Genomic DNA, 54,173 nt, shown 5'->3' with positions numbered 1-54,173 from the left:
TAATGACTGTCCCACTGGATTTTGGATTTGCATGGGACCTGTAGCCCCTTTGCTTCATCCAACTTCCTCCATTTGGAATGTCAGCATTTACCAAATGCCTGTACCTCCATTGTATCTTGAAAGTAGCTAACTTGCTTTTGATTTTACAGGCTCATAGGAGGAAGGAAGTTCCCTTGTCTCAAATAAAACTTTGGACTGTGAACATTTGAGTTAATGCTGAAATTAGTTAAGACTTTGGGGGATTGTTGAGAAGGCAAGATTGGTTTTGAAATGCAAAAAGGACATGAGATTTGAGAGGGGCCAGAAAGAGAATCATATGGTTTGGCCCTGCGTCCCCACCCAAATCTCATCTCAAATTGTAATCCCCATTCATCAAGGAAGGGATCTGGTGGGAGGTGACTGGATCATGGTTATGGTTTCCCCCATGCTGTTCTCATGATAGGGAATTCTCATGAGATCTGATGTATTTTATGAGTGTTTGGCAGCTCCTCCTTTCTCCCTTTCTCTCCTGCTGCCTTGTGAAGAAGGTGCTGGTTTCCCCTTTGCCTTCCACCATGATTGTAAGTTTCCTGAGGCCTACCCAGCCATGTGAAACTGTGAGTCAATTAAACCACTTTCCTTTATAAATTACTCAGTCTCGGGTATTTTTTATAGCAGTGTGAACGCAGACAAATACAGTGAGAAAAATGCAGAGGACACTAAGGTGAAATGCCAGTTACCACTGAGACCTGGGCAGAAGACCATAGAGATCTGGTAACCTGTGGGGTTCCTCCCAAGGGCATGCAGAAGATGTGGTAACTGAATAGGTTAAGAAAGCACATGAGACTTCTGTATTTGAGACACATTAGTAGTGTAGATACAACCCAAGCTCTTCTACATGTCCCATTCCTTTAATTACCAATAGACTTAAAAAGCTGATTTGTTAAAAGTTTGATGCTTTGATATGTATTTTAACATAAAAAAGTTGCTTTGAAAGAAGTGTTATTTTATTTAACCTAGGGAGTTATTTCCAAAATGTAGTTATGAGGGTCTACCAGGAAGTAAAAATATTCAGAGGATGGGCACAGGACATGCACACATAAAATCATACTTAATATTTTTTAATGAGGGTTCAAAGTAGGATAATACTATTTTTTAATCACATAAATATTTTCTCATAAAATGGGACAAAAATAAACTTCACATTTTGACCTCATTTTCGTTAAAATTCATATCTTTGGTACTATCTTTACAGTTACAAAATAAAACTCATCATGAGATATTAGTAAAAAAAAAAAAAAAAAAAGAAAAAGAAAAGTCGAGGAAGAGCTATTAACAAAATAATGTCCAGCTCTCTGCCTTCCAGGCATATCATAGGATTTCTCTTTCCTGCCTACTGTGAAGTAAGCCATGACTCTGCGGTATGATTCAGCACATTCCCATCCCTATGCTGTAATAATCCTGGGAGGAAATATGGAGGAGTCACCTGGGTCCTACTGACTCCAAAAAGCTCAGCCCCTAGCTGACTCACAATGCATATGCTGTGTAAGTGAAATATCATCTTTTGTTGGATTAAGGCACAAGAAATGTGAGGGCTATTTGTTACTGTAGCACATTTTGATGGTTAATACTGAGTGTCAACTTGATTGGATTGAAGGATACAAAGTATTGCTCCTGGGTGTGTCTGTGAGGGTGTTTCCAAAAGAGATTAACAATTGAGTCAGTGGGCTGGGGAAGGTAGATTCACTGTTAATCTGGTGGGCACAATTTAATCAGCTGCCAGCAAATATGAAGTAGGCAGAAAAATGTGAAAATGAGAGACTGGCCTAGCCTCCCAGCCTATATCTTTCTCCCATCCTGGATGCTTCCTGCCCTCAAACATCAGACATTCTTCAGTTTTTGGACTCGGACTGGTTCTCCTTGCTCCTCAGCTTGCAGATAGCCTATTGCGGGACCTTGTGATCATGTAAGTTAATACTTAATAAACTCCCCTTTATATATAATACTTAATCCTTAATAAACTCCTCTATATATTTATATATCTTATATCATATATATGGTATCTATATTATATATAGATATATATATAATTTATATAATATATAGATATATAATAATATATATGATATTAGTTCTGTTTCTCTAGAGAACCTCGACTAATACAGATTTTGGTACCCGGAGTGGTTTTAGAGAAATGGAATATTAAAGATGGAGTTCTTTCATTGGTTTCAGGGTTTCTGGAGTTTGCCACTTAATATTATTAGACCTAAAAATGCTAAGGACTCTACTTGTAATAGTATGGAGAACACTGATAGTCCTTGGTATGAAGTGTTTAGAGAGTTACGCAAAATAAATGTATTTGACACTCCTGATTCCTGCTTGTGAGAGTCAAGGAGTTTAGTGACACTTTACATAATACCTTCAGCCATATGTGGAGAACTGAGGAACATAATGAAGCTGGTTGGTTGCTCCTAAGTTCAGGGGACAAAGTGTTGAAAGCAAATGATGAACTCAGAGATTCTGTCTCCTGGCTTCAGAAGCAGATACTGAGCCTCAAATCTGCTAAGATTGCCCTGAGTGAAAGTCTTATCTCCTATAGAGAAAGAGACGAAATTGTGCAAAAACAAACACAAGCTCTTATCATGCGAGTGGCTGACCTGCAATGAAAGATGCATCCACAGCCTCACCAGGTGTCTACTGTTAAAGTGAGGGCATTGATTGGAAAAGAATGGGACACTGCAACTTGCAATTGGGACATGTGGGAGGACCCTGATGAAGCTGGGGACGCTGAGTTTGTAAACTCTGATGGACCTTTTTTGCCAAAAGGAACAGCTTCCCCAACCCCAGTAGTGACAACATCCTCTCCCTGACCCATGCTGACATCAGCCTTTTCACCTTTGTCTGAGGAGATAAACCCTGGGCTGCCTGAGGCAATAGTGATGGCCTTTCCTGAGGCAGTTGTCAGGCATGATAATGTTGATTCTCCTCAGAAGCCACCCCCGACACCTCTGTTTGCTTCTAGACCCATAACTAGACTAAAGTCCCCGAGGGCCCCTAGAGGTAAGGTTGAGAGTGTGACCCATGAAGAGGTGCACTACGCTTGAAAAGAACTGTTTGAGCTCTCAAATTTATATAAACAAAAATCGGGAGAACAGGCATGGGAATGGATATTAAGGGTATGGGATAATGGTGGAAGGAACATAGAGTTGGATCAGTCTGAATTTATTGATTTGGGCTCACTAAGTAGGACCCTGTTTTTAATGTTTCAGCTCGGGGAGTTAAGAAAGGTTCTAATAGTTTATTTGCCTGGTTAGCTGAAATGTGGATTAAAAGATGGTCCACTGTGAGTGAGCTGGAAATGCCTGATCTCCCTTGGTTTAATGTAGAGGAAGGTATCCAAAGGCTTAGGGAGATTGGAACTGTGGGATGAATTAGTCACTTTAGACTTCCTCATCCCAGCTGGGAGGGTCCGAAGATATATCCTTGACCAATGACTTGCAAAATAGATTTGTGAGGACAGCACCTGCATCTTTGAAGAGCCTTGTAATTGTTCCTCTTTGTATGTCAGATCTAACGGAGTGAACTGCAGTCACTCAACTACAAAATTGAAATATAGTGGGGATAATTGGATGCTGAGGTGGCAGGGGCCAAGTGGTGGCAATCAACTATCAAAGGCAAGCTAGGCGTAACTACTGTAATGGACAGCAGAGGCAAAGCGGCAATCAGAATAGTCTGACTTGTGTAGAGCTCTGGAATTGGCTAATTAATCACGGTGTTCCTAGAAGTGAAATTGATAGGAACCCCACTGCATTCCTACTTAATTTATACAAGCAGAAAGCTTCTAGGTCGAATTATAAAAACAGAGAATCACAGCCCCTCGAACAATTTCCAGACTTAAGCCAGTTTACAGACCCAGAACCCCTTGAATGAATGGGAGGCTGCGTCTCATTAAAGAAGGACCCCACTACATTACCAACAATTTATGCAGTTAATCTTTCTCCCATCCTTCCCCAAGAAGATCTCCAGCCATTTATCAGGGTAACTGTGCATTGGGGAATGTGAAATGATCAGACATTTTGGATACTACTGTATACTGGATCTGAGGTGACATTGATTCCAGGGGACCCAAAATGTCATTGTGGCCCTCCAGTTATTAAAGTAGGGGATTATGGAGGTCAGGCAATAGAGTTTTAGCTCAGGACCAACTTACAGTGGGTCCAGTGGGTCCCCAGACTCATCCTGTGGTCATTTCCCCAGTGCCAGGATGCATAATTTGCATAGACATACTTAGCAGCTGGCAGGACCCCACATCAGCTCCCTGACTGGTAGGGTGAGGGCTACTATGGTGGGAAAGGCCAAATGGAAGCCATTAGAGCTGCCTTTACCTACAAAATAGTAAATCAAAACAAATAAAAAACAATATGGCATCCCTGGAAGGATTGCAGAGATTAGCACTACCATTAAGGACTTGAAAGATGCAGGGGTGATGATTCTCATCACATCTCCATTCACCTCTCACATTTGGCCTGTGCAGAAGACAGATGCATCTTGAGGAATTACAGTGGATTATTCTAAGCTTAACCAAGTGGTGACTCCAATTGCAGCTGCTGTACCAGATGTGGTTTCATTGCTTAAGCAAATAAATACATCTGCTGGTACCTTGCATGCAGCCATTGACTTGGCAAGTTCCTTTTTCTCCACTCCTGTCCATAAGGTCCACCAGAAGCAACTTGCCTTCAGCTGGCAAGGTCAGCAATATACCTTTGCTGTCCTACCTCAGGGGTATATCAACTCTTCAGCTTTGTGTCAAAATCTTATTTGGAGAGATCTTCATCACTTTTCACTTCCACAAGATATCACACTAGTCCATTACATTGATGACATTATGCTGATTGGATCCAGTGAGCAAGAAGTAGCAAACACACTCGACTTATTTGTGCGACATTTGCATGCCAGAGGATGGGAAATAAATCCGACTAAAATTCAGGGAACTTCTACCTCAGTAGAATTTCTAGGGGTCCAGTGGTGTGGGGTCTGTCAAAATATTACTTCTAAGGTGAAGGATAAGTTGCTTCATTTGGTCCCTCCTACAACCAAGAAAGAGGCACACACCTAGTGGCCCTATTTGGATTTTGCAGGCAACACATTCCTCAGCTGGGTGTGTTACTCCAGCCCATTTATTGAGTGACCCAAAAGGCTGCCAGTTTTGAGTAGAGTGCATAACAGGAGAAGGCTCTGCAACAGGTCCAGGCTGCTGTGCAAGCTGCTCTGCCACTTGGGCCATAGGACCCAGCAGATCCAACGGTGCTTGAGGTGTCAGTGGCAAATAGGGATACTTTTTGGAGCCTTTGGCAGGCTCCAATAGGTGAATCACAGTGGAGGCCTCTAGAATTTTGGAGCAAGGCCCTGCCATCTTCTGCAAATAACTACTCTCCTTTTGAGATACAGCTCTTGGCCTGTTACTGGGCTTTGGTGGAAACTGAACGTTTGACTATGGATCATCAAGTCACCAATGTGACCCGAACTGCCTATCAGGAACTGGGTGTTTTGGACCCATCTAGCCATAAAGTGGGTCATGCACAGCAGCACTCCATCATCCAATGGAAGTGGTATATATGTAATTGGGCTCGAGCAGGTCCTGAAGGCAAAAGAAAGTTACATAAGGAAGTGGCTCAAATGCCCATGGTCTCCACTCTTGCCATCCTGCCTTCTCTCCCCCAGCCTGCACCGATGGCCTCATTGGGAATTCCCTGTGATCAATTGACAGAGGAAAAGAAGACAAGGGCCTGGTTCATTGATGGTTCTGCACGATATGCAGGCATCACCTGAAAGTGGACAGCTGTAGCACTACAGCCCTTTCTAGGACATCACTGAAGGAGAGTGGTGAAGGGAAGCCTTCTCAGTGGGAGAACTTCAAGCAGTGCACCTGGTCGTGCACTTTACATGGAAGGAAAGATAGACAGATGTACAATTATATGCGAATTAACGGTCTGTAGCCCATGGTTTGGCTGGATGGTCAGGGACTTGGAAGAAGCATGATCGGAAAATTGGTGACAAAGAACTTTAAGGGAGAGGTATGTGGATGGAACGCTCTGAGTCATCAAAAACCGTGAAGATATTGATATCCCATGTGAGTGCTCACAAATGGGTGACCTCAGCAGAGGAGGATTTTTAAAAATCAAGTGGATAGGATGACCCATTCTGTGAATATCACTCAGCCTCTTTCCCCTGTCACTCCTGTCATCCCCCAGAGGGCCCATGAACAAAGTGGCCATGGTGCCAGGGATGGAGGTTACACATGGGCTGAGCAACATGGACTTCCACTCACCAAGGCTGACCTGTCCACAGCCACTGCTGAGTGCCTAGAGCAGAGACCAACACTGAGCCCTCATATGGCACTATTTCTCAGGGTAATCAGCCATCTACCTGTTGGCAGGTTGATTATATTGGACCACCTCCATCACAGAAAGGGAAGAGGTTTGTCCTCACTGGAATAGACACTTACTCCAAATATGGATTTGCCTATCCTGCATGCAAAGCTTCTTCCAAGACTACCATTCGTGGACTCACAGAATGCCCTGTCCCCCATCGTGGTATTCCACACAGCATTGCCTCTGACCAAGGCACTCACTTTATGGCTAAAGAAGTGCAGCAGTGGGCTCATGCTCATGGAATTCACTGGCCTTACCATGTTCTCCATCATCCTGAAGCAGCTGGATTGATAGAATGTTGGAATGGCCTTTTGAAGTCACAATTACAATGGCAGCTAGGTGACGATACTTTGCAGGGCTGGGGCAAAGTTCTCCAGAAAGCCATGTATGCTCTGAATCAGTGTCCAATATATGGTACTTTTTCTCCCATAGCCAGGATTCACAGGTCCAGGAATCAAGGGGTGGACATGGAAGTGGCATCACTCACCATCACCCCTAGTGATCCACTAGCAAAATTTTTGCTTCCTGTGCCTGCTACATTACGTTCTGCTGGCCTAGAGGTCTTAGTTTCAGAGGGAGGAACACTGCCACCAGCAGACACAACAACAATCCCATTACATTGGAAGTTAAGATTGCCACCTGGACACTTTGGGCTCCTCCTACCTTTAAGTCAACAGGCTAAGAAGGGAGTTACCATGTTGGCTGGGGTGACATGCCCTGTGATTAAGGTCAATGGGAAACTACAACAGCCCAATTCAGGCAGGACTACAAATGGCCCAGACCCTTCAGGAATGAAGGTTTGGGTCACTCCACCAGGAAAAATAAAAACCATGACCTGCTAAGGTGCTTGCTGAAGGCAAAGGGAATACAGAATGGGTAGTAGAAGAAGGTAGTCATCAATACCAGCTATGACCACGTGACCAGCTGCAGAAATGGGGACTGTAATTGTCACGAGTATTTCCTCTTTCTTTTGTTTAAAACAGATTTGTGCATGTATACACTTGTACTAAGAAAATATCTTCATTTAATTATCTTTTTATCATATGACATAAGATTTATTGACTTCATATCAGCATTTAAGTATTGTTAACTCTATGTAGTAGTATTTGGGTTGGAGATTGGTGCATTTCTGGTTGTATGAAGGATAGTTGTATTATGTTAGGTATAATTATGACCTTATTATTGTCTTTATTTGAAGATTATGTATGATCTCATGAGATGTGTATGAGCTAAAGTTGCCAAGGGATGGACTGGTGATGGTTAATACTGAGTGTCAACTTGATTGGATTGAAGGATACAAAGGACTGATCCTGGGTGTGTCTGTGAGGGTGTTGCCAAAAAAATTAACATTTGAGTCAGTGGGCTGGGGAAAGTAGATCCACCCTTAATCTGGTGGGCACAATCTAATCAGCTGCCAGCGAATATAAAGCAGGCAGAAAAATGTGAACATGAGAGACTGGCCTAGCCTCTCAGCCTACATCTTTCTCCCATGCTGGATGCTTCCTGCCCTTGAACATTGGACTCCAGGTTCTTCAGTTTTGGGACTTGGACTGGCTCTCCTTGCTCCTTAGCTTGCAGACAGCCTATTGTGGGACCTGGTGATCATGTAAGTTAATACCTAATAAGCTCATTGGTATTAACTTACATGATCACAAGAGAAATACAGGCAGCTGAGAATTCATTATATATATATATATATATATACACACACACATATATACACATATGTATATAAATATATGTGTGTGTGTGTGTGTATATATATTTGTTCTGTCTCTCTAGAAAACCCTGACTAATACAAGCACCCTAGCCCACCCTGACTGATTCAGCTGAGAAGTACCATACACCCTTGAAGTCCAAGAGTCAACACACAAGAAACGATGCAAGGTTTAACGGCTTCAGTGTTGGCTTTATTCCTCTGCTGTAGTGATTGTTCCAAGTGGGAGATTAGCAGTTAGTGCAGAGACTCTGTAGCCCTCAAAATACAGATTCAGAAAGCTCATTTTATAGCTCACATTAATACACCTGCTATGTGTTCCTGAATCCCACTTCATCCTTCCACCCCTGAGACATCAATATTGTGGCAGAATGTCTAGCCCTACTTTCAAAACAGTACATAAAGTTGTTATTTGATCACTTCTTTCTACATTAGCAACCAATTAATGATAATGAATTTAACCTTGCACTCTGCCTCCTACTCTTCTATACTTTATTGTTGAGAAATGGGGAAATGCAAACAGAAGAGAAATGTAGGCGGCTGAGAATTTGTATGAAGCTGAGCAGGCTGGCTTTAAAATCATAGGTTTTAGAAACATGAATGTAAGCTTTTATTTCCATTCTCTATATATAGCTCAATAAAATAGAGGGAAACTGTGTATTAAAGTAAACATTTAGCTCTCTTTTAAGAGCAATATATAAAATATTAATCTACTGCTCCTTTCCTGATTGTTGCCCAGAATTTCCCCAGGTGTTGCTCTTCTTGATGGACCTGCTGGCCTCTGTAGACCCTGGAGAAGCAGCAGGTGGCTGAGCATTGACTTAGAAAAGAAAATACGCAACACAATATTAAATGGGACTTTTCTGGTAGTCTTGGCAGAGACCCCAAAGGTGAATATAGTATGGAGACAATCACCTCCTGCATTCTCAAAATAGAAGCCAAACTATCTGTATTCATTTTTCTATTCTTGCTGTAATAGGTCACCACAAATTCACCAGTTTAACGCAACACAAATTTATTATCTCATAGCTCTGTCACTCAGAAGTCTAGGCAGGTTAGGTAGGTTCTCTGCTTAGGGTACCACAAGGTGAAAATGAAAATGGCAGCTGGCCTGGACTGCTTATCTGGAGGCTTTGGGGAAGAATCTGCTCCCAGCTCACCCAGAATGTCAGCAGAATCCAGTTCCTGTGGTTGCAGAAATGAAGCCTACATTTCCTTGCTGACTGCTAGCCAGGAGTTATTCCCAGTTTCCATAGGCCACCTTCTTTCACTGGCTGGTGGCTCCCTTTGTCTTCAAAATCAAGAACAACAGATTGAATCTTTCTCACACTCTAAATCTCACTAACCTCAATTTCTGTCTCTGACACAGCTCTTTCCTTTTAAGGGCTCATGTCATTAGATTGAACATATTGGAATAATCCAATATTATGTCCCTATTTTAAGATCCCTCATCTTAATTACAACTGCAAAGTCCTTCTTGTGAGGTAATATAGCATATTCACAGGAATTAGGGCATGGGCATCTTTGGGGACCATTCTGCCTGTACCACACATTCATGTTTTGCTAAAGGGGTGGCCAAATTTAATTATGTGACCACATGACCAATTTCTGTCCTCCAGCCTAGATATTAGAAGGCTAGAAGCTGATTGGAGAGAGTGAGAGGCTTACTTGAAGAGATGGACGTTAGTGTGTATCTCCCTTCAGGGAAGGTGTCTGGGGATGTTTACTCCCACTCCCAGTTAAGGTGAAAGGGTTCTGTGGCCTGGAGAATGATGAAAATATTTGGGGAATTGACCTGTGTCCCAACAGTTTGAGAGGCACAGAAATGATACCCCCAGAAATCTGAAGTCAAGAGGCTGCCTTTGACCAGAGAGCCATGAAGAGTGGCTGAGTGGGAGACGCTTGCACTCCTAACACTGGGTGGACATGCATGGTTCTGGTAGGTCTGCCTGAAAAGGCTCGCCAGCAGAAAGAAGCTGCGAGCCAGAGGGCAAGCTGAGGACTTCATAAGGGTGAGAAAGAAAACTCAGCAGCCAAGTTGGTGAACCATGGAATAAGGGAACGCCCCATGTGAGATCTGGAAAGAGCCTATAAAAGTGTCCTGTGAGAGAATGCACAGTATTTGCTATGTACCACACAGGGAATCCCACGATCCTAGTGCAAAAGCCCAGCTGGGAAAGAGTTCACTCCTTTACCTCCATCCCAACTATAGAGGAGCTGGAAACATCTAAGCATAGAAGCTCAGAGAAACAGGAAACAGAAACAAAGCAAAGCTAGACACGTTCCCCCCTTGTGAGGCCTCAAGCTGGGGTCGAGCTTGAGCTGGGGGCAGAATTGCAGCTTTCTCCTGGATGCCAGGTTCAAGTCTTGATGTGGATGTACTTTAGGCCACCAACTCCTGATGTGGCAAAGTGACCAGCTTAGAATTGAGCTTCTCCTGCTCTGTCATCCTGGCTCAGCAAGGGAATGCATCAGAACTCATTTGAAATAGTGGTTTGAAATAATGGAGTTGTTTCCTGCTTACCTAGCAAATGTAACTCATTGGATAAACCAGTCACATTTGATTTCCTGCATGATATATGGAGATATGAAAATGCATAGAAAGATATTCAATTGTATATTTGAATTTTAATTGACATATAAGATGTTTATGGTACAGACTTCAGGAAAGTAAGGTACAAGAACACTTGCATAATTCTGAGAAAGAAGTTTAGCCATATTTCCCCACCATCTTATATGCTTACACATCAGAGGCTTTACTCAACACCAGGAAGAAACTCTGGAAAAATATTGGTTGGAATGAATCTAGTATTCAAAAATATTAAGGATGTGTTCAAGACAGAAGCTAGAACTTACACCTTCATAAGTTACTAATATCTAGTTTCTTTTTATTTGTCTTTTTGAAGATAGACAGCAATATTTGAAGACTCATAAAATCCCTAAGTAGTACCTAATCTGTCTCATATCCTCAATTTTATTTTTTAATCAATAAAATAGAGACATTAATACTGAGCTTATGGGGATTCAGTGAGGACTAAATGAAATGAAATAGCACATATAAAGGATTGAGCGTAGTCTGCGGTGAGTACTCAAGAAATGTCAATTATTAACACATAGAATTCTCTGCTTGAAAGTATAGGCAGATATTTTAAGTGTTACCCTTCCAGCACAGGCAAATTGGAAGCTAATCCAATTTACCAACTTTTATTGAGCATTTAGTTGTTAGTGGTACAAGGTTGAGAAGATATGGATGGTACCTGAGAACACAGAGATACCTAATTTATTCTGAAGAAGCAGACATAGGATACATGTTTAGTTCACTATGGGAGATAGACATGTAAACAGATCACCCAATGCAGGCTGATGGTTACACATATACAAGTATATGGACTACAGCAGGTCCTGGAATAACATCATTACACTATAACATGGATGAGAAAAAGAACTGATTTCTGCTGGGGCCACAGTCTGTGTGGAGTTGGCATGTTCTCCCCATGTCTGTGTGGGTTTTCTCTAGGTACTCTGGTTCCCTTGCACATCCCAAAAACATGCACATTAGGTGAATCCATGTGCCTACATGGGCCCAGTCTGTGTGTGTGTGAGTGCAACTTGTGATGAGATGGGTCCTATCCGGGACTGGTTCCCGCCTGGCACCCTGAGCTACCAGGCTAAGCACTGGCCACCTCCCACCCCAAACTGGGATAGGAAGGGAAATAATTATCTTGTTTTTATTATTTTTTAAATGTCTGTACAGTTCACATGTATTTTAGTGTTTAATATTAGAAGTGTTTTGGTCTTTATTTAGAAGTTTGGTCTTTATATTAGAAGTTTGGTGATGTTTTTATGACCAACAACAGGCCATAGGAACCTAACTCTCGTTTAGGTTCAATTAGCCTAAACATTAATTTCCCTATAAATACAGAGTTTTGCTTAAAGTCAGTTTCCAACAACCCATGGATGATGTTAAGTGAGGACTTACTGTCCTTGGACTGACAGATAGTGATGACTAAACTGTGTGGGGCCCTGGCAAGGCAGTGAAAGGGTTAAAAAAGAAAGTGTCCCAGAGGGAAGGTTTCTGCTGAATCCTGAAGAATATTGACCAGGTAAATGTATGGGGAACCAAACCGTCATCTTTGTTGTGCCAGAGACACTGTCTGAGAGGCTGTATTCACCTGGTGAGAGACAGAGGAGGTGACAGGGCTCAAATTTCATTGTTTGGACCCTTGACTAAGCTAAAGAAAAATATTCCAATTAGATTGGACTAGGTTATCAAATCCCCACTTTAAATAGATTGGCCATATTGAACCCAAAGTAACATTATGAAGACATGCAAAAACAACTCTCTACTGCACTTGCAATGGCCATGGTGAGCCTCCGGACATTCCCAGTAAGTAATCCCGGGGAAGTATTATAGCATATTAGCCCCTCCACAGAGATGGGCTGGCATTGCTCTATTGCCTCCTCCGGGGCAGAGTCCCTTCTGGCATATGTGTCCAGCATGTTCTACAGCACTGCTTCCTGACAATATGCTCTGCTGAGTTCTGCACACTTCAAGTCCACAAAATATGTGGGTGCATAACTGTTGCTCCCAGGTTCTCCCACAAGAGCTAATGCTTAATAGATATCTAGTCAGTAATTAGTTCTTTTTGCACAAAGAACTAATTACTGACTAGATATCTCCCTTTACATACAGCTGCCAAACTGGAGATTTTTTCATTTGAGGCATCCAACCACCAAAGAAATCATTGACCTCTGCCTTCGCCAGAATCAGACGTCTTGTCTACTGCCTGAAGGGCTATTTGCTAATCGTAAAGACACTGGAGGAGAATTATTTTTCTCCTTAGCTTATTTATCTGTTAGGATAAGATACTGGATATGCTCTGGACAAAGCTAGATTACTAATTTCTTCTTAGGAAACTGGTAGGTTGTGTTACTAGTTGAAATAAACACCACCTTTTCTGGTGGGAAGATAATATATCTTCAAACCATTGACATCAGATTTAGCCATATGAATTAGAATGCCCCTCTCTAGGAAAGGATTATACATTTTTTATTCAATGACATCAGTCATGGCCATATGACTTCCTTTGGCCAAGAAAATGTCAGAGCAAGTGGCATGTGACACCACGGAGCAAAAGCTTTAAAATCTCATATGAGACTCTGTCATGGTCTCATTATTTTCTGCCATGAAACAGGCAATATTCCAGACAGGAGCTGCTTCTTTATCCTGGGTACAAGAAATGTAGCTGACTTGTACCAGATGAGTAGCATGACCCAAAAATTAACCTAGATTTTTATAAGCCACAAAGACTTGGAGCATGTTTGTTACTACCACATAACTTAGCCTAAGCTGACTGATGCAGTACTTGAGCCCTGAGGTCAGCTGTCAATCTTGTGATGACTAGAGAGCTCGATTCTCAGAATATATATCTCACTGAAGATATGAAACACTGAGTTGATCAAACTTTGTAATATGGCCTACAGAAAAGGAATTTCTAGGATACACGTGCACAATTTGATATTGGTAGTTGATGCTACCATTGAGCCTCAGCCTGTCCCCTGGGCTCTGTGAGGAATCGAATAAAGAAGTTTAATTTCTACAAGTCACGGCAAACCAGGCCCTTCAGGTACTCTATTAGTAAAATGTTGTCATGTTTACATTCAGCCAAATACTATTCAAAATTCAGACACTATAATTCCGACTTCCCACAATGCCCTGGGGCTTTTTCCTGAGTTGGGAACGATGCAAAGAAAGAATGCACCCAGCTCTAATAGCACGTGTTCACCAACAATTATTTCAAAGATCCTCTTTGCATTATTTTAAGATTATCACCAAAAAGATAAAGATTATCTGTTACATCAATTTACTTCCATTTAAATATATACAGCCTCCTTTTAAAATTTATGCAACCCCCTTTTTAGGGATAATTATCTCTAACGTCAGAATCCACTACTCAGATAGTAGGACTGTTATGTTTAATCCTACCCAACTGAGCAGGTCCTAAGAACACATATTTAATAATATTAAGATATTAAAACATATCACAAACCAAAAAATATTAAATATGTATCTAATGAAATAATATTTTTAATGAATTTAGTTTGGAGAATGTGTCTCTATAATCACACATGCATAAAATATTTAAAATTTCTGACATTTAAATTATAATTATAATTGTTAATATAATATCTATTCTATTACAATTTGAAGAATTATGAAAACCTGGAACATTCCTGTCTGCTTTCTTCTTTGTTTTGGCCGTAGAAATGCTGTATTACTTATCCTTCAGACTAGGAGCAGAAATTATACAACTTTTAAAATAAACATTGCTATGTGACCACCAAGAAGAATGGATCTCACAGAGTTTGGCTGCAAGAAGTTGACAACAGCTGTATAGACAATCTTATGTCCAATTGTAATTGATTCCTTACTTAAAAATTATCAATCCGTTGGCTAGAAAATTTAATTTTTTTATTTTCTTTGTTATTTATTTCCATTTGAAATGGAAATGAACCATAATTTATTCCTTTATGTATCCAAAGAGCTTCATTAGTATTGATCTGAGATATCTGGTGAAACAAATCCTGACTGCCGCTTAGTAGCATGGAGGTGTGATCCTGATCAAGTTTCTCAACCCATTTGGGGTTCTTAGCAGTAGCATGTGCTATAGTAGTTCCCTTATGAAATGGTAGTGACAAGTAAAGAAGGAATCTCACATAAAGCACAGCCCGGTGCCTTGTGCATCGTACATCAATATTAGCTTTTACTATTATTATTGCAGCTACTTTTATTGCCGGTGCTATTTTTCTCAGTATTTATTCCTAATAATTATCCCTAAGATGTTTCAAAGAGAAAGTAGACAATGGAAGGCGTGGAGAAGAGATACGCTTTACTCTAACCAGGGTGTATCCATTCCTAGGCAACAGCAAAAGTGTCTCCGATTGCCTGCCGTGTACATTCCAGATGTTCTCCTGGTTATTTGTCAATTTCCCTGTGAGGACACTATCCCTGAGGTAAATGAGGAATCTTGCCTACATCAACAAAGATCTTAAATGGGGGAGTGCAAGAATTTGACTCTCTGCCTTCAAAATCCCAGCCTTTTTACCCTCATAAAGAGCTTCCAGGCAGACTCTTACTAAAGAACCACAAAAAAGGAGTAGCACAATCTAGCTTGGGATTTTTAAAACATTCTGGTTTGTTGTACAGTCAACATTTTCAGGTTGTAAATTACAAGGAGAGACAAAAAGGAATAACATAGCAGATTTGTATTGCCTGTGTCCTATGAAGTCTTATAAAATTAAAGAATAATATAAAAAAAGAATGTTGTTATAAAAACAGCATGTCCAACATCGATGTTAGTTACTGTGGTAAGTGATAACAACTGAGGAATATCTCTCCAGAATACTGACACTTTTGTTATCACTTCTCAGCCTTCTGGCTAAGATCAGGTGTAAAATTATGTTTTAAAATTATTCAAAAATGTCCACTAATATTCAGTCTGTTTAAAGCTTTTCGGTGGAAAATGGAACTCTGAGCTCCCTTGAACTTGAAGCCTCTTTGAACACTGCCTGTTGCATGAATGGCTAATTTGTACTAATTATCCTCTTCTAGCCTCTTTGTTAATGTGCAATGTCCTGAAAGAGTAAAATTTTAAAAAATGAATTAATTTACATACAAAAGCAGTGGCATTGAAATTAAAAAGAATAATGTCAAAAGAACAAGAATACAAATAAACAATAAATTTCAAAGTAGCAACAGACAAACCTGAACAAGAACTTCCATGAGGGAATCATCAACCACAGAATGAAGCCACCTGTCCTTCTTCACTCTCGCTGGGCGTCTGTGGCTACCAATTTTCAAGACTGCCCACCCACCTGTTGTCCCAAACTGTCCTTTTCTCTCCTTGAGTTGTGTCCTCTAGGCACTAGGAATCTACAAAACCAGGACTGTCCCAGCACCAGGATCCTCCCAGGACTGTGCACCAAATACCAAGGCAGGGCAGCACTCCAGCCAACTCCTCCTTATCTGAATGCCAGTGAAGTTTGGTCTTGGATGAACGATGGCGAACAAAGAAATAGTCCTTCACGGTTTAACCACTTCTTGTCAAAATTTCCTGATAACATGCACTTCTTTGTTACGAAACAAAAGATCTGTGGCAATGGAAGCTTTTCCCATCATTATTACTGCTGTATTTTTAAGGGTTTCAAGGGATCAAATTTCCCTGGCTGGGGAAAGGGCAACTTCAGCAGTGGTTTCTTTATATAACTTAGGGACATCAAAGTCATAGGCATTCTTTTTTTTTTTTTTTCAATTTTTACTTTAAATTCAGGGAGTACACGTGCAGGTTCATTACCTGGGTGTATTGCATGAAGCTGAGGATTGGGGTACGAATGATCCCATCACCTAGGTACTGAACATAATACCCAAGAGGTAGTTTCACAGCCTCTGCCCCCCTCCCTAGCATTCTTTTTTTTTTTATACTTTAGGTTTTAGGGTACATGTGCACAACGTGCAGGTTTGTTACATATGTATACATGTGTCATGTTGGTGTGCTGCACCCATGAATTCATCATTTACATTAGGTATATCTCCTAATGCTATCCCTCCCCCCTCCCCCAACCCCACAACAGGCCCCGGTGTGTGATGTTCCCCTTCCTGTGTCCATGTGTACTCATTGTTCAAGTCCCACCTATGAGTGAGAACATGCGGTGTTTGGTTTTTTGTCCTTGCGATAGTTTGCTGAGAATGATGGTTTCCAGCTTCATCCATGTCCCTACAAAGGACATGAACTCATCCTTTTTATGGCTGCTTAGTATTCCATGGTGTATATGTGCCACATTTTCTTAATCCAGTCTATCATTGTTGGACATTTGGGTTGGTTCCAAGTCTTTGCTATTGTGAATTGTGCCACAATAAACATACATGTGCATGTGTCTTTATAGCAGCATGATTTATAATCCTTTGAGTATATACCCAGTAATGGGATGGCTGGGTCCAATGGTATTTCTAGTTCTAGATCCCTGAGGAATCGCCACACTGACTTCCACAATGGTTGAACTAGTTTACAGTCCCACCAGCAGGGTAAAAGTGTTCCTATTTCTCCACAACCTCTCCAGCACCTGTTGTTTCCTGACTTTTTGATGATCGCCATTCTAACTGGTGTGAGATGGTATCTCATTGTGGTTTTGATTTGCATTTCTCTGATGGCCAGTGATGATGAGCATTTTTTCATGTCTCTTTTGGCTGCATAAATGTATTCTTTTGAGAAGTGTCTGTTCATGTCCTTTGCCCACTTTTTGATGGGGTTGTTTGTTTTTTTCTTGTAAATTAGTTTGAGTTCTTTGTAGATTCTGGATATTAGCCCTTTGTCAGATGGGTAGATTGCAAAAATTTTCTCCCATTCTGTAGGTGGCCTGTTCACTCTGATGGTAGTTTCTTTTGCTCTGCAGAAGCTCTTTAGTTTAATTAGATCCCATTTGTCAATTTTGGCTTTTGTTGCCATTGCTTTTGGTGTTTTAGACATGAAGTCCTTGCCCATGTCTATGTCCTGAATGGTATTGCCTAGGTTTTCTTCTAGGGTTTTTATGGTTTTAGGTCTAACATTTCAGTCTTTAATACATCTTGAATTAATTTTTGTATAAGGTGTAAGGAAGGGATCCAGTTTCAGCTTTCTACATATGGCTAGCCAGTTTTCCCAGCACCATTTATTAAATAGGGAATCCTTTCCCCATTGCTTGTTTTTCTCAGGTTTGTCAAAGATCAGATAGTTGTAGATATGCGGTGTTATTTCTGAGGGCTCTGTTCTGTTCCGTTGGTCTCTATCTCTGTTTTGGTACCAGTACCATGCTGTTTTGGTTACTGTAGCCTTGTAGTATAGTTTGAAGTCAGGTAGCGTGATGCCTCCAGCTTTGTTCTTTTGGCTTAAGATTGACTTGGCAATGCGAGCTCTTTTTTGGTTCCATATGAACTTTAAAGTAGTTTTTTCTGATTCTGTGAAGAAAATCATTGGTAGCTTGATGGGGATGGCATTGAATCTATAAATTACCTTGGGCAGTACGGCCATTTTCATGATATTGATTCTTCCTACCCATGAGCATGGAATGTTCTTTCATTTGTTTGTATCCTCTTTTATTTTGTTGAGCAGTGGTTTGTAGTTCTCCTTGAAGAAGTCCTTCACGTCCCTTGTAAGTTGGATTCCTAGGTATTTTATTCTCATTGAAGCAATTGTGAATGGGAGTTCACTCATGATTTGGCTCTCTGTTTGTCTGTTATTGGTGTATAAGAATGCTTGTGATTTTTGCACGTTGATTTTGTATCCTGAGACTTTACTGAAGTTGCTTATCAGCTTAAGGAGATTTTGGGCTGAGACGATGGGGTTTTCTAGATTTACAATCATGTCATCTGCAAACAGGGACAATTTGACTTCCTCTTTTCCTAATTGAATACCCTTTATTTCCTTCTCCTGCCTGATTGCCCTGGCCAGAACTTCCAACACCATGTTGAATAGGAGTGGTGAGAGAGGGCATCCGTCTTGTGCCAGTTTTCAAAGAGAATCCTTCCAGATTTTGCCCATTCAGTATGATATTGGCTGTGGGTTTGTCATAGATAGCTCTTATTATTTTGAGATACGTCCCATCAATACCTAATTTATTGAGAGTTTTTAGCATAAATGTTGTTGAATTTTGTCAAAGGCCTTTTCTGCATCTATTGAGATAATCATGTGGTTTTTGTTGTTGGTTCTGTTTATATGCTGGATTACATTTATTGATTTGCATATGTTGAACCAGCCTTGCATCCCAGGGATGAAGCCCACTTGATCATGGTGGATAAGCTTTTTGATGTGCTGCTGGATTCGGTTTGCCAGTATTTTATTGAGGATTTTTGCATCGATGTTCATCAGGGATATTGGTCTAAAATTCTCTTTTTTTGTTAGCATTCTTAATTATGTGCCAAAGCACTGAACCTAACAGCATAGCTGGAGACAGTTCTATTGCCGAGATCACCTAGACTGAACTAAGCTGATTGTTTTTATTTACCCCTTGTGATGCGCTGAATTATGTCCCCCAAAAGTCAAACACTGAAGTCCTAACCCTCAGTAACCCAGAATGTGACTGTATTTGTAGATAACGACTTTAAAGAGGTAATTAAGATAAAATGAGATTATTAGAATGAACCCCACTCCAGTGTGATTGGTGTCCTTATAAGGAGGAGATTAGGACACAGACCCACACAGAGGAAAGACTATGAAAAGACACAGAGAGAAGGCAGCATCTACAAGGATCAAGAAACCAACCCTGCTGACACCATGATCTTGGAGTTCTGGCCTCCAAAATTATGAAAAAATAAATTTCTGTTGTCTAAGCCACCCAGTTGATGGCACTTTGTTATAGCAGCCCTGTCAAACACTTTTCTTCGAGCGATTCCAATGAAAGAATATTTTCTAAACCAAAATCCCTAAAGCTAATATTTGTTGGATGCTTACAGTGTGCTAAGAGCTTCACAGTGGTATCTCTGTACCTGGATATCTACATCTGTAAATCAAGAATATTAACCATACCAGCATTGTTGTATGCTGTAGTGAGTGAGGATTGCATCAGTCTGTTTTAGCTGCTTGGTTACATCATTAACCTTTAAACTTCACAGCAGCCTTGCAAGGTATTTTTGTTCCCATTTTACAGAAGACAACACCAACGTCCAGGTTCTACTAACAAAAACGATGGGAAAACTGAAACTCGTGCTTTTCTCCCAAGTATTTAAACATAGTCATATGTCACTTAACGACAGGGATACATTCTGCAAAACACGTTGTGAGGCAATTTGATTGCTCTGCAAGTGTCATAGAGTGTGCTTACACAGACCTAGATGGTACAGCCCACTACACACTGAGGCTGTGTGGTATGGCCTATTGTTCCTAGGCTACAAACCTGCACAGCCTGCTTCTGTACTGAATACTGTAGGCAACTGTAACACAATAGTAAGTAATATGTATCTAAACATAGAAAAAATAGTAAAAATATGGTATAAAAGATTTTTTTCAAATGATCCTCCTGTATAGGGCACTTACTATGCATGGAGCTTGCAGGACTGAAAGTTGCTCTGGGTGAGTCAGTGAGTGAGGACTGAATGCGAAGCCCTAGGACATTAGTGTACACCGCTGTAGACTTCATAAACCCTGGATACTTAGGCAACACTAAATCTATTTTAAAATGTCTTTCTTTGATAATAAATTAATGTTAACTTACTGTAACTTTTTTACTTTATAAACTTTAAAATTTTCCACTTTTGACTCTTGTAATAACACTTAGCTTAAAATACAAACACATTGTACATCTGTACAAAAGCTGTTTCTTTATATCATTATTCTATAAACTAGTTTCTATTTGTTTTTTACCTTTTCACTTTTTTGTTAAAAATTAAGATCCACATACAATGAGCCTAGGTCTACACAGGGTCAGGATCCTCAATGTCACTGTCTTCCATCTCCACATCTTGTTCCACTGGAGGGTCTTCAGGGGCAATAACATGCATGGAGCTATCATCTCTATGATAGCAGTGTCTCCTTCTGGAATCCTCCTGAAGGCTGTTTTACAGTTAACTTTTTCTTTTTTCTCTCTTTAATAAGTTATTAACACTCCAAAATAACAATTAAAAGTATAATCTAATAAATAAACCAGTAACATAGTTGTTTACCATCATTATCAAGTATTCTGTACTGTACATAATTGCATGAGCTATACTTTTATACAAGGGCAGTGCAGTAGGTACCTACACCAGCATCATCACAATCATGTGAGCAATGCATTATACTGTGACATCCCAATGGCTATGAAGTCCCTAGGCAACAGGAAATTTTCAGCTCCATGATAATTTTGCATGACCACCACTGAATGTGCAGTTCCTTGATTGACCTGTCCTGATGCAGTGCCTGACTGTAGTTCTGCAGCTCCACTGAAGAAGAGGCACTGAGGACTAGAGGCAGCCAGGGGATTGCAACTCAAAGAGGTTAGTGACCTGTTGGCTCATATCCCAGCAGGTGGCTAATGGGTGTGGGTGAGAGTTGGCTTCCAGGGCCATGTGCTTAACCATGACGACTTACTTCCCCTTTCTTCCTGTTCCTGGAATTGTAACTTCTGGTGAGCCTCAGCTATCAGGAACCATCGTTGAACCAGTGTGGACTTACACAGTGCATAGGAGTGTGTAGCATGATCTGTTTAAAACTTGAGCCTGGATTCCTACTGATCTTAATTCAAGCCATTCCAAAGTTTTTAGTAGCATGATTTGTTTTCTGATTTTCTTCCTATTTACATATTTATCTATTGAATGAATGAGTTTGGACTTCTAGGTTCAACTTTATGTATTTCAAAATTTATCTCTGTTGCTAGCTCTGTTCTATTCCCATTTAACACATGAGTTTCAGGTAATGGAGTTAGAAAATGAGACAGTGCCTTTTCTCCAGGAAAGCTCCATTGCATCTCTTTTTGCTGTGAGGCTGGAGGAGCTGCCTTCCTGAGAGGCAGAGGAACATAATGTCTTGTCCTTGACATTCAATCCCTATCCCCTTCAGACGCTGAGGCCATCCACAGAACAGACCCAGAGAATATCCAAGCAAGGTGCAGGATGCCAGCTCTGTGTCCACTTGCAGGCCCATGTGTGTAGGACCACCCACTTCCATCTGGTCTGACCTCAGAGATTAGCCTAACCCACTCCCACAAGCTGCACCCCAGTTCCTGCCCTTCCAGCCTGTCTCCTCCACCCTACCAGATGGTTCCTGGTAGCTGAGGCTCACCAGGAGGGGAAGGGAGATCTGGAAATATATATCTCTTTGCTGACTCTGTATGCTTTGTTTGTCATTCTTAGGTTTTCTAGAACCAGTTACTTCCAAATTATGTTCAATTAGGCAACAGAACTAAAGAATATGCCTCTGATCTACTTATTTCTCAGCCTGAATGCTGACTTCATAGACTTTCAAAACAAAGTAATAGGTGAGGAGCAAAGGAAGTAGTTCTGCTGACGGTTCAGGACCTGCTGTGTGGGTAGGGTGGTTCACTAGTCATCCTGAAAGGTAAGCTCTGACATGGAGACATTCAAGCATGAGCAGACTTAGTCCTCTGGAACAACAGTTTCTAACTTTTTTGGCACCAGGGACTGGTTTTGTGGAAGACGATATTTTTCCACAGACCAAAAGACGGGGAGATGGTTTGGGGAGGATTCAAGAACATAACGCTTATTGTGTACTATCATCTATTGCTATTATTATTACATTATAATATATAATGAAATAATTATACAACTCACGATAATGTAGAATCAGTGGGAGCCCTGAGCTCATTTTCCTGCAACTAGATGGTCCCATCTGGAGGTGATGGGAGACAGTGACAGAGCATCAGGTGTTAGATTCTCATAAGGAGCCCACAACCTAGATCCTTCGCATGCACAGTTCACGATAGGGTTTACGCCTCTATGAGACTCTGATGCCGCCACTGATCTGACAGGAGGCGGAACTCAGGGGGTAATGTGAGCAATGGGGAGTGGCTTTAAATAGAAATGAAGCTTCACTGGCTCACCAGCCATTCACCTCACACTGTGTGGCCCGGTTCCTAACAGGCCACCAATCAATACCGATCTGTGGCCGGGGGTTGCGGACCCCTGCTCTGGAGCGTTCGATTGGCATTGGTGCCAACCATTCACCTCAAACTTGCCTCATTTGAGATGCAAATAACATAAGTGACAAAGCCGGTTTTTAATCTGTTGGGATCACTGCTCTAAAGATGCAGTGAATGAGAATCACAATAAGAAGTAGAGAAGTGTTTGCATGTCAAATTAAAAATGACTTTTTTCCTGGATTTTCCTCATGTAATTAAAACACAAGTAAAGTTGGGTTATGAAGCTTTTAACTATTAAACTATTTGGCTAGCATAAGGATTAGCCAGAAAGGGACCGAATACTTTTTTTTTTTAGGTTTTTGAAGTGATCGTATCACCATGAGAAAAAAATCCTCACTCTTGAGGTAAATGTTATAATCGTACTTGTGATAAAAATCATTCCTGGTTTGTTCTAATCTCAATACAATCTTGGCTGTGTATTTAATATTTTAAAAGTTTTCTACAAGATTTTTTACAACAATAAAATATTAATTTTTCTCTTAAACATTATTCCAATCAGCTTGATTAATGTGATGAGAAGTGCATCGCAGGGTAACGAATGCTGTGTTATTAGCCACCAAATGCTCCACACGATGCTGCAGTCTTTCAGAAGCAAAGGGCACATTGAAATAAAATCACACTAAAAGTGTTCTTCTAGGTTTATATCCTATAATAGCAATCGCCGCCTCAATGCAAGCGTTTCTTAGGAAGGACTGACTGGCTGAGGTTAACTGCCCAGAGTACAGTTGAAGGCCACCAGTTCCTCCCCGCTACTCATTAATCCCCAGGAAATCTCCTGAATCCTGGCAGTTATTGTTCAATCCTTTATAGACGATTTTCTGAGTATTTTGAGTGCTTGTTCTCCCCAGGAACACCTACAGCTGGCCAGATTGTGTGTGTATAGAGAAGAAAACTCTTTTTCTTAAAAGTGGATTGAATTTCAACCTCCCTATAAAGACCCCTTATGGGCCAATGACTCAGAAAAAGTCACTTTAATTGCGTTTTGGCTTCTCTCCTTTCTAAGGGAACAAGAGACGAGAGAAGCCAGGGAAAGTCAGGGAGGGAAGACAGAGGAGCCCAGCCACTCACATTCTTTCTGGCTCCCAGCAATCACCCAGTCAAATGTGGGGCTGCTGGTGAGGACAAAAGGACCCGGCAGAACAGGTGCACCTGGGAGGGGGGTTCAGAGCCAAGAGACCAAGAGCCCTCCCTCAGGACAGCCGGGGAGGCCAACTGGACCCCAGACTCAACTCGGCAAATGGGGGCAACTCCAACGATCTACTTCCACAACACTGAGTAATTTCTAGCCACAGAGCCCCACGCATGCAGTTTTAGTATTATAAAAATGTGAAGACAAATTAGTCAAGTCAGGGCACTAAATAAAATTAAAAATTCTTGTCCTCTATTCAGAAAGGATTTTGTATTTTTACCTCAGCATTTAATGTTTTCTAAATCAGGTGTCTGATATTTAAAAGCTATGTAAATAAGAGAGGTTATTCTACAACTACAAATTAATTATCGTTGTCCAATGTTAACTGAACTTGCTAGGAAGATTTCATTATCGTGTATGTCTGTGTGTGTGTGAGAGAAAGAAAGAGTCTTCTGAAGTCAAAATGACCCTTTCTGTTTTATATGTTAATTATGTTAATATGCTTTATTCCAAAATCACTTTTCTACCACTTATTTGTATTCCATAAGGGAAATAATTCTTCAGTGAAAATACAGATTTATCAACTATATAGTTGAAAATTAGTATATCCCTATTCTGACTGAAGACTGTTAGATTCTCTTCCTAAGTCACTTAATATCAAAGACAAAAGACTGGATACATAGAAAAGACACATATTTTGTTTATAAATTAAAAAGAAAAAATGTGAGGACCCTGTCTCAAAGCAGCATCAGTAAGTCTTCTGAAGTCATCATCAGGAAAATCTCCCCAGTCTTCTTTTGAACAAGACAATGGAAGAAAACTTGTTCTCAAAATCAAATCCATTCCCAATTGCCCTATATCCATATACTCATTCCCTTACTTCTTGCAGTGGGCTTCCCAATGTAGATTTATGAAACATTGTCTTAAATCAGTCCAATAAAAGTCAACAAGCTGTGATGGGGCAGCTGGTGGGAAAGTCTAGCTCCGTATTTCCATGAGGAGTTTAAGGTGCATTGTGATGTGGTAAACACAAAGGGAATAATGAGAATTGCCTTTTAAACAGGGTGGAGTTTGGGGAAATTTCTTTTCATTGTTTCCTAATTTGACAATGTCCATACAAGCAAAATTACAGTATTGGGCAAAGCAAGTTTCATTATTTCTACATTTTAGACATTCACAGAAATACATAGCAATTCAGCCAAGCAAAAATAGTGTTGGGTCCGGTCTTTATGTGCTTTGGTATTGGCATGGCTTTAACCACAAAATGCTTCAAACAGAGCCCTGAGCCAAAAATGTGGGTTGGAGGAAGTGTTCTTACACCATCGGCCTTTATGACTTCTAATTCAGAGGGAAGCAAACCGTTTAGCTCAACTGAACTTCCTTTCCGTAAAATGACTCCAAATTCCAGAGCATGAGAAGGAGAAATACTGTCTGTGGCTGACTTCGGCCTTACACATGATCACCCTCTCCCTGAAGGCTGTTGGACGACTTGCTAAATGCAGCAAATCCTGTTGAAACCTGCAAAGTTGTTATAAAAACAGATGGACCAGGACTTCCACAATAACTGTTTGGATGGGCAGGTATATAGTTAATTATTATGTTTTTGCTCACCTTTTCAGAATTCATAAACTCTGTTTCAAGGTCAGAGGATGGTTTTGCTGTATTTTTAACAGGTCATTTATTCCTAAAATGTTTTGGGGCTGGGTTTTGTTTTATTGGTTTCTTTGTTTTTGTTTTTTTTTAATAGCTATGTATCTCTACAGGGAAAACCAATAGCCCAGTTTGAAGGAGATGACATGTGACCAAATGTTTATTTTTCTTAACATTTTTATTTTTTTACCTTTCAAATTATTGGTATATGTTAAACACTCTGCTAAGAACTTTATGTATGTTATCTTTTTAAATTTTTACAGTAATTTTACGAAGTGGATATTTCATGACCATTCTCATTTTATACACTGGAAGTCAGAAAATTTTTAAACCTTTGCTGAATCTCTTTATCTTATTTATTGCAAAATTTTGCAACTGAAATGTGTTTTTGCGAGGATTGACTCAGCAAACAAAATGAGATTTGTATTTCCCTCCCTGTAGCCATATTCACTCAAAGGACTTTTTTAAAGCACTGTATCAGATATTCATTACCTTGTCATTTTCTTTAGTTTTCTTTTTTTTTTACTTTTATTTTTTATTTAATTTTTCTTTTTTTATTTTATTATTATTATACTTTACGTTTTAGGGTACATGTGCACAATGTGCAGGTTAGTTACATATGTATACATGTGCCATGCTGGTGTGCTGCACCCATTAACTCGTCATTTAGCATTAGGTATATCTCCTAATGCTATTAATTTCATGAAACAAGAAGCCACATCTCAAAGACCAAATTACAAACCTCAGGTAACTAACTGTACCCTAATAATATTTCACCTTGAAGAGAATCTTATAGAGTTAAGGAAGAGGGTGGCTACCCCCATTTTCACGGAAGCAAACTCCTCTAAACCACCAGAGCTTTGTAATGACAGGTTGAAATTATGATGGTTTTCCTTTTTACACTAGTGTAGAACTAACTAGGAAATTTTTAACTAGAAAATTCAAATAATCAATGTAGAAATGTTATAGGATAAATAAATTCAATCTCTGCAGTCCCCTTGGAATGTTGAAGTCTTTACATCCTTTTAAATAAAGCTTTTTTCCTCTTCTTTTCCCAAGGTCTCTTAAAAAAATGGTACCAATATCATTACATTCCTACTTTTGCCCTACATACACACATACACACACACACACACACACACACACACACATATACACACAACAGTCTCATTCTTAGAGGAAGAAATAATGAACAGGGTATTTGAATAAGCAGCTAATTAACTGCATTCAGCCTACACTACTATCAGCTTTCTATTCAGCTTAATGTATATTTCTTTACCTATGTAATCAAGAACTACACCTTGGGCTATCAACACCTCAGCCCAAATAATCAAAGCAGCTCCTGGTTAATAAAGAAACAATATGCAAGCAAAGTGAATCTATATTCTTATGAATTTATGTATGGCTCAAAGTTCTTAGATATTCTTTCTGTGAATTTCTGATTCTATCATCATTGTTAAAAATTTGTGAAATATTCATGAACAGTTTCTTATGCCAGTTTACACTATTAACACAAACATTTACTTAATAAACCTTTTATCTAAGTATAAAAGAGTCTTCATCATAAAATATAACAAAGTAGCACATGTGGCAGAATCACAGGAAACATGTTATCTCCTAAAAGGGTATCTTTTAAAAAGTTCAAATACAGTATAACTATTAAAATGGCTGTTTCAGCCATCTGAATGTTTTCACAGGAGAAATCTGTAAATCTGTATTTGTTTTACAAATATATTTCACATTGATTACCAGATCATTATCAGTCTGGAAGGAATTGTTGTTTTTCCAAATTTCAATAAATAGGAAATGATCCTTGAGGAATAAATACATAATAAAATACAAAGCAGAATTGCCTTGTTTTCCAGCTGCAAAATTGCTAATCTGTGACCCCGGTTTACATCACCACAATTCTGAAGGGGAGAATTAGGTTATGAATGAATGTGGCTGAGAAATAGAGGTTGAAGAGAAAGGATATGACACTTCTCAATCAAGCCCAGGGTGTTATGAAAATGCATAATGTAGTGTGAGGTCCTTCCTAATAAACCAGTGACCAGTACAACTGAAATACATACACCAGGGCCCATGGTTGGAGGCCAGGCAAAATAGTCATGAAGAAATTATCTTCTTAGGTAAACATCACATTGCAGATTATATTTATGTGTTTTTACTGGAGTTGATAATAGACTAAGGTGTATGCACATTGTAAACACTCAGGATATGCAATTATTTAAACGTGACATTCTGTGCTCCAGGGAAATAGAACAGTTACGTGAAGGTAAAAATCGGGAAAATGTACTGATTTTTAAAAAGTTTAAAAAGTTTAAAACTTCACCAACTTTTGTTTTATACTAGTGTAGTACTAAGATTTTAAATTAAAAAAAATTAATGATCAAGATAGCGATGCTATAATATAACAAAATCAACCCTTGTGGTTTCAAAGTGATTCAATATCTCTGTTAGCCACACAGCATTTTAAAAGTAGAAAGATTTATTGCTTTGGGACAAACATAACAGACTGTAAACCAAGCTACCATAACAACTATAAAAACTTATCTTGCGATTCTCTACCTCTAGGCTCACCTCTGCCCAAGGAAGTTCTGAAAACCTTTCTATTCAATCAATAGACTACGTTTTGAAACATTTATCACACCTTGTGCTAAAGGTAGCTTAACTATTGCAGTGAAGTGCCTAGACAGTTGGTTTGTCTTAACTTGTAGTAATAAGAACAAAGGAAATTTTGATTCACTCGGTCGGGATGAAATGTATCCATATCATAGCAATATTAGGACCTTTTAATCGTCTTTCCATAAGAAAAGATTAAAATGCCTTAGTTATGGGAGATTAAATGCTCATTCAGTAATTGCAATGGACAGTATGCTTTCAGAGTGGGAGAATTAAATTAAAAGAAAGACAACTCTGGAAAATGTACTAGTGGTAGAATTAGAGAATGTTTCATCAGATCCTGATGCCTCTACAGTAATGAATCTGCCAAAAGATAATAATATTTTAGTGAAAGGTGTGATTGGATAAGTCACATTATTTATTAACTGTTACCCTAAAATATCACTTTTGTCTTATTATTAAGAATGGTTAGAGGACAGCAGGGATGCCTGACACAAGGCATTAAAAATGGATTGTGTCTATCAGAAATCCTGGAAGACGTGATCTGCCACACTCTGTGCGTGGTGATGGAACTTGCTAAGACCTGATGGCCGGGCATTCACAGCCCACAACTAGAAAGGTCTCAGTCAAGTCCCCAAGATCAGCCAGTTGTCACTTGATCTTTTTCAACGGCCTAAATAAGAACTGGTCTTTAATTTCTAATTTGCTTTTTGAAGAATTTCAAATAGATATAGGTGTTTAAGAAGATGGCTAGAGACCAGGGAAGATGAAGGTTATGACTGATAGCAAAGTGTCCTCAAGCTATCTCCAGAGGTTACTGGCATTCTTCTGCCTTTATTAGGAAATAATTATTTCCCTGTTTTCATGACCAGTTTAATTTAACTACTCATATTCATTCCCAAGGAGTGTATGTAATATGGATTATGATGTGAAAATAGATGTCACCAAAGAACAAAAGAATATACACTGCTTCAAGCAAAGCAGGCATGAAGGCTAAGGAAGCAAATGGCAATCCAGGGTCTTAGGTTTCTGAGAGCTTGGAATTAATGCCCTGAATGGTGATATTAATCATAAGTCTAAAACAGTTCTGATAAATTGATAGGCATTTAGTTGGTCACCATTAAAAAAAAAAGCTGGAGGAGAAGTAAGGAAAAATATAAGATGGAAATAGAGTGGTAAGGCCAGGCATGATGGCTCATGTCTGTAATCCCAGCACTTTGGGAGGCCGAGGTGGACAGATTACTTGTAGTCAGAAGTTTGAGACCAGCCTGATCAACATGGTGAAACACAGTCTCTACTACAAATACAAAAATTAGCTAGGTACAGGTGAGCACCTGTAATATCAGCTACTCAAGAGGCTGAGGCAGGAGAATTGCTTGAACCCTGGAGGCGGAGGTTGCAGTGAGCTGAGATCGTGCCACTGCGCTCCAGCCAGGGTGACAGAGCAGAACTCCATCCACAAAAAAGAAGGAAGGAAGAAAGGAAGGAAGGGAGGGAGGGAGGGAGGGAGGGACTGAGGGGAGGGGGGAGGGAGGGGAGGGGGGAGGGAGGGAGGCAGAGAAGAAGGGAGGGAGGAGGGGAGGGGAAGGGAGGGGAGGGGAGAAGGAAGGGAGGGGAAGGGAAGGGAAGGGAGGGAGGGGAGGGGAAGGGAGGGGAGGGGAGGGGAGGGAAGGGAGAAAGGAAAGAAAGGAGAGAGAAAGAAAGAAAGAAAAAGAGAAAGAAAGAAAGAAAGAAAGAAAGGAAAGAAAGAAGAAAGGAAGGAAAGAAGGAAAGAAAGAAAGAAAAGAAAGAAAGAAAGAAAGAAAGAAAGAGAGAAAGAGAGAAAGAAAACCAAAAAGCTAACCACCCCAGGATATCCTTTCATGAAACAAAGAGTAGACATTATACCCACAGGAGACTTTCTAAGTGTGATGCCTCTTTCTCTAAGTCTCAAGTAGGGTTAATGTTAGCAGGAGAGAAACAGGTCCTTATGTACTGGGAAAATGATCTAAATTCTCAGTACATTTCTGTTTATACTCTTTGTGGATAATATAAACTTAAAAGTGAAACAAAACCTAAGGGATAGCAAGAAAGAAACCCCCTCCTAAGGTGAGCCCACACACAGGCAGGAACAGAGCTATGCTTGCTCCAGCTGTGCTAGCACACTGCTAGGACTGCTGAGACACTGCACAACGTCCACAACAGCACCCCGGTCAGGCTTCCTGAAACTGTTCGCATCAGAGTTTTGTCACTTTTCTTACAAAGACTTTGAAATGCAGCTCTAGCCCTCTTGGGTCAATAGAGCATATTTATTAATAGCATATCATTATTCTGGTTTTAGTTTTCTTCTTACTGATCATAATTTTACAATCTGGCCCATAACCTTGCCTACTAAATCCCTGCATATATAAAGTGCCAAATATTATTAAATAAAACTTTTTATTTAATTACACTATATTTACAAAATCCCACCGAAAGTCCACAATAGTGAAAAATTCAGTAAGTTAACTGATTATTTCATATAAAACAAACCCGCAAAAGTTAGCCTTCTTCCCCTAACACCCATGCAATGACTTGGCTTTTTGTTGAGTTGCCTGACTTAGTTGTTTCCTAACACATTCTGCTTCCAGATCAGGTGTTCCCAATATTTTCTACATAAAAGTCCAATTTAATGATTATCCATGCCCCACATTCTTTCAAAAAGTTTGTCTACCAAACTGCCTTTATGAGGAAATAATTATTTCCCTGATTTTTGTTTTTTAAAATGGCAGCAATTGAAATTGCTACAAAACAGTTAATAGCAATGGGAATCAGATGAAAGCAGCTTCTCCAACACTGAGCACAAGGTCAGCTACATACTTTCTAGGGCCTAGGGTAAAATGACAACATGAAGCCTTGTTTCAAACAGCAGGAAAAAAAAAAAAGCTTTTTTTTTTTCTTGTACCTTTCTTCTGAGCTATCATGGTATTTTTAAATTGTTATTTAATGTGGTATTGCGGGCACAGTGGTAATTGCCAGGTGAGTGTGGACGACTCTGTGTGAGGTTCATGCACCTGCTCTTGCCCCTCCCCATGCCATATCCAGACCTGTGGATGAAGTGAGAAGTCAGCAGCCTAGAACTCATTCTGGGGAGCAGGAGGCTGAAGGCAGCAAGAGGCAGTCACCAGCACACACTTGAGTCCCACCTGATTTTATTTACAAAACACAAATTCAAAGACAAAATTATAAGAAATTCAAAGTAGTGATCATAGCACCTTCAACCCCTTCTCACCCTAGGTGACCTCACGTTCCACATACCCCATCTCAGATCCTAAGTGTTAGTTTGACTTATGCAGTGATATGACTGCCATTGATGTTAGTCTCACAGTGTATTTTTTTATAAATGTATAACATTACTAAATAGACTTGTGAAATGTTGAAAGTTATTAGTTAATATTTGAATACCTTCAAGGAATCCAAAGTCCTAAAGGCCTAGGTAGAGAAAATAAAATTATCATTCCAAATATTACCACTAACTGCTAATATCTATTAGGTCCTATTTTGGGTGTCAGGCAATTGCTTTCATTGCCCCTTTAGTAGGAACCTCTATTTGACATTTCCTCATTCTTCTAGAGCAGCATCATTCAACAACATTGTCACTGGTTGAATGAGGTTATTTTGCTCCCTTGAAAGGTGGCTACTCTGAATTGAGATGTGCTAAAAAGTAGAGGGTACATACTGATTCAAAAAAAGGAATATAAAATTTCATTATATATATATGTGTATATATATACATACACACACACACACACACACATCTATAGATAGAGAGAGAGAGACAGAGACAGAGAGAGAGAGAGACAGAGTTTTGCTGTGTCACACAGGCTGGAGTCCAGTGGCATAATCTCAGCTCACTGCAATCTCTGCCTCCTGGGTTCAAGTGATTCTCATGCCTCAGCCTCCCAAGCAGCTGGGATTACAGGCACACACCACCACGCCAGGCTAATTTTTTTTTGTATTTGTAGTAGAGATGGGGTTTTGCTATGTTGGCCAGGCTGGTCTCAAACTCCTGACCTCAAATGATCTGCCCACCTCAGCCTCCCAAAGTGCTGAGATTACAGGCAGGAGCCACCACTCCCAGCCTATATATAATTTTTAAAATATTGATTACTTGTTGAAATGATCATATTTGGGATATTGATTAAATAACACATATTATTGCAGTTAGTTACATCTCTTTATTTTCATTTTTTTAAATGGTTACTTGAAAATTTTAAATTGCATGTGTGGCCCAAATCTGTGGCTCACATGATATTTTATATATTATAGAGCCGTCACCTTCTGCTGTTATTATCCCGAATACACATCCCCAAGAATAGCATAATCTATCCTTGTCCATGATGCCCTTCTGTCTTCTTTTGATTGTCCAAGATTTTGCTCTGGTTCTTGAAGGACTAAATAAATGCACCTCAAAAATAATAGAAAGAAAATTGGACTGGAATCGGGGGATCTGGAGTATGGTTCTTACTATTTCACTGAGATGGCTTGACCTCATTTTCTATAAATAAAAAATGAAATTGAACCAGATTATCACTTGGGTCCCTTCCAGCCCTAACTTGACTGTCTTTCACTGCATATGGAGAAGCACACTTCTGCAATCAGTAAAGTCACGTTGAACTTTTACTAGAAGAACTTCCAACAATACCCAACTCCCCAAAACTGACTCAGAGCTTTAAAAACTAAGAATTAGCATGTACATTAATACCACTCCTCAGATTAGCTATTAATTAGAAAGGAGGTAATGCATCTTTACAATGGAGAGATCTGTCAATCACCCTCTGGACAAGAAAGACGACGAACTGGGTGAGCATCGCGCCAGTCAGGAGTCAACCTGGCATCACGTGCCTCCCAATGTGGAGAAGAGAGCACCCCCCAAAAGAACAGGAGTAGTGCTTTCCTCAGAAAGGTTTGTCCTGCATCTAATAAGGAGGAATGTGTCACATTCAGAATGTGGTACATCCTGCAGGACGTATCAAAGCCTTCCACATCTTGAAGAGCACAGAGTAGGCTTAGGGATATGTTCAAGATTCGGAAAGAGCACAAAAATTCAGCAGTCAAATGTAATGAATGAGTCTCAATTAGATCCTGAATCAAAAAACAATTCAAATAAAAAGTTATAAAGGCACTCAATCAGACTTTAAAAAGGAGGAAATCTTGCCACTTGCAACAACACGGATAAACCTGGAGGACACTATGCTAAACGAAACAAGTCAGTTACAAAAGGACAAATACCACATGATCCCACTTAGGTGAGGAATCTAAAATAGTCAAACTCATAGTAGCAGAGAGTAGGAGGGTGGCTGCCAGGGTTTAGTGGGGAGAAGGGGATGGGGTGTTTTTGGTCAAAGCATACAAAGTTTTAGTAATTCAAGATGAATAAGTCCTAGAGATCTACTTTACAGCATAGTACTTACAGAAACAAAAAAGTTTACTGAGAAGGTGGATCTGATGTTAAGTGTTCTGATCACCAAATCGTATCAATAATAATACATAAAAAGGCCAGGAAGGATCTTGTGGAAGCGATAATATGTTTTTGGTAGAGATAGTGGTGATCGTTTCACAGATGTGTGCCTATCTCCAAACTCACCAGGTTGTATATGTTAAATATGTATGCATTTTTTGTATGTCAATTAGACCTCAATAAGTGGTTTCAAAAAAGATATTTGAGAACAACTGAGAAATTTGAGTATGGATTGTGTGTTAGATCTCATTTTTACATCAGAGACTTCCCTGAGTGTAGACATGGTGAAGTGGTTACACAGGCTAATTCTGGTAACAGTAGGGTGATATGTCATCATATCTGTGAGCTACTTATGAACAGTTTGACAAAAGAGGAGAAAGAGCGTGAGAAAGAGAATAGATATGACCACTTGCTAAGAGTTGGTGAATCTGAATCTAGCTGGGGGACATAAAGATGTTCATTGTATTATCCTTTCAACTTTTCTGTGAGTTGGAATATTTTCAAAATTAAAAAAAATTCAACTAATAAGTAATTTCTTCAAGAACATTAATAAAACTTGCATAGAATTAATATGCATTGTGTTTACCTTTGCATAACATTTCGTCATTATGGAATTATTATTTTTATAAAACAGACTGTCTTTAATTACATTGTATTTGCTCTTCTCAGTTTTTACTTCAGTCCGACAATGTCTACACTGGCTGGCACATGTATGAGCCCACTAGGGATTGCTAATGCATCATGAAAAAAAAAATCATTTGTTTTATTAAGACCAAAGTGGATGTTTCTTAAACGTACATTTATTTTAAGGATAGAACATTCTTGGGCACATTTGCCAAATGTTTGTTTTCAGGAAGTTGTCAAATATTTCTTTTAGAGGTCAATTTGCCATGGGTGATTTTTTTTCTATTTACTATCTACCCATTCCTTTCCCTACTTTTTTTAATGTTATCTTTCAACAGAATTTTTTATTCAGTTATATTTGTATAAACTCCAAATACATTATGTAGCTATTCTTTCCCTGTCTTATTGTTTATTTCACAGATAATGAAGCTAAATTGGATATAAATCAAGTCACATGAGCTAAAACTTGCCATGTCATTATGTCATTAGTATCATGCTCTATACAGAATAATTGACAGGATGTGAGTAAACATGCTACAAGGTCCATGTCATTCACAGGGTGAATGGGATTGACACCTGGACCACAGTTAGAAGTCACAGATTGTTAATCAATATGTAAAATATGCAGGCAAATTTTTGCTCGATTGGTAATCAATATGTAAAATATGCAGGCATATTTTTGCTCGAAATTCTTCTCCTAGAATCAATTCCCAACTTCTTCCCCTGGCATCAGGTCACTCAACCACTGGCTGCAGTCTCCCTATCCAGCATTACTCCCTCTTCCTCACTTCATTTAAAACACCGTCCTCTCAGATCAGTCTTTGGAACTTCCTGCTTTGCTGGGCATGCACTCTTTTCTCTCCATCAAACACTGGTCTCACTGTCCTCTCCTGCAATATCTCATCCTAAGAGATCCAGTTCAAATGACATGTTCTTTACCTTCTTATTTTGGAAGCAGCCTGTGATTGGTCTCATTTTTTCTTCCAGACCACCTACTTCCCTGTTTCATTTTCTTATATCAGCCACCCCATTCTGGTTTGTTTTTCCTATGTTCTCATCTAAATAAAGGCAGAGACCAAAACTTACTCATCTTTCCTAAAACTGCACCATACTTTACACATAGTACTTATTCATTAACTATTTGCATTTAAATATATAAAAGATGTTTATAGCTTAATTAACTCCCCTCAAAAATTTTTTTAAGCATTTTAAAAAATACATAAACCCATGGCTCCAAGAAGTTCCGTCAATCAGAGTGCTAGTTTATCAGATTAGGAAGTCTAAGCATTTGGGCAGCTGAGTTGGTCCCTAGGAATGCCTAGAAACCAGAATTCTGTAGGGCCCTATCACATGACCACTCTGATCCATCCTGGGTTCCTCCCCCAGCTACAAAACATGAGCCCTCAACACTGCATTGTCTCAGTTCTGTGAAAGCAGACACCAAGATGGTACAAGACATGCAAGAGATTTCTTAGGGAAAAAAAAAAGCATAAGAGGGGAATGAGGAGGGAGGGAACCAGACAAGGCTGAGAGGACTCACAGACCACAATGAAGCTGTGACAAAGGGAAGGAAGTTGTGATGAGACCAGAGTCACAAAGAACACCTCAGAAGGGTTTCTTCACATAACAAAATCATTTAAACCAAGGGTGTCCAATCTCTTGGCTTCCCTGGGCCACACTGGAAGAAGAATTGTTTGGAACCACACATAAAATACACTAACAATAGCTGATGAACTAAAAAAAATGTAAAAAACAACTCATAATGTTTTAAGGAAGTTTATGAATTTGTGTTGGGCTGCATTCAAAGCTGTCCTGGGCCACATGCGGCCCATGGGTCGTGGGTTGGACAAACTTGATTTAAACATTTAAACTTTTCTCAAATTGGACCAAGTAAATAATGACATGAGAAAAATAAAATATTTGTACATAAGATATTAAATCAAGCCCGGGTATAATTGTGTAACAGCATGTGATGGATAATTTTAAGTGGCAACCTGGTTAAGGTATGGTGCCCAGCTATTTGGTAAAACATCAGTCTAGATGTGGCTCTGAAGTTGGTTTGTGTGTGTGTGGCCTTTATGTAGGTTAACATTCAAATCAGTAGACTTTGAGTAAAGTAGTTTACCCCCCATAATATGGCTGAGCCTCATCCAATCAGCTGAAGAAGAAAAAGCACTGAAGTCCCCTGAGAAAGAGGGAATACATCCTATCTTATGGATTTTGTCTCTCTGGAGAACCCAGACTAATACAGTGAAAGAGAGGGTTTTATCAGAAAATGAGCCTAGAAGCTGGCAGCCAAGATGGCCAAATAGGAACAGCTCTGGTCTACAGCTCCCAGTGTGAGCGATGCAGAAGATGGGTGATTTCTGCATTTCCATCTGAGGTACTGGGTTCATCTCACTAGGGAGTGACAGACAGTGGGCACAGGACAGTGGGTGCAGCGCACCGTGCGAGAGCCGAAACAGGGCGAGGCATTGCCTGACTCAGGAAGGGCAAGGGGTCAGGGACTTCCCTTTCCTAGTCAAAGAAAGGGGTGACAGATGGCACCTGGAAAACCGGGTCACTCCCACCCTAATACTGCGCTTTTCTGACGGGCTTAAAAAACGGCACACCAGGAGATTATATCCCACACATGGCTTGGAGGGTCCTACGCCCACGGAGTCTCGCTGATTGCTAGCACAGCAGTCTGAGATCAAACTGCAAGGGGGCAGCGAGGCTGGGGGAGGGGCACGCGCCATTGCCCAGGCTCGCTTAGGTAAACAAAGCAGCCGGGAAGCTCGAACTGGGTGGAGCCCACCACAGCTCAAGGAGGCCTGCCTGCCTGTGTAGGCTCCACCTCTGGGGGCAGGGCACAGATAAACAAAAAGACAGCAGTAACCTCTGCAGACTTAAATGTCCCTGTCTGACAGCTTTGAAGAGAGCAGTGGTTCTCCCAGCATGCAGCTGGAGATCTGAGAATGGGCAGACTGCCTCCTCAAGTGGGTCCCTGACCCCTGACCCCCGAGCAGCCTAACGGGGAGGCACCCCCCAGTAGGGGCAGACTGACACCTCACACGGCCAGGTACTCCTCTGAGACAAAACTTCCAGAGGAACGATCAGACAGCAGCATTCGCGGTTCACGAAAATCCGCTGTTCTGCAGCCACTGCTGCTGATACCCAGGCAAACAGGGTCTGGAGTGGACCTCTAGCAATCTCCAACAGACCTGCAGCTGAGGGTCCTGTCTGCTAGAAGGAAAACCAACAAACAGAAAGGACATGCACACCAAAAACCCATCTGTACATCACCACCATCAAAGACCAAAAGTAGATAAAACCACAAAGATGGGGAAAAAACAGAGCAGAAAAACTGGAAACTCTAAAAAGCTGAGCGCCTCTCCTCCTCCAAAGGAATGCAGTTCCTCACCAGCAACAGAAAAAAGCTAGATGGAGAATGACTTTGACGAGTTGAGAGAAGAAGGCTTCAGACGATAAACTACTCCAAGCTACAGAAGGAAATTCAAACCAAAGGCAAAGAAGTTAAAAACTTTGAAAAAAATTTGGATGAATGTATAACTAGAATAACCAATACAGAGAAGTGCTTAAAGGAGCTGATGGAGCTGAAAGCCAAGGCTCGAGAACTATGTGAAGAATGCAGAAGCCTCAGGAGCCGATGTGATCAACTGGAAGAAAGGGTATCAGTGATGGAAGATGAAATGAATGAAATGAAGCGAGAAGGGAAGTTTAGAGAAAAAAGAATAAAAAGAAACGAACAAAGCCTCCAAGAAATATGGGACTATGTGAAAAGACCAAATCTACATCTGATTGGTGTACCTGAAAGTGACAGGGAGAATGGAACCAAATTGGAAAACACTCTGCAGGATATTATCCAGGAGAACTTCCCCAATCTAGCAAGGCAGACCAACATTCAGATTCAGGAAATACAGAGAACGCCACAAAGATACTCCTCGAGACGAGCAACTCCAAGACACATAATTGTCAGATTCACCAAAGTTGAAATGAAGGAAAATATGTTAAGGGCAGCCAGAGAGAAAGGTCGGTTACCCACAAAGGGAAGCCCATCAGACTAACAGCAGATCTCTTGGCAGAAACTCTACAAGCCAGAAGAGAGTGGGGGCCAATATTCAACATTCTTAAAGAAAAGAATTTTCAACCCAGAATTTCATATCCAGCCAAACTAAGCTTCATAAGTGAAGGAGAAATAAAATACTTTACGGACAAGCAAATGCTGAGAGATTTTGTCACCACCAGGCCTGCCCTAAAAGAGCTCCTGAAGGAAGCACTAAACATGGAAAGGAACAACCGGTACCAGTCACTGCAAAACCATGCCAAAATGTAAAGACCATCGAGGCTAGGAAGAAACTGCATCAACTAACGAGCAAAATAACCAGCTAACATCATAATGACAGGATGAAATTCACACATAACCATATTAACTTTAAATGTAAATGGACTAAATGCTCCAATTAAAAGACACAGACTGGCAAATTGGATAAAGAGTCAAGACCCATCCGTGTGCTGTATTCAGGAAACCCATCTCACGTGCAGAGACACACATAGGCTCAAAATAAAAGGATGGAGGAAGATCTACCAAGCAAATGGAAAACAAAAAAAGGCAGGGGTTGCAATCCTAGTCTCTGATAAAACAGACTTCAAGCCAACAAAGATCAAAAGAGACAAAGAAGGCCATTACATAATGGTAAGGGGATCAATTCAACAAGAAGAACTAACTATCCTAAATATATATGCACCCAATACAGGAGCACCCAGATTCATAAAGCAAGTCCTGAGTGACCTACAAAGAGACTTAGACTCCCACACAATAAGAATGGGAGACTTTAACACCCCACTGTCAACATTAGACAGATCATCGAGACAGAAAGTTAACAAGGATACCCAGGAATTGAACTCAACTCTGCACCATGCGGACCTAATAGACATCTACAGAACTCTCCACCCGAAATCAACTGAATATACATTTTTTTCAGCACCACACCACACCTATTCCAAAATTGACCACGTAGTTGGAAGTAAAGCTCTCCTCAGCAAATGTAAAAGAACAGAAATTATAACAAACTGTCTCTCAGACCACAGTGCTATCAAACCAGAACTCAGGATTAAGAAACTCACTCAAAACCGCTCAACTACATGGAAACTGAATAACCTGCTCCTGAATGACTACTGGGTGCATAACAAAATGAAGGCAGAAATAAAGATGTTCTTTGAAACCAACGAGAACAAAGACACAACATACCAGAATCTCTGGGACACATTCAAAGCAGTGAGTAGAGGGAAATTTATAGCACTAAATGCCCACAAGAGAAAGCAGAAAAGATGCAAAATTGACACCCTAGCATCACAATTAAAAGAAGTAGAAAAGCAAGAGCAAACACATTCAAAAGCTAGCAGAAGGCAAGAAATAACTAAAATAAGAGCAGAACTGAAGGAAATAGAGACACAAAAAACCCTTCAAAAAATTAATGAATCCAGGAGCTGGTTTCTTGAAAGGATCAACAAAATTGATAGACCACTAGCAAGACTAATAAAGAAGAAAAGAGAGAAGAATCAAATAGATGTAATAAAAAATGATAAAGGGGATATCACCACTGATCCCACAGAAATACAAACTACCATCAGAGAATACTACAAACACCTCTACGCAAATAAACTAGAAAATCTAGAAGAACTGGATAAATTCCTCGACACACACACCCTCCAAAGACTAAACCAGGAAGAAGTTGAATCCCTGAATAGACCAATAACAGGCTCTGAAATTGTGGCAATAATCAATAGCTTACCAACCAAAAAGAGTCCAGGACCAGATGGATCCACAGCCGAATTCTACCAGAGGTACAAGGAGGAGCTGTTACCATTCCTTCTTAAATTATTCCAATCAATAGAAAAAGAGGGAATCCTCCCTAACTCATTTTATGAGGCCAGCATCATCCTGATACCAAAGCCGGGCAGAGACACAGCCAAAAAAGAGAATTTTAGACCAATATCCTTGATGAACATTGATGCAAAAATCCTCAATAAAATACTGGCAAACCAAATCCAGCAGCACATCAAAAAGCTTATATACACCATGATCAAGTGGGCTTCATCCCTGGGATGCAAGGCTGGTTCAATATATGCAAATCAATAAATGTAATCCAGCATATAAACAGAACTAAAGACAAAAACCACATGATTATCTCAATAGATGCAGAAAAGGCCTTTGACAAAATTCAATAACCCTTCATGCTAAAAACTCTCAATAAATTAGGTATTGATGGGACGTATCTCAAAATAATAAGAGCTATCTATGACAAACCCACAGCCAATATCATACTGAATGGGCAAAAACTGGAAGCATTCCCTTTGAAAACTGGCACAAGACAGGGATGCCCTCTCTCACCACTCCTATTCAACATAGTGTTGGAAGTTCTGGCCAGGGCAATTAGGCAGGAGAAGGAAATAAAGGGTATTCAATTAGGAAAAGAGGAAGTCAAATTGTCCCTGTTTGCAGATGACATGATTGTATATCTAGAAAACCCCATCGTCTCAGCCCAAAATCTCCTTAAGCTGATAAGCAACTTCAGTAAAGTCTCAGGATACAAAATCAATGTACAAAAATCACAAGCATTCTTATACACCAATAACAGACAAACAGAGAGCCAAATCATGAGTGAAATCCCATTCACAATTGTTTCAAAGAGAATAAAATACCTAGGAATCCAACTTACAAGGGACATGAAGGACCTCTTCAAGGAGAACTACAAACCACTGCTCAATGAAATAAAAGAGGATACAAACAAATGGAAGAACATTCCATGCTCATGGCTAGGAAGAATCAATATGGTGAAAATGGCCATACTGCCCAAGGTAATTTATAGATTCAATGCCATCCTCATCAAGCTAGCAATGACTTTCTTCACAGAATCGGAAAAAACTACTTTAAAGTTCATATGGAACCAAAAAAGAGCCTGCATCGCCAAGTCAATCCTAAGCCAAAAGAACAAAGTCATAGGCATCACGCTACCTGACTTCAAACTATACTACAAGGCTATAGTCAACAAAACAGCATGGTACTGGTACCAAAACAGAGATATAGATCAATGGAACAGAACAGAGCCCTCAGAAATAACACCGCATATCTACAACTATCTGATCTTTGACAAACCTGAGAAAAACAAGCAATGGGGAAAGGATTCCCTATTTAATAAATGGTGCTGGGAAAACTGGCTAGCCATATGTAGAAAGCTGAAACTGGATCCCTTCCTTACACCTTATACAAAAATTAATTCAAGATGGATTAAAGACTTCCATGTTAGACCTAAAACCATAAAAACCCTAGAAGAAAACCTAGGCATTACCATTCAGGACATAGGCATGGACAAGGACTTCATGTCTAAAACACCAAAAGCAATGGCAACAAAAGCCAAAATTGACAAATGGGATCTAATCAAACTAAAGAGCTTCTGCAGAGCAAAAGAAACTACCATCAGAGTGAACAGGCCACCTACAGAATGGGAGAAAATTTTCGTAACCTACTCATCTGACAAAGGGCTAATATCCAGAATCTACAATGAACTCAAACAAATTTACAAGAAAAAAACAAACAACCCCATCAAAAAGTGGGCAAAGGACATGAACAGACACTTCTCAAAAGAATACATTTATGCAGCCAAAAGAGACATGAAAAAATGCTCATCATCACTGGCCATCAGAGAAATGCAAATCAAAACCACAATGAGATACCATCTCACACCAGTTAGAATGGTGATCATTAAAAAGTCAGGAAACAACAGGTGCTGGAGAGGATGTGGAGAAATAGGAACACTTTTACACTGTTGGTGGGACTGTAAACTAGTTCATCCATTGTGGAAGTCAGTGTGGCGATTCCTCAGGGATCTAGAACTAGAAATACCATTTGACCCAGCCATCCTATTACTGGGTATATACCCAAAGGATTATAAATCATGCTGCTATAAAGACACATGCACACGTATGTTTATTGCGGCATTATTCACAATAGCAAAGACTTGGAACCAACCCAAATGTCCAACAATGATAGACTGGATTAAGAAAATGTGGCACATATACACCATGGAATACTATGCAGCCATAAAAAATGATGAGTTCATGTCCTTTGTAGGGACATGGATGAAATTGGAAATCATCATTCTCAGTAAACTATCGCAGGGACAGAAAACCAAACACTGCATGTTCTCACTCATAGATGGGAATTGAACAATGAGAACACATGGACACAGGAAGGGGAACATCACACTCTGGGGACTGTTGTGGGGTGGGGGGAGTGGGGAGGGATAGCATTAGGAGATATACCTAATGCTAAATGACAAGTTAATGGGTGCAGCACACCAGCATGTCACATGTATACATATGTAACTAACCTGCACATTGTCCACATGTACCCTAAAATTTAAAGTATAATAATAATAAAAGAAAAGAAAAGAAAAAAAGAAAAGAAATAAAACAGATACATTGAAGTGGGTTTCTTATTACATCAACTTGAAGCATTTATTTAAATTTTGTCTACCCAGTATAACCAAATTGATTATTTTAATTAAACAACTTATTAAAAAATTAAAAGTTGTCCAAATGCTTGAGTTAAAAAAAAAAAAAAGAAAATGAGCCTAGTACCTAAAAGACTTCTCTTCCAAAATTGGTGTGCTGGTCTTTAAATAATCCTTATATCTTTTTTAAGTATATGTTTACATTTGTTTACTTTTATGTTACATGAGACACACTTCACAAGCAATTCACACAAAGCTCTGGGAGGTGGATACTTATTATAAGTGTGCCTGGGATTTGTTCACTGTCACAGAGCGAGCACTTTTTGAGTGTATAAAGCTTACTAATTATCACATATCTTGCTACATTACAGTTAAATTATTTAGCCATTTCTACAATGTGACTGTAACCCAGTTACAGGAAGAGGTTTGTGTACTCTCCAGTGACTCTTAGCAGGAAGCTGCCTATGCAAGTACAAAATGGGTGGAATGATGGTCTTTAGCTGATAGCAGAAATGGACAGTCGGCCTTCACCAACCCACCCTACCTTGTGTCTCATACACAGCAAGTTTTAAAGATTTCCAGGAAACATATCTTACCAACTTCCTTAGTAACTAATTCCGGAAGAAATGAAGAAATCCACCTGCAAGCTAGAAATGAAATCCGCTTGATGGCACAGAATATTCAAGTGAGTTTCTAACTCAGTTAACAATATGATAAAACCAAATATATGCACATGCAAAATTATTAAAGATTTGTTTATGTGAGACTCTGATATTTGCCATGAAAATTTCTACCATTAAAATTTGATTAAAAATATAGAAATATTTTCCCCCTTTCAAAATCAGTTTCAAGAAACCCTTGATAGAATCAGCTCATTAATTCTTGGCCCCTTTAACTAATACCACATTTGAAGTCACATGTTATAAATCAGTTTCAGTTGAGATATTAAAATCAGATTATAAGAGAAAAGCCTTGTAAATATTTGCCTCCAAATGAGTTTAAGAATAAATATATATTCAGTAATTCATCCATATTTAGCAGACATTAATAAGACAAAGCATAGCTTTAAGTTCACTTATCATTTAATACAAAGAAGGGACTAGGAAACTGCGCCTGATTTGCTTGTTTATTCTTGGGCTTGGTAATACCTTATTAAAATTTGAACTTCAAAATTGATATAATCAGTCAAATGTCAGCAGAAATATTTATTCTGTAAATGAAGCTTTAGTTAATAGAACTTTAATTTGAAGTACTTTCTATTTTCTTCTCCTCCATAAGAGAAAAGGAAAGGAAGTATACAGGAAAGTTGGATAGAAATAACACAGAGGTTTGAATTTTCCTTCAGGTCTGTGCCAACACTAGAGGTCAGCAACTTTCCAGAAATGACATGTCAAGTCTTCACTTATTGTAATTTACTTTATTTTTATTTTTTTACATTGGAAGAACCGCAGAATTTTAGGTCAAAAAACAGTCTTACTAATGTCCTAATTTGCTGTCTTTTTAGAGGTAAAGTGCTGCTGAGGTGTCAGGACTTGGCTAGTTTCACAGTTACGCTGAGATAGAAGTAAACTCAAGCCCCCATGAGCTGCATAGGGTTAGGAACCTCCACAGTTAGGAAACTCATGGCCCCCAAGAGCGACAGAAATGAGGTGTTATTAATTGTGGATAATTGTGTGGACTGATGTTGTCAGAAGGGACAGGGGAAGGAGAGAAGAGTGGTTGGAAGCTTTGACAAATCTTGGCTCCTGAAGAAGACAAGGGATGAAAAATTTATAAAATGTACCAACAGCTGAAAGGTGCCAACTTCAAAGGTCTTCTTTCTGGACCTCTTCTCCACGTGGATCCCAGGACTTGGACCCTTGCTTCATTTCTTTACAAACCCCAAATTCTTTTCAAACCCCAAATTAAATTCCCACAGAGAAAATTGCTCCAATTTCTAATTAACCTGGACTTTTACTAGGTTCATTGCCCTCAAAATCACTCTTGGCCTCAACGTCATCACTTGCCAGCCCTGACCCACGCTCTGTATGGCAGGTTTCATTTGGATCATGTGACCCCCACCACCTCCGTTGTGGTGCAGCCTCTCAGAAATGATCATCAACAAGGGGAAATGAAGAGGAATGGCTAAGCTTGGGCGTTGGGAAGCCAAAGTCTTTCTGAATCTCTGGCCTGCCAGGAGCTAGGTAATTTTAGGCAACTTAGTAAGCTTCTCTAAACCTCAGTTTTCTCATTTTTACAATGGAAATTATAATTATACCAGTCTCATGGGTTTTTATATGCATTAAATAAGATGTGTGTGGCCAGGTGCAGTGGCTCATGCCTGTAATCCCAGCACTTTGGGAGACCGAGGCGGGTGGATCGCCTGAGGTCAGGAGTTTGAGACCAGCCTGGCCAACATGGTGAAACCCTGTCTCTACTAAAAATACAAAAATTAGCCAGGCGTGGTGGCGGATGCCTGTAATCCCAGCTACTTGGGAGGCTGAGGCAGGAGAATCGCTTGAACCTGGGAGGTGGAAGTTGCACTGAGCCGAGACTGCGCCATTGCACTCTAGCCTGGGCAACAATAGCAAGACTTCATCTCAAAAAAAAAAAAAGATTTGTGTATATATCCCAGCTTGTTTGTATGTGAAAGGAATTTGGCCCAAACTTTCTTATTAAAAAAATAAAATAGGCTTAGGGTGAGGAGGAAATATCTGGACATTTAGCTGCCAGGAGGGGAAGATGCCTGTGCCTGGCCATGTCTTGACAGTTCTCCAATCTGCCTTTCCTCCTGCAGGTGCCTTTCTCCAAAAAAAACAATGAGGGCAAGTGACAGAGAGTCCTGATTTGGTGTAGGTCTGTGCTTGGCACATGATAAGGGTTCAGTAAATGTCACCCATCTTTACTGTTGCTGTCATCATTATCATAAGTCACACTGACCTGTGTCTTGCTGACATAACACACTGCCATGTTTTTTGCTAAAGAAGGGATCAAAGCTCATGGAAGTGAAGAAATGTGTCCTGATGATTTGGATGGTGTATTCATGCTTACACCATTCTCAATTCTCCCATCATGGCCCAGGCCTACACCCTGGTTTTATTAATGCACGAGGCTCACCAGGAATGGCTCCAAAGATTTCTCTGTGCTGAAATGTGGATGTTACTGAAGACATTGAAATAAAATTGGCTACGATACTCAGATTGATGCTGACTCCAAAGATACCAAGATAATTGTTTGGCAATTTGTTTTAAGATGGAAAGGAAAATTGTATTCAATAACCAGGTTGTCTACAAGACATCAAATGACCAATTTCAATTTTTTTATTGAGAAAATCCACTTGATTTCAATATTTTCAGTACCACATAGACATGATCTCAGTACAGTGATTTTTGTAAAATTGGCCCCTGAATCTAGTCTAATTCAGGTTTGTAAAATGTCTATACTTTTTCTACAATGGGAAATGTTCAACATTAGCTACAGGATGCATTCAAACTTTTCCCTCCATTGGGTTTAGAATACCTATGACATTAGGGAGACAAAGACCCAACTGTTTCACTTATCTTGGAGAGGTTTAAATAGTTGTTTCTCCTCTGTCCTCCCTCCATCTGGTACTGTGTTTTGGAAATACAGAAGAAGAATATAAGTTTATGACTCTTGAAAAGGTCAATTAGAATATCAGCCTAAGTGAATATGTAAAACAACTTAAACACTCTAAATACCCCAAATTAAACATTTTGATGATAATTTTTAAAAGAAAATAGTCACTACCATAAGTAAATAAATCCAAATGAGCTAACATAAATAAACATTACTTTTCAATTGTGGAAGTGGGTAAACTGCACGTAAGGAAATTCAAGTGACGGGCAGCCATCCAGAATGACCCTTTCATAAGTTATGCTTTTTTGCATCAGAACTGACCACTTTCTCTCAAGTATCTTTCCTTTTTTTTTTCTGAGACATGCAGTGGGTCAGGAGAAGAGAAATACGTTAAAATAAAATTGTTAGCCTTACTCAACGTCCCTTCTTTTCCACCAAAAAATGTACAAATTGACTTCCAGTTTGGGTGAATTTGCATAAATTTTTCAAAGGTAGAAGGTTTTTCTGACCAAAATTTTTTAGTGTTTCTGTAGATCCTACATTTATTAACATCTATTATAGTTAATTTTGAGCCTCTCCTGTCTTTCAATAATACTGTCATTCAAACTTACTCAACTGAAGAGAAAAATTATGTTTGGATAGACACAATGTATTTGTTTGCCTTTGTAGCATCATTAATGAGAAAAACAAGAGATTATCTTGAAGCAAACCCATGATATTTTACAATAAGTACCATTTTTAATAAAACTCTTAAATCCCCTAAATCTCTGAGTATTCTATTGGCATTAGTACCAGGTATTATTTCACCCCTGTAAATCGGTATCTGACAAGCGTGACAGAAAGCCCATTGCAGCTACCATGTGCCTTTGGCCCACCTTTCCCCTTCTTCCTCTCTGGATCCCAGACAAATGTGCAGAGGTACACAAGGTACTAACAACTGAGAAGAAGAAATCTGTGGGCTACGGATGGAAGAAATCTGTGGGCTGTGGATAGAAGAGCAGGGAGCTAAGGATCACTTGGGTTCCCAGTGGCATCACTGAGCCTCCACACCAGGCCTAAACTGCCTATCCCCAGGCCCTCTGTTACTTGCAAAAGAGGCAACTTGAAGTTTTTTAAGGAATGATGGGTTTGATTTATCATAATACAATGTAAACTCATATATATATATATATATATATATATATATTTTTTTTTTTTTTTTTGAGATGGAGTCTCGCTCTGTCTCCCAGGCTGGAGTGCAGTGGCGCGATCTCGGCCCACTGCAAGCTCCGCCTCCCGGGCTCACGCCATTCTCCTGCCTCAGCCTCCCGAGTAGCTGGGACTACAGGCGCCCGCCACCACACCCGGCTAAATTTTTTTGTATTTTTAGTAGAGACGGGGTTTCACTGTGTTAGCCAGGATGGTCTGGATCTCCTGACCTCGTGATCTGCCCACCTCGGCCTCCCAAAGTGCTGGGATTACGGGCATGAGCCACTGCGCCCAGCCATAAACTCTTAAGATGATAAAACAAATACTACTATTTTTGGTTTAGTTTCTGCATTTAAATTATAAGTTTCTTGAGCGCAAAAGCCATATCTCACCTCTTTAGTACCTTTGCATAACAAAGTAATGTGATCAAAGCAAACATAATAATGATTAATAATAAGCATGAAATGAATGAAACTTCCTAGCCCACATTGGGCTTCATTGATACAACTTCTTGTGTTGAACGCAAACTTTAAAATAGATTATATGTTATCTATTGCTGCATAACACATTAACACAAAACTTAGTGAATATTTATTCACTAAACATGAATATTTATTATTATATGTTTTCTGTAAATGAGAACTCCAGGAGTGGCTTAGCTTGGAGACCCTCATGAGACTGCATTCATGGCTTTGGCCAGGGCTGCAGTCATCTCAAGGCTTGCCTAGGAGAGGATCTGCTTCTGAGCTCACTCATTTGGCTACTGGAAAGACTCCCAAGATCTGCACCCAAGACCATGCACATGGACCTCCCCAGGTGGCCTTCTCAAGACATGGGACATGGCAGCTGTCTTCCCCAGAGCAAGCAAAAAGTCAGAAAGAGAATGAGAGAGAGAGAGAAAATGCAAGACAGAAGCCGCTGTTATTGATAACCTCATTTCAGAAGTGGCTTCCCACCACTATTGCTGTATCCATTGATAATACATCACCAAGTCCTTCCAACAACATTAAACCCAGAGGACATACAAGGAGAAGGAATCACACCACTGCACGAGTCCAGGGGTCACTGGGGCCATCTTAGTGGGTACCTACCACACAAATGTAGATTTCAAACCTGTATAAACACACTTAATATATCACTCACTTACGTGAATCTTTATAGATTTTTAACAGTGAAGATCAACCAGAATCTATTCTTCATGATTCTCAGGGTTTTCTCTTAGTGACCTCTACTCAACTGAGAGAATTAAAAAACTATAGAGAAATACATTTCAGATATTTATCATCACAATGTTTTTCCAGAATCTAGCAAAATCTTTTTGGGTAATTCTGAGGTCCAGCACCAATGGCAACCTAAAGCCAGCAATGGCAGTGACTGTTCACTGTCCTGTCATATCTGCTTTTCTTCTTCCAACTTAACAGCATTGTTACCTGCACGTATTTTATGGTAGCTTCGGCAACCATAAAAAGAAAAATACATAAAAAATAAATAAAACACTGTTTGAATGGTTTACACAACAGGCATTTATTTTCTCACAGTTCTCAAGACCACAAGTCGTGATTGAGGTGCCAGCAAATTTGGTTTCTACTGAAGGTTCCCTTCAGGGCTTGTAGATACATTCTCACTCTGCCCCCACAAAGCCTTTCTGATCTTTATTTTTTTTAATTTAGTTCATTGTTGTTGTTGCTGCTGCTGCTGCTGTTGTCTTTGTTGTTGTTGTTGTTGTTGTTTTAAGAGACAGGCTCTCACTCTGGAGTGCAGTTGTACAATCATTGCTCATTGTAACCTCAAACTCCTGGGCTCAAGCAATCCTCCCACCTCAGCCTCCCTAGTAAGTAGAAGCACAGTGCCCAGCCCTCTCTCCCTTTAAAAACACCAATTATATTGTATAATGACTCCAATCTTATGACCCCATTTAACCTCAGTTACTTCCCCAAAGGCCTTATCCCCAAGTTGCTATCGCACTGGGGGTTAGGGCTTCAACATATGAATTGTGTCAGGGGAGGACACAATTCAGTGCATAACTGTACATGAGTGCTTAGTGTGAAGGCTACATTTCATAGCTTCTTTTGAAGTTAGGTCACTAAATTCTCATCAATGAGATGGAAAAGGAAGACTCGTGAGATAGTTTCTGGTCTTCTTTAAGAAACTGCACGCCTTCTTCCCTCTTTGCCTCCTTCTGTCCTTCCATCCTTCCTTCCTTCCTTCCTTTCTTCCTTCCTCTCTTCCTTCTTTCCTTCCTCCCCTTTCTTTCTTTTTAATGTAAAAAAAAAAAAAAACCAGCTCTTTGTTCTTTCTTCTTCATCCCTTCCTCCATCTCAAAGCCTGGAACAAAGACTATGAGGACGAGAGTCACACCTTTGGAATGGCCTGAAAGTGCCTGGGCCCCCAAGAGCATTGTGGAGTGGAGCTGCTGATGTACCCTGAACTGCCTATCTCTGAACTCTTAAAAGAGTAAGAAATAATTTTCTATTTTATTTAATTCACTACCTTTGAGGGATTCTTTACTTGCAGCTGAATGTAATCCTAATTAATATACCATACTTATGCAACTAAAGTGGAGATGTCACATAATTATCAAATGCTTTGTGGAACATTTGTATTTACATTGTCAAATGAAAAGAAACTTCACAGTTGATTTAAAGTAGTCATTTACAAACTATATGTCCATTTACTAAAACCCAGCATAGTGTTAAAAACAAATTTTAACTCTTTTTTTTTTAAGACAGAGTTTCGCTCTTCTCACCAAGGCTGGAGTGCAATGGCGTGATCTCGGCTCACTGCAACCTCTGCCTCCCGGGTTCAAGAGATTCTCCTGCCTCAGCCTCCCATGTAGCTGGCACTACAGGCATGCACCACCACACCCGGCTAATTTTTGTATTTTTAGTAGAGAGAGGGTCTCACCATGTTGGCCAGTCTGGTCTCAAACTCCTGACCTCGTGATCCACCCTCCTGGGCCTCCCAAAGTGCTGGGATTACAGGCGTGAGCCACTGCACCTGGCCAAATTTTAACTCTTTTAATTGGGCCTTGCATGGCTCCAGTTTGCCTCAGGCTCAAGCACCCCATCTCATTGATCCTAGGCCTGCTTTACACACTTTCCTCACCTGCCTGGCTTCTTACAGATTTGAAATTGCAATGACTGATTTGTTCTAATCCAACCCCTTATTTTATAGATGAGAAAGCAGAGATCCAGAAAAGTAAAGGAATCAGAGATTATGGAGAAATAGGTACTAGAACTGAGGATATGGACTCCCAGTTCAGACCTCTTTCCGTTGTTCGGGCACAAATTATCCCCTTTGAATTTCCCTGGGAAGGAATACCTCTGGGTGGACCCTTCCCCCGGCATTCCTGCAGCTACCCTGTGGGCCTAGCCCTTTTGTACCACAGTAGCTCAGCAGCTGGACCAGTGAGAGGACACCTCTCCCTGCAGTGGAATTCCAGGATGACTAGTTGAAGGCATCCCCACTCTAGACTGCCTAAACCTTCCCTCTAGATGTGGGGACCTGGGGAGGTTGCACGTCCACCTCTTGGAAGTTCTCTCGGCACTCATTTTTTTATCACACAGATAGAGGGACCAGAGTATTACATTCTCAACCCTGTCATCTCCTATCACATAAATGTGATATCATTTTAGTCTATTAGAGTGTCATCACAAAAACAGAGGTGTTAGAGCATGGCAGCACCTGTCAGGGGGTTGCAGATAGTTATGTGAAATATTATGTTAACCCAGTTTCATGACATTAGTGGCAGTAACTCGTCCCTGCAGACTAAGTTCATTATTTGCAATATGTAAATGAAGGTGTCCTGTGCGGGCTACCATTAAAAGAAAAAAAATAGGTCCCCTTACAGAGTTGTGGAATTTTAAAAGTCTAGCACTGAGAGGAGTTTAGAGACCATTAAAGGCCATGTTACAGCATTTCTCTCCTCGCTTTTCAACTTTGAGATGACCAACCACCTTCTCCATGTGCACTTGCTAAGCTTCTCCATCTATATGGCTGAACACAGACCATTTTCAAATAGGGCATTAAAAGTGTTGTTTTACACTGTAATTTAGCTGCATCTGTTCTGTACTTGTTTCCTTGACTAGATTATAGACTCCTCAGAAGAATGGGAATAATCTTCTTTTCCTCTTTTTCGTAGCATCCAGCATCAGGCTTTCTATGTACCAAGAGCACAGTGTTTATTGAGTGATGATCTAGTGGAATCTTTTTTTTTTTTTAAACAAACATAAAGACCATTCAATGTAAAAGAGTCACTCAGTGGGGGAAAATTATTTATTCACCTCTCCAAAGCTCACATTTCTTTATTGTACAGAGTAATAATCTCACTTTATAAGAATTTATGTGGACCTTACACCAGGCACAATGACTCACGCCTGTAATCCCAGCACTTTCAGAGGCCGAGGCGGGGATCAACCTGAGGTCAGGAGTTCAAGACCAGCCTGGGCAACATGATGAAAACCCGTCTCTATTAAAAATACAAAAATTAACTGGGCGTGGTGGCATGTGCCTGTAGTCCCAGCTACTCAGGAGGCTGAGGCAGGAGAATCGCCTGAACCTGGGAGGCGGAGGTTGCAGTGAGCCAAGATTGTGTCACTGCACTCCAGCCTTGCCAACAGAGCAAGACTCTGTCTCAAAAAAAAAAAAAAAAAAAGAGAAAAAAGAATATATGCAAATGGTAAATTAGCAATTTAAGACTAGGCCTTCACATCTAAAAATGGGATATAAAATTATCCATCTAGAATTAGAATTTGAAGACACTAGTTTCTAGTCACATATTATTGCTTGGTGGCTAAATATCCACTTTAAAATATCCCAATGATGTTCTAAATTGGCGATGAAATACTAGAAAGGATTTGTTTTAAATGTTGGCAAAACCCATTGATTTATCTTCCACATTAACACGCTATTTGGAAAATACTACCATTGGTGATGATGATCTTGGTTGGGGTTGGTGATACAGTAAAAACAGCCATAGGAAAACTCGAGGGCCCAAGATACAATCAAAGCGGAATGTGACTCCAAGATTACAACTAGTTTTTAATGTTCATGACTCTACCAGCTTCTCTTCTAACTGGTTTCCATGTTTTCTTAATGTGCGAAGTAACAGGTTTAGAAGAAGGAATATGAAGCTGCCTCCCTGCTTTGAAGTGTAGAAAAGTAAAAATGTTCAGTTTAATGCATGTAAATAAATATACTACAAACCTCACCAAAAAGTAGAGCATGGCATTCCCTCAGAAGCCCCTCTCTGCCCTCATCAAAGGCGAGCACTGTCCTGACGTCCATGGAAATCACTTCTTTGTACTTGTACCACATGAACATGCATATTCCAGACTCTATGGCTTAGGTACACCTGTTTTGAAACTTTTCTGCTCAACATTATGTTTGTGAGACTCATCTATGTTTTTGTTTCTAGTTGTGAATTTATTGTCAGTGCTATATATTATGCCACCGTATAAATATATCCAATTTATTCATCCATACTATTGATAATGGCAATTTGGGTTTTTTCCCTGCTTGATATAATAATGCTATAAAAACATTCTCATATGTATATATATAATTTTCATATATGTGTGTATATATATATATATTATATAGGGAGAGAGAGAGAGATGAATGATAGCTATAGATGATACCTTAGTGCACATTTCTAGGTGTGAAATTTCTGGATCATAAATTTGGATTATCTTCAACTTTAGCAGCTAACTCCAAACCATTTTCCAAAGTGATTCTACCAAGATTTACCATCGTTAGAAGTGCATTAAAGTTAATATTGCTTATTTTCCTTGAACACATCATTGGTCTTTTTAAATTTCAGCCACTCTATAGGTTACGTGCATAGCAGATCTTGTGGTGTTGGATGTGCGTGTTGGATGTGTGTGTTGGATGCCTCGTTCATCAACAAGGTTAAGTATGTTTAAATACACTTATTGGCCACTTTTGAGAGGTACTTTTGCAAGTCTCCTACTTTTTTTTTAAATTAGATTGCTTGTCTTTCTCCTACTGATATATAAGAGTTCCTCGTAAATGTTTGACATGAATTTTTGGGATGTACCTGTATTACAAATACATGCCCCAACTCTGTGACATTTATTTTAATCCCTTACTGAATGACTTTGTAGAACAGAATTTCTTAAATTTAAAATCATCACTCTATTCTATTTCAATTGTATGGTTGCCTATCTTTGAGATGATGAGAGCTTGTCTTATTTTTTTTAAGTCTGATGTCTAGTAAGTTCTACTACGTTGCTTTTCTTTCCTCAATACTGTCTTAGCCATTCTTAGACTTTTGCATTTCACAGCAATGGTAAAATAAAACAAAGTTCCAGAAAAATCAAAGTTGAATTTTGATTAAAATTGCACTCAAACTGTAAATCAGTTTGGAAGCAATTTGCATATTTCTCAAATTGGGTCTTCTCATTTATAAACTTGATATATCCTTTCATTCATTTAGGTTTTTTATAGTTTTCTGGGTGGAGGTTTTGGACATCTTTTGTATGATGTACTTTTGGGTATTTTATTATTATAAATGGCATCTATGTAAATTTTCTAATGTTTTTTTTGTTGATAAGTAAAAATTCAATTTATTTATAAA

The 54,173-nt window shown here is 39.7% G+C and overlaps 1 long non-coding RNA gene across 1 annotated transcript; it reads left to right on the top strand.

Annotated features, from left to right (window-relative positions):
* The first annotated feature begins 21,040 nt into the window (after positions 1 to 21,040).
* Positions 21,041 to 43,424, top strand: LINC01796 (long intergenic non-protein coding RNA 1796). Its single transcript, NR_135562.1, has 4 exons — positions 21,041 to 21,130; positions 21,986 to 22,190; positions 25,329 to 25,500; positions 43,183 to 43,424. It is a non-coding gene; the product is annotated as a long intergenic non-protein coding RNA 1796 (long non-coding RNA).
* Positions 43,425 to 54,173: the final 10,749 nt, after the last annotated feature.

The sequence above is a fragment of the Homo sapiens genome, chromosome 2 (genome assembly GCF_000001405.40).
Source record: "Homo sapiens chromosome 2, GRCh38.p14 Primary Assembly".
Classification (NCBI taxonomy): Eukaryota; Metazoa; Chordata; class Mammalia; order Primates; family Hominidae; genus Homo; species Homo sapiens.
Note: the sequence above shows the minus strand (reverse complement) of the source record. Positions and strands in the feature narration are given on the sequence as shown.